Genomic DNA, 72,089 nt, shown 5'->3' on the forward strand with positions numbered 1-72,089 from the left:
ACTCATAGCCCACTGCATGTTCAGAAAACCTAGATCCTAGCCCTGCCTCTATCAGGAACCGGTTTGAGGAAAGCCATTTGTTCGTATAGCATGAAAGGGCACAAGAATTATTCTGAGGACAAAATTCCATTAGGTCTTCAAGTGCTTTGAAGCAGAAGGACTCAAACAGCACAGGCGCTATGTCGAAACGGTGACATAAAGGCAGACAAGCCTGGGGCAGTATTAGCAACTGCACCCACAGATAAATGTAGGCCAGTGGGGGAAGTGCTGCCATAGCCTCTTCTCTAACCTCATACAACGAGTGTGTTTACTGAGCATTTATTGTATGGGAGACACCATGGGGCATATAAAGAAGCATAGCGCATAACTCCTGTTCTCAATGAGAGGGCAGCTCGGTCACAAAATGACGTCAAGTATAAAGTCCATGGTCTTCTTATTTCCCAGTAGTTTATCTGAAGCTTTACCTTAGTTGATTTGTTCAGCTGAAGGACAAAACAGACCAGGTCAGGGATATTAAAGCAGTAATAGTTGCGTAGCACCCTCAGAGCCTGGGGGGACTCACTTCACTGCGCAATGTACAAGAGATACTCTTCTACGAATTTTCAAATGTGATGTGGGTCTTAAAAATAAAAGAGAGCCCAGGTCAAAGGAAGAAGTTGATCTGTTCATGAAAGAAGCAGCTTGCTAGTTCGATTTTACAAGTCTAGGTGAGGAGACAAGAGCTTGGATGGGGAAAGAATTACTATAGTCACCATTTCAAACAAGCTGAAAATGTGCATTATAATATCCATTGAATGAATTCATTCATTCAGCAAAGATCTTTTCCTGCACTCTGGTATACCAGACTTTGGGCCAAAAGCCAGATCTATGAGGCCTAACTCTTGAATTAGTCTTCTCTGGGAGGTGCAGGACTGCGGGCAAGAAGTGCCAGCTCTTACATACTGTGCTGAAAGACGTGTACTCACTTGACTTTAGGTACCATTTTGCTCAGTCATTCTGGGGAAACCAAGGGAGTAAAGTAGACTCAGTAAGTCTCAAACACCAGCATGACCCTTAAGTCTTGGATTCCTATAGTCCTGGCAGTCTCACTGGACTCACGGGATATTAAAGAATTTCTGATAAAGAGATTTTGAGCTTCAACCACACATAGATCTAATAGTGAAGATGGCACCCCCTTCTGCCTTCCATTAGATTAACAATATTAATGGAGGTTCTGTAGAACAGCCCTAGCAATAGGATCAGTATATTAAAGTAACCAGCCCTCCACTGGCACACACACAAAACCCCCATAGCAACAGAGATGACAGCTTGGTAACAGCAGCTGCTGCTTAATTGAAAACATTAGAAAAATATTACATGATATCTGTATTCCCTGTTTTTATGTTTATTTTCATCACAAGTGAGAAAATAACCCAGGAAAAATACAAAAGAAACATGAAACAAAGGTTCAAGACTAAAATGGTAATGGATGAACTGTTGCTTGAAATTTAATTTCAGGGGACTCGTCCTCCATTCACGTGAATGAGCAGTCTTTCTTGTGTTTCAAAGGCCAGACATTCCTCCCACGTTGAGTTTACTTCCTACTCAACCCTTTAAATTAGATTAACTTTGAGGAGAAACGGCATATGTGTGCATCTTTGTGTCTGTGTTTGTGTGTCAGGGAAGTGGTGTTCAGATTTTAAAATGTCTCTACATGTACAGAGATAGATTGGAGACCCATAATCACTATGTGAAGCTGGGAGCATGTGTGGGTTTTGAACAATGACCCAAGTCCAGCTCCAGTAGAGTGGCCCATTCACACCAAAGCCAGAATCAATGTATGGGGCATAATTAGAAGAGGGTTAGTTAGAAAAGAGAAACATACATGCAACCGCGGGAAAATACATTAAACAATTAACAGTGTGGAAGGGTTCGTATCTCAAAATATGAAGCAAGAAGGGACCCTAGAGTTCCTCTCATCTCTTCATTCACTCAGATTTAAAACTTTATGTTGGAGACTCAAAAAGCCAGATAAAGGCAAGAAATGAGTTTTATTTGGGGGCAAGGTTACTTTCTTTCTTTTATTTTTTTTTCCCTCAAATCACACCAGAGGTAATAGTACTAATGAATTCCATGGACCCTAAACACTACTTGGCACGTAGTCAGGATCCCTCTGGCCACTGGAAACTGGGCAGCAAAAGAGATTTCCAAATGCAGGCAATGCATTGAAGGCTCTCATTGCAAAATAAATATCAAATGTTCAATATCACATGTTCTACTTGATGGCAGTGAACTCACAAAATAAACATGCTGCAAACTCAAAGGTCCAGAAACTCCACCTTATAATTACAGTACTATTTTTTGCAGGAGAATTCATCTTTTCAAGATTGATTGTATCCTACAAAAGAAAAAAATGCTGTTCTGTAAGTTTCTTGAGGTCAAGAACTGTTGTGTTTATTCTTATGTCCACTCTGACACATAGTGTCAGCTATATGTAGAATACTAACTGTTCTACAAATAGTCTGCAATCATGAATCAGAAATGTAATTGACAGGGTCCTGAAAGATAAAATGAAATGGTAGGTAGGACATTTTCCAGTTAATCAGGAATTCCAATCCATTCTTCAATTGATTAATTTATTTCTTTAGTCAGTTGCTACGTAATGCGCACCTACTCTGGGTCAGCCAAAGTGCTAGGCCTTCATTGTAACTTTCTACCCATCTTACCTTGTTCTCTTAGGTAAAAGAGGTGGGAAAAATATTCTTCCTGTATCAGTGACTCCAATTACTCCACTTACTTTTAAATAAACAAGTCAGTCATTATGCCCAAGCTTTTAGGTAAGTTTGATTAATGGTAGCCAACAGCATTTGAAAGGAAAGATGCGTATGTAATATACTTGAGGTATTTTTTATTTCTCCCAAAGTAATACTGTGTTCATTCCTTGAGTCTGTGAAAAAATCAGAGACAAAAAGTCCTTTCTCAATATGTGCTAACCAGCAACCCAAGCAAAAAAGTCATAGCCGTCTCAACCTTTGAAATCATCTTAGAAGTGTAAGTTCAGTGATAGTGTCATATAGTTGATGTGCAATAACTTGCAAGAGATTGTAAACCTTCCTCTAATAATTAATGTCATCACAATATGCATTATTAATATTTTTATGAGGTACTTTCTGAGCAAGAAAATACCTTGTTTTAAATTGAAAGAGATATGTCCCTCATCTAAATTTTCAAATGGAAGCAAAGCGCCCAAGTTTTAAAAAGTGGCTTGAATAACTTCCAAGAAAACTGAGCAAGAGAATTACAAACTGACTAATTAAAACCGATTAATGAGGGCAGTTGACAAACATGTCTTATTAGGGTGACATTAACTCAAAGTTCTATTCAAGGAGTATTTAATTCTTGCCTGATTGTTAGTGGGAATTCATCCCTGAGTTGACATATGCCCTTTCTACCATACAAAGATAAACATTGAACAGCAAATCTCAGAATTAAATTGAAAGAAATAAAGACACACACACAAAAGACCTCTTCATTACTGATTTACTATATGACAAGTGTGTTCCACCTTCATTCCCTGTCTGTTAGTACTTCCAGGTTATGCAAATACACGTGTCCCCCACTTTTTGAAAGTTGCATTAGGCCACATCACTTTTACAAAAGACCTACATGCGAACCTATTTTTGCAAACCAAAGGAAATCCAAGCACCATTTTCATTTTTACAAAATAAAGAAGGGCAAAGGGCAAAAATAGCACCCATTGTTTGTTTTAAAGCAGAAACCCATTGTAGAGGCAGCACCCACTCCAAGCAGCAAGCGCCCCTCACCCAGGAGCCACACTCAGCATCTCAGCCTTAAGCCATCAGAGCTTTGAATTGTGTCTGTAAGTATCTGGGCTTTCTCTCAATTTATTTCATGCATCCATTAGCAAGCTGCGTCCTAAGGTATCAGAAAAGCTTAAAAGAAGTTACTTTTTGGGCTTGAGAACATTCAGAGAATTTTCCATATGAATTAATGCTAATTGCTTCTTCACCTTAACACCATTTTGGCTTTGCAAAGGTTTCATAAGAACGCTCTTCTTTTGGGCGGCCGAGAAACCTGCAAATGGAAACTAAATATTTTAAGTAACCAAACTTGTATTGGAAATACAAATCAGTAGCATAAAAAATGCAGCTGAATCCTTTGAATATACTTTAAGAAATAAATGAATACAAATTTTATTAAAGGATCAATGACAGAATATTGTATGTATGACTTCTGATAGATTCTTAGACATAGAAGGATCTCAGAAGCTATCTAAATCTACAATAGTCACCTCCTTCTCAGTGCAGGAATCTTTTCTCTGATATTCTCAATAGGTAGCCATTCGACTTTTGGTAATGTGTGTCCAAGAGTTAAGAATAAATATCAAGAGGCAAGCTGTAGCACTGTTAAAACACAATCTTCATATCTTGCATCAGGAAATCAGCAAGAAATTGTATTCTAGAGCCCTCAAATCCTCAAGAACAAATTCATGAAGAAACAAAAATTGCATAGGCTTAATCTGCAAAGGTTACCTACTATATGATTACCATTACACGACATTGTAGGAAAAGCAGAACTATGGAGACAGTAAAAAGATCAAGGGTTGCCAGGGGCTGGGGGGAAGGAGGGATGAATAGGTGGAGCACAGAAAGTTTCTGAAAATACTCTATATGATATTATAATGGCAGATCCATGTCATTATATTTTTTGTCCAAACCCATACAATGTACAACACCAAGAGTGAATTCTAATGCAAACTGGACTTTGGGTCATGAGGTGTCAAGAAGGTTCATCAGTTGTCACAAATGATAGTGGGGGTGGCTATGCAAGTGTCAAGGTAGGGATAGATAGGAAATCTCTGTACGTACGTTCTGCTCAATTTTGCTGTAAACCTAAAATTCCTTCTCAATTTTCTTAAAAATGTTATGCAGGCTTCAGAAAGTCTCAAGATTGATTAAAAGTCAAATGATACTTGTGTGTAAGGTTTAGAATTGCTGGAACTCTGGATTCCTGTTCTGTGTTGAGTTAGTAACGGTTAATTGGCCAAGTACCTGCAAGAAAATAAGAAATGAGCTAGGCTGGGAGCAATGAAAACATAGGTGTGGTGATCAGAGTGCCAGGTCAGCCATATGCATGCTTATCTGTGGGGTCAGGATTCTTAAACCCTCTGGAGCTGATTTCAAACATCTACAAAATGGGAATTGTAGCGCTTACTTTCCATGCAAAGTGATTGTGAAGAATTCTTGAGGTAAAATTCGTGGCAGTGCTTAGAATTGTTCAATGATATATGATTGCAACTCCATGTGCCAAATGAACGGAACTGAAGAGCTGGGCTTCTATTTTGTTATCTAGCATATATAGAATTAACAAAAAGGAAACTACCTTTAAACAAGGAAATTTTAATTGAACATGCTAAAATATCTCCATAAACAATGAAATACATGAAAACTAATTAATATTTATGAACTTTCTTTGCCAGTGATGTTCACAAATTTTATCTGTAGAATATAGTTAAATTGCATTTCTGAGATCAAATGAAAAGTTCCTTAAGTTTCTATCAATTGCTTGCTCTAAACCCATTATTGTCTAATATCTGTCAAAATATCATTAAAATACTGCCCATAAAATAAGTATATAATGACACAGAATAAAAATTATAAAACTTATAAAAAGAATAAATTTTAAAATGCATATTGCAAAACTTACCTAAGTTTAATTAATTACTTAGCACATTATATAAATACCAAAATTCTTATGTGTCACATGGAAAAAATATAATACAAATCAAACCAACACAGCATATAGTTCATAATATTGTGTCATATTATAATGTAGTATAGTTGGTCTAGTATATAGTAAATCATAATATTACAAACATTTTGTTATATGACATTGATCATTGTTTTTGGCACAACCTTGCTATCCAAATCAGAAATGGTAAGATATAACAGTTTAGTACACTGAGCAAACAATATTTTTGTTTTGAAAATACAATTTTGCTATTCTCATATCTCCTAGAGAGACCATTTACTCATTAAACACTAGATCTAAAGTAATTCTCAGTTGTTAATAAATTGAAACATTACTAAATTTTGCAGCAAAATAAGGTTGTTAAAGGTTTCATATGCTAAAGTATATTATTTATGGGTATTAAAAATCTACCTAGATTATACTGAAAATCAGACTTTCTTTTAATCCTACTGATTAAAATTTCTTCAATCCAAATATATAAAAAATAATCCTACATTAAGATATTAAACCTCTTTCAGCTAAATTATGCATGGGAAATATGATCAGATACATTAGGAACTGAGAATATTTGATTATTCTGTAATCTCTACATATTCATTTCTAATAAGGGGTAATTCCATTGAATGTAGTGATCCTTTTCCATTTGGAGATTTGTTTTTGATATCTCAGTGGTTATAGTAATCCCAACATTTACGTGCAAGCATATTGATTCCTTTGTGCACTGGCGATGTTGGCTGCTGCAGGGGGCTCTTGCATCAATCCTAAGAAAGCAGGCTATGAAAATGATAATAAATATTGTTACAGATTTTGTCATTAAAATATGCTGTTTCCATTTCTGTCAGAGGTGAGAGACAAAAGGGCATTTTAAAAGACAACATCCACTCCTGCAAGGATATTAACATTCTGAGGTCCCTCCTGGAGATTTGAGAGGACTGCATATTAAAAGGAGGTTAAATTAATTTGAGAAGTTTTGACAAACTTTTTATTGTAGTTCCCCATAGTTTGGGCAAGTTGAATCAAAGGATTTTTGCAGTTAGCATCATAACACCTCTGACAAAGCTGTTGTCTTTGGCTTTCTAGAACTATGACGCAGGCCCTTCCCAGAGGAGGTGGGAATGAAGGCAAGACAGGGGGAAGGTCAAGGAGGGGTAGGATGGGGGCCTGGAAGAGAAGGATTGGCACCAGGAGGAGGAAATATCCCTTTGCTAATCACATATCACAAGCAATGAAATTCCTCAGGCTAGGAGCCTGCCAGGTGCATTTCAAAGAGAAATGTTGGGGGGGAGTAAGTGTCACTCAAAGCAGATATTTATGAAAGATGACAGTTTGCAAATATCTCAATCTTGGACAAGCCTGTGCTAGTGACAAGGAGGAGTGCAGCAAAATTGGACGAGTCAGCAGCCAACATTTATTTCATCAGGACCTGTCCAATCTCCACTGATGGTTTGATAGTCTGGAGAGGGCAGGCAACACGGGGGCTGATTCTGCTGGTAACTCTCAGCCACTCTGCACGGAGCAGTCCAAAATGGCCCAATAAATATGTAAAGAAGGATAAAAGAAGAATTGAGAAAAGCTTTGATTGCAGAGTTAGCAGAAGACTGGATTTTAGCTATGCCAAAGACGAGGCATAGTAATTACAGAAATATTGATTGCTGCTCCTGCCGGGTGACGGGGAGGCAGCGGTGAGTCTTCCAGTGTGGCGTCCTTCATTCCGGTACAAACAACCTGTTGGGCCAGAGGACTGAAGATCCTGTTAGATGCCCTTCCCCACAACAGCTGCTCCACAATCCCTGATGTACTGAGCATGGTGAACTTTGTTAGAAATGGAAGTCTATACTTCCTCCCACGAGGGGGAACTACTAGATATTGGCCTGAACAAATGCTAAAACAAATACCAAGTGGAAATTTCCTATAGTATTTCTATCAAGCCGGCACAGCATGGATCTCAGAAACAGGCTATTGGGGCAAGCAGACTGGTGTTGACAATACAGTGCATCAGAGATTGCTACCTGGCCAGACCCAGCCAGCAGATGTATGTACTTGGTATTCAAAATGCTTCTAAAATACCTATTTTAAATGCCAACGTTAAAAATCAGTTTTTACATGAAATATTAATTTTAAACTTCCCTGGGGGTAAAAGGCAGATTGGACAGTAGGTGCATAGTACTTTTGACCACAACCCAGAAGATCTGAAAAGCAGCTGCAGCCTTCAGAGGATGCAACAATTTTCCCCAAAATTGGTGTTGAGAATTCTTTGCTTTCTCCATCAGATTGGTACTTTTGGTCATTTACAGTCTGTTTTCTTTCACTCATTTATATTACCTGCCTGACTCCTTTAAGCATTTGAGTTCTGATTTCAGAAAAGTGCTGGTTCTGTAATTTGGATAAGTCGAAATTGCTCAGGTTGCTGGTCTTTAAAATAGGATTAATGTTGATTGATCTATACGGTCGTTGGTGAGGAGCAGACATATTGAAGTGAAAAGCCTTAGGACATCTTTGGATAAATACTTCCCTACAGTTATCAAGCCTCTTTGGAGAAACTAAACAAAATGAAACAAAATAACGGCATCTCATTTTGAGGGGTAAGTGCAGTTAAGCAGATATTTTATTTACAGAAGTGTGATTATTTTGAAAGCTGCCATACACTTCAGTGAGTGTCAAGGATCGTGCTGCAGCGGCGGCTCTCAGACGTGGGCGTGCATCAGAATCCCCAGAGGCCTCACTGCAATGCAGAAATGGCCCCAGAATTTTTGAGCAAGTAGATCCAAGGTGGGGCCCCAGACGTGCATTTCTAATGGTTCCCCATGGATATCAGAAACAGGCTATTGGGGCACCTGATGCTTTGAGGAGCACCATGCTACCTTATTAGGGCTGAAATCACAGAAGCTGGGGAGAAGTTTTGTGTTATATCCCTCACCTCTGGCAAAAAGGAGTAGGGGACAATTCTTTTGTTGTTTGTTTAACATTTGTAGCCAAGTCAAATAACTGGATCCCCCCAATTCTTCTTTCTAGGCAAGAAAGTTCCTAAAATAAGGTCATTTGGATTAGGTAAATGTAAATCTAGGAAGCGCAACCAACACAAGCAGAGATATCAAACTGTGCTGACTTAATAACATGATTATCAACATCCGGTAGAAGCAGCATGATGGACCTGAACTCTTACATGTCAGGCAGTGGGTTCTTCTTCTTAGTATCAGTCTTTGTTGTTATTTTGATTGAGATGGCCCATTAGTTTCTCTCTGTAGGTAACTATTTCTCTTCGGCTGTTAGCATTAGCCATCTGAGCTGCCTTGCAGAGATTCCAGTGTTAGCCAGTGTCAAAGCAGCACATTGCTCACAGGGCAGGCTAGGGATGCTAGCTATCTCTGCATATCACTCACAGCCAAGCCAGTTGCAAATGGAAGTGGGTTTACCTTTGCAGAATATATAATGCCCTGCTGTGGCTTAGGCTCTCTGCAATGTTCTTGAAATAAATGTTGAATTCAATTAAATACCACGTTCTTCATTTGTACTTTGCATTTCTCAGAATCTTGAAAAATTAAAAATAAATGGGCTGCAATGTAGATCTTGTTTCAATTATGTAAAGTTAGGTTTCATTTTTCATCCCTTCTGAACAATTCATGGGCATCTCTGAATGCATGCAATTAAGCAAGTTCTCCCAGGGGCTCCCAGAGGGGAGCACAGACCCAGGCAGACATAAGAGCTCCCTGGCCTGCTTCTCCTCAGCAATCGTAGTGAGTTTGGGACTCTAACTTTTTTTAAAAATTTTGTCTTCCACCTGGTCACTCTCTGTCACAAAACTCTGCTCCCCTGTGAAATAAATGTGGCCCCTGGAGCTTCTGGACAACACTGTGCTAGAGACAGTAGTGACATATGCATAAGTCCTTGGATATTACCAAAGCAGAAATGTACTTATTTTGCATTAATTGTTTAATGAGGGGGAAGAAATCTGAAATGGTCAAAAGTCTGAAAGAGACCATCAGATGTTAACATTCTTTTGACTAACAGATTTGTAGAGTATTGCAGACTATGTATTCTTTTCTTTTCTCAAATTCAAGTTCAAATTTACCTCTTCCTGTTACCTTCTTCTCCTCCCCAGCCAAGTCCAAAGATTATATAAGACAGGAAGTTCTTTCTCCATTTATTTTTTGTCTTCAAACTCAATTAGTCTGTTCGACTTTTAGTATAAGTCCCCAAAACTCTGTTTCCTAGCATCAAAATGGGGTAATACTAGATACCTACATTATCAGAAAAAAATCCCTAAAATAATGCAGGTAAAGTGTAGTCCCTAATAACTCATCTTCACATATACTAATATCATTATAACAATGGTAATGATATGTATTATCATATCAATTGATCACAGTCTTTCCTGAACTCTTAGTTCCTCTTGCCTCCATTAAAGCAATTATCACATCATATAATAATCTGTCTTGTCCATCTGGAGTGTAAGCTTCTTGAATGTGGGGTCAGGTCTTGGTTAGCTCTCAGGTCCCATTTCCTAGCATACTTCCTGGAATATGCCAAATGCCTGCTACATATTTGTTGAATCCATTAATGAATTCCAATTAAGTCCATTCTTCCATATAAGCTTTCAGAAATAATATCCTTTGCTGTGTATCAGTTGTTATTCTCCTGCCCCAACTCTTTCCTACTCTGCTGAATTCTCATTTTTGTATTTCATACGGTGGCCATTGACTTCTGGGATTTGAAATTTTATTGGCTGCTGCTGAGAGTCCTTGAACTAATAGTATAATTCCATATTCAATGTAAGTGGTTATTTTCTTCTTTTATCACTGGATAAGATAGAATTTTGACTAAACTTTTCAAGTGGAATATGTCTTGGCTTTCTTTGTATATGGACATCATTATTACTACCAAAAACTATACTTTGCCCCTTTAGATGAAGTGAGTTTCTATCTAGAATTAACTAAGGCTACCCCCATTGAACCGAGTTCTCTGCCAAGGGAATAGGAGCAAGGAAAAAGAGAAAAAGAGACATCAGCTTAGATGGCAATTGCCTAGAGGTAAACTAGACCATATAATTTGTCATCCACACCTGAGCTCATTTTTAGAGTGAAAGGAGCATTATTAATAATTGCACAGGGAAAATAGGCTAAAAATGAGACTCTCGTGGGACAACAAGTATGTATGGTTCCCCTATTTATAGGAAGACAGAAGAAAGAAGAGAATTAATTAAGAAACTAACCTAAGTTACTAGTAGTTGAAAAACACTGCTTTTGAATATGGAATATCATTCTCTCAAGAAAGTCTGAGAGAAAAGAGAACTAGGTCCAAGGTGAACAAATGCGGGAAACAATCTTTATAATCTCTTTCTTAGGAATTCTCAGTGCGTGTTAGTAAAGACTCAGAATTCACAGAAAAGGGATCTGAGATTCTCAAAGATCACACACGACACACATTACACATCTCTTGGTGGATCTTGCTTACTTGGTTAAATGCTGCTAAGGCTGTTTTCATTTTCATTCTGATAAGAATATTTCTAATTTCTCTTTATTTCTTCTTTTGAAGTATATGATTCACTTCCAAAAAAAAACAGAGTTCTTAAATTTATCTATTATTCTGTTCTAATTTAATCCCTTTGTGTTCAAAAAACATATATGCCATGACATGAATTCTTTTAATTATGAGATACGTTTTATAGTCCAGAATATGATCTATCCTGAAAATTGTTCTATGTGTACTTCAAAACAAAAGTGCATCCTGGTGTTATTGGGTGGAGTACTCTATAAATATTAATTAGGTCTATTTTGATGATTTTGTTGTGTAAAATCTTCCATATCACTACTGATGCTTTATCTACTTGTGCAAATTATTGGAAGAAAGTACTGAAATCTCTAACAATAGTTGTAAATTTGTATATTTCTCTCCATTGTTGTCACAGATTTTCTTCACTTATTTTGAAGCTCTGTTTCTAGACCCATAATTGTTTAGGAATGTTATGTATTCTTGATGAACTGACAGCATTACTATGATGAAATCACCACTTTTATGCCTGGCAATGTTCTTTGCACTAAAAACCACTTTTTCCTGATGGAAATATAACCACTCCATCTTTATTTTTAATCACACAGCACACTTTTTTTTTAAATACAGCTTTATTGAGATTTAATTCACATACATAAAATTCATCATTGTAAAGTGCACAGTTCAGTGGTGTTAACTCATAAGTGTGCAGCCCTCATCTAACTTTAAAATATTTTTATTACTGAAAAAGAAACACCATTAGCAGTCCCTCCCTACACTGTCTACCTTCAGTCCCTCCCTGGCAACCAGTAATCTCCTTTGGGGAGTGGTGGTAATTTTTCACCCTAATCCTTTGCATTGTTCTTTCCTCAGCCCTGGGGGCATTCTCCACGTGCACGTGCTAATCAGTGCTGAATACCCAAAAGGGAGCTTCTGACGATGAGGGGAAAAACTCCCCTCTAACCATGGTGGGATTAGGTGTATCCCATTTGTAATCAACCACTAAGCAAGAAAAGGAGTTGACGTCCTGTCCCTGCTGCACAAATCCTGCCCTTTTCAACCACCCAGAGGTGACAAGTGTTCTTTAAAAATGTCATAATTTAAAAAGAAGCAAACAAAAAACAGCCCAAATCACATCAAAAAACAATTCATACAAAACAAGAGAAACAGGAAAAAAAGAACAATTGCTTCCAACACAAGTGATTTCAAGAACTTGTTAGAGTTCTTGATTCAAATAATCAGTACTTGCTCAAACACAGGGGGAGACCACTGGAACATCTAGGTTTTGCCCTTGTTGGCTACCACCACCTGACTCGGACTTATAAAAGTATAGCTCTGCTAAGGTATTTGTTGCCTGGCATATATGTGAACTTTGACCTCACTCTGACTTTGCCTCTCTTTTCTAACAATGATGAATCCATCTCTTCGAATGTTACAGAGGTAAAATCGGATTTACTGACAGTGATAACCCCACTTAACCTCATTTAGGCTTTCACTTCAACCATTTTTCTCACCTCCTTATTGAACTATCTTGGTCCATATAAATGCCCACAAGGCTTCATAAATTCCTTGTTACTGAATAACACCTGGGTGGTGTCCTCTTATTTCATCTTGTGCTCCCTTTGAAACATATATCCCTGGCCTCTAGATTGAAATGTACTAGTTGACATGCAATGATTGGCATCCTGTACCTACTTCCACTTAATAAATCCATAATCGATTTGCTGAGCTAATACACACATACATTGATAAAAATTCATCAAAATCCTAGGCTTTTGTAGCAAAAAACTCTTTCTCAACTTTCTGGCTCTGAAAGCTACTCTAGCTCATAATCAGAGACTACATGGTGTCATTGAAGTCTTAGTCTCTCTGTAAGTTATACCCATATATTAAGACTGGAGTATCTCACTATTGTACTTTCAATCCATGTTCATCTTTAGCTCTGAATTCCTTTCTAGAGGTTCTTTTTAGGATGGATGCATTACTTGCATGTGAGTTGAAGAAAGAGTTTGTCTTTATGTAGAAAATATAACAGACAATCATTCATATGGGTGTAATGCTATAGTATTCTTAAGCGATTCATTGTTCTACACTGTATAAACAATATAACCTGGCTGATATACGTAAGACAATTGAAATGCTTACAAAATGATTGATATCCAGGCAGTCACTTTAGACCCATGTTCTACTCTTGACTTTTTCATGTGTTAATGTAGTTTAAACTATCTTTTGTGTTTATCAGATAAAGCATCTGAGATGAATGCAAATATTGGTGTCTTTTTTTGTATTTATATCTCACAACACCTTCCCACTCCGCCACGTTTAAGCTGTGTTTTTGAGATTGAAGAGACGTTAGCTGTATTCCGTGATTTTACTTTCAAAAGCATAAAAGATATTAATAAAACAGGTCCAAAGATATTGAGTAACTTGCCCAAAGGCAGTACACACAAACCCAAAGGCAGTTAATTTAGGAGCTATGTATGTCTGATCTTATAACTCTGGGAGGAAAATATTGTCCCAGCCTGGGGCAAATTACTTTTGAAACTGAAATCAGTCCAAGGAGGAAATAAAGTGGGAGGCACCTGTTTATTACTTACAAGCAGTCGTCCACTTCTGCTCACCCATGCCTCTCTAGATCTGGCTGCAAAAAGGGACCCCACTCAACATCTCCAGTCCACATATGCCCTCACTCCCCATATAATCACCTACTGACATGGAGATGTACTAAGGCCAGGTGAGACATTCTGAAAATATTGCAATTTTACCCACAGAGCTCCAGGAACTACAATGCAAGAAGAATATACTTGTTAGGGTGTAATTTCAACCAGATATTTGTAAGCACTCATAAACGGGAGTACAGAGACTGAAACATATATTTCATATATTTTAAGTGTCCATTAATGCATCAAACTATTTAAAAGGAAAATAATTTCTGTAAATGATGATAAACTTCCCTCAAAATAATACACCATTTTAAAGCTGAAGCATTTAGTTGTCAGAAACATGAGTGAATCATTAGAAAGGAAGGGTCGTCCATCAAGGAAAATGCTGTCAACTATAATCTCTGACCACTCCTGAATTAATCCTTAAACTGTATAATCTCTCTAGAGCTAAAGAGAAAAAGGAAATACTCCCAAAGAAAATATGTGACAGAAGTGTTCTAATGATCAGAAAACTAATATAATAATGCAAAAGCAATGTCTGAGCCCATAATAAATGTAACATTTTGCATGCTGTTTCTTTTAGTTGGCATTTTTACCTGACTAACCACAGAAATGTTTGTTTTGCTGAGCGGGGTCAGGGAGCTTGAAAACTGAGCTGAGTTGCTTGGACAAGAGGGCAAGCCTACCATGGCCATCTACCAGAGTACTCGCCTATGGAAAAGAGGGCAGCCAGATTTACAAGCTTAATATGTACCTAGAAGCATTAATATTGAGAGGGTGATGGAAAGTTATTTTAGTTTTCAGTTACAGGCATACCTCTTTTTATTGCACCTCACTTTCTTGTGCTTCACAGATACTGTGTTTTTTACAAATTGCAGGTTCGTGATAGCCCTGTGTTGAGTGAGTCTCCTGGTGCCATTTCTTCAACAGCTTTTGTTCACTTTGTGTCTCTGAGTCACATTTTGGTAATTCTTGCAATATTTCAAACATTTTCATTATTACTATATTTGTTATGGTGATCAGTGAGCTTTGATATTACTATCAAAGACACCATGAAGCATGCCCAGATAAGAGAGCAAACTTGATCCATAATTGTGCAGGTTGTAACTGCTCTACCCTCCAACCATCCTCCCGTCCCTCTGCCTCTCAGCATGTCTCCCTACTCCCCAAGACACAACAATATTGAAATCAGGCCAATTAATGAGCCTATAATGGCCTCCAGCGTTCCAGGTAAAGGAAGAGTTACATGTCTTTCACTTTAAATCAAAAGCTAGAAATGATTAAGCCTAGTGAGGGAGGCATGTCAGAAGTTGAGACCAGCCAGGAGCTGGGCCTCTTAGACCAAACAGTTAATCAAGGTGTGAATGCAAAGGGAAAGTTCTTCAAAGAAATTAAAAGTTTGAACATGCAACTTATAAAAAAGGGAAACATCTTTATTGCCGATTTGGAGAGAATTTGAGTGGTCTGGATAGAAGATCATATCAGCCACAAATGAAATGGTAAAATGAATGACACAATATTATGCCGTAATGTCGGTCCCTCCCTGCTTCTGACCTGAAGATAAGGGAGGACACGTGATGAGTTATCGAAGACCTGAAAGGACCAACCAGGGAACTCAAGGCGTAACAATGCAAGAGTGGTGTTGAGAAGGCATCTCTCATATTTATTGATCAAATGGTTGTTAACAACAATAAAATTCTGTATAGGGGACTCAGTACACAATCATTAATCAACTCTAACTCTCAACAGTCTCCAATCTTCTGAAGCATAATGAACAAGTTCTTACATGGTGAGCAATACAAGGGCAGTCATATCACAGAACCTGTTTCTATTTTGATCACGAATCATGAATTATAAACAATCAAGTCAGATATGATTATTCATTTGATTTTTATACTTCCACACCATAATATGCAAACATTGTGAAAATAAAATGAGTTACAGTACAAACAATAGTGCCTAGTACTTAACTATCATTATTATTACAAGTTTCCACTCATAAAACATGCAATATACATCCATTTATTTAGCTATTTAGCACATTTTAACATTTTCTTTTCATATCTAGTCTTTGAATATTGTTGAACCAACAAAGGTTTTATTTATAGATACTTTATTGTTTTCATTATCACATGGATATAGTTGTTCTCTGCATTTCCTCACTGGGTATTGCTACAATATAGAGTAGTTATTGGAGTGTTTATTATGTACAGAGCTACCAAACTCTCTTCCTGGCTTTATTTTTATTTTTTTTTAAGACTGTTTTCTTAGAGTGGTTTTTGGTACCCAGGAAAATTGAGAGGAAGGTACAAAGATTTCTCATACACCCACTATCAATAGCCCCACCAGAGAGGTGAACTTATTACCAGTAACAAACAGCATTGACACAGTGTAATCACCCAAATCTGCAGTTCACATTAGTATTTCCCTTTCCCTTAGTGTTGCACGGTCTATGGTGGACTTAGACAAATGGATGACATATATGTTTTTTAAGTTTTTTTGTTTCTGTTATTGTTTTAAATTTGGTTCTATTTGCTAAGTAGACATCAAATGATCTACAAGGACTTTCTTCCTTTTCATTTCTAATATATAAACATCATCCATCTTTTCTTTTTATAGTTTTATTGTCTAAGATATCCAGCAGCAGTGTTGAGTAAGAATGGAAGCAAAAGACAGGTTTATATCATTCCTGATTCTAAAGCCTACGTTTCCTGTATATTTTCAGTCTTTTAAAAGTATACTGTCAAGTTAATGAAACAAAACATCACACAAAACTTAGTTTACTTTCAAATTACAAATCTAATAGATGCTTATTATAGAGAAAAAGATAACTATTTTTTAAAATTACTGTTAATACCACTGTCCGAGGATAGTTAGTTTTTGTGTATTTCTATCCATTCACTATCTATACATGTTGGATTTTTTTTAATGTTTCTTTCATAGTCTTTATATAGAATTTGTATTTTGTTTAATTGACTCTTTACTAAAATATAAGCACGTTCTAAAATATTATTAAAGATATTTTGTCAACACTTATTAATGGCTGCATTTTCTTTCAGTGTCAATAAAATCAACATCTCTGTAATATGATGTTGAGACTATTTCCATATTTAACATAAATAAGGAATTATAATTTTTCATAAAAGTTCTGTACTCATGATTATTGTCATAAGATTGATTCCAGGAAGTGCTACTAGAACAAAAGGAATAAGTATTATAAGACTTTAAATACATTTTTCCAAAGTGCTTTACAAAAAAGAATTTTGCATATCCATCAGTGATGCGTGAGTACTAGTCTCATTGTACTTGTGAGAAATAAGGATTTTTATTTTGTCAATTTAATAAGTGCATTAATTCTATTTTTATTCATATTTTTTTCTCTGAGATTAAATACTTAATTATTGTGTTTGTTACCAGTATGCATTTACTAATCTGTGTTCACATCCTTTGGTTAGTTACTAGGCTTTAAAGATGTTCATTCTGATTAAGTGATTTGAAGACCAAATACATTAACCTTTTATAAAATTGCAGCGGTTGATTTTTCCCACTTCATTTACTTACCTATTAAAACATGATCATACTGTGTATGTTAGGTAGAAAATGTCTCTTCAAGTGTTTTTAAACTTTGTTAGTTTGCTCACATAAAGATGTTTATTCCCACATAATTTACATTTCAGAAAAACTAAAAACAGTCTACAGGATCAATGATAAGTGAATTACCATGTATATTATAATAATATAACTATATTTATTGACCATGAAAAATGGCCAAGGTAGTTTTAGAAGGTTGATAAAATATATAGTAAAATCCCATATTTTTTTAAAAGTATGGTTTTTACATGTTATATGTATATACTTATATAGAGAGAGACAGAGACAGAAACAGAGAAAGAGGCAGAGAGAGAAATAGAGTTTTAAAATATAGTAAAATAGATGCAAAAATTTCATTGTTATTTTGAGAGACCGAAATCACAAATTATATTTTTTACTGTTTTATTTTTTCATGTATAATTGACATAAATCATTTTTATAAAATACAACAAAGTTTTAAAAAATCCTTTCAGAAGGTTCTGCTTTCATTATGTCAATGTAAGTCCTCAGCAGACCAACCCTCCCACAGATAAAATATAAACACTGGAGAAAACACAAAAAAGCAGCTATCAGATGATTCTGGAAAGTGAAAAAATCGCAGGTATATTTTGGAAGGAATTAAAAACTTAGAAGAAGGGACAGTACAGGGTGAGTGTTTCTTGTGTATGTCGTTTTGACCTAAAAGAAGACCACAGTCACATTGCTACCAAACTAGGGCAACTGAAACTGTGGAAAGAAACTGCCGTATCTCCGGTCTGTAAAAGGTATAAACCAGGCCAGCCACAGTTGCTATAAAGTAAGCAGGAAGCCCTGGAGAAAAGAAAGGGAAAGAAGGAGAACCCAGGTTTTAAAGGTATAAATTCTGTTCAATTCTCATGAGGACCAGTATATGTATAGGGTGACTCCAAACAGCATAGCCAAGGCTAAAATAACTAAACTGAGATGTGACCTGCTACCAATGACAGATGAAAAAAAATTAGCATTTTGTCTATAATCAAGGTAATTTCACATTAAAACAAAAGCAATGAAACATATATACATATATATGTGCATATATGCATGTGTTTGTGTGTATATATATATATATAACATACATACATATATATTTATAGAAAGGTTTTTTGCATATATAGAAGCTTTATTATTTATAAATATAAGTAAATATGTATACAAATCTCCACAACAGGCTTTTCACAATGTCCTGAAGATAATAAAAGTTTACTTGACAACTGAAGTGTCAGGAATATGCAACCAGTTCTCAACAAAAAAGACCAAAAAGTAAGGACTATCCTAAAATGGCACAAATTTTGATACTGAGAAAGAATTTAGAGTGATTCTTATTACTATGCTCACTGAGATAGAGGAAAATACACTCATAGCATGAAAAATTAGGAAATTCAGCTCTTAGAGAAACAGAAGATATAAAAAAGAACCACACTGATATTTGAGAACTGAAAGGTACAATATCTAAAACATTTTTTAAAAAATCATTGAATGGGCTTAGTAGCAGATTGGAGATAAGGGAAAAGAAAACCAATGACTTAGAGATAAATCTATAGAAATGATTCAGTCTGAAGAAAGAGAAAAAAGCTCCAAAGTAATAAACTGAGCCTCAGAAAGATATGGGTAAGATTAATTTATCTAAAATGCATTCAGCTACAGGTGAGAGTGGGAGGGGCCAGTAGTAGAATGATTTTTGAAGAAATAAGTGTTAAAGTTTCTTAACTTTGGTGAATGGAGTAAATTTACAGACTGAGGGATATCAGTAAACTCCAAAGATGGTGAATGTGGTAAAAAATATACCAAGGCACATCACTTTCAAACTGCTGAACACCAAAGACAAAGATGAAATTTTGAAGGAAGCCAAAGATAAAATGACATTTTGTGATCGCTGCACAACTATTTCAATGACATGGACTCTTCCTCAGAAATAATGAGTTTGAAAACAAAGGAACCATATTTTAAGATGTTAAAAGGAACAACAACAAAAAAACTAACCCAGCATTCTATATGTAATGAAAATGTCCTTCAAGAAACATTTTTTAATTTAAAAAAACCCTAAAAGCTTCAAAGCAACACACCTCTCTACAATAAATTGTGGATAGATTTCTTTAAGTTGAAGGGAAATAATACCAGAGTGAAAAAAAAAATCAGAAATAGTAGATTTCTGAATAAATATAAATGACTAATTTTTCCTATTAATTTCTTCAAAATATATGACTGTTTAATACAACATAGTGTTGAAATAGTATAATGATTAAGTATAATGTTTAAGATATATATATCTTTGAATATATATCAATGATATATAGATATGAATATATATAATATATCACTAGAATATATATATTCTATTGATGGACTTCACATGAAGTCTATAACATGTTGATCAATTAACAAAAGCAAAAACTGGGTCTTTGAAAGGTAAACAAACTGATAAACCCTTAACTAGACTGAACACGGAAAACAGAAAACAAATCAATACCAAGAATGAAGTTATTACAAAATCAGCAGACATTAGAAGTGTAATAAGGTAATATAATAACCACATTCTCCAAACAAACCTGACAACTTACATGAAATGAACAAATTTCTTGAAAAAATACAAGAAAACTGACATGAGATGAAACAAAAACTCTGAATAGCCCAATTCTCATTAAATGTAATATATTTGTTATCAAAACCTTCTCACCAAGAAACTCTGGCCCATATGTTTTTAGTGGTTAGTCCTATCAAACACTCAAAGTGGAAATAACCAATATTACACAAAACTTACGGAAAATAGAGGAAGAGGGAATACTTCCCAACTATTTTTATGAGGTCAACATAAGCAAAAATTTTGACAAGTACATTACTCAGATGAATAAAATAACCATGAACATAGATGCAAAAATTGAAACAAGCCATTATCAAATGGAATCCAAAATTGTATATAAAATAGATAATATGGTATGACTAATAGGGTTTATCCAGACATGGAAGATTATGTTAACACTCAAAAATTAATCAGTATAATAACACAGCATTGGGCAATTTCAGTTACTCTGAATTGACCACAGGTTTATAATTTCCAGAGATACTGATTCTTGTCCAGGGCTGTATAATCTATTAGTTAAAATCAATGATGTTCTGTAACCATCTGTGCATGAGGTGTTTTGGAGCAGATTTATCAGCTTGCCAACATTGTTTATAAATAATTAGATTCATAAATTGCAACAGGTTTCAGGGGAGCCTCGCTGAGGCTACATTCATTTCATGAATGTAGGAGCTCAGATATTGAATCTGGTCACAAAGCTAGAATGTATGGAAACAATGAGCAGACTTGGGGGCTTTCTGTTACTGATGTGCCTCACATGGATGCTAATAGTGATGCAAAACTTGGTTGAAAAGCACTCTGATGCAACACAGGCAGTATGAGGGCAAAGAGCTTGTGCATGCAATTCTTGGACCCCTATCAACATGTATCCTTTTTCTGCTGCTCTTCATCCTTTATCTATATAGTAAAGCTGGTCTATTAGTATAAAGTGTTTGAGTCTCCAATTAATGTCATAATTTACAATATTTATGGAATATAAAAGAAGAAACAAACATGATAATTTATATATATATATATATATATATATATATGTATATATATATATATACATACACCATTTGGGAAAACTCAGTACAAATTAATGATAAAACTTTCATAAATTCTGATTAGAAGGGATTTTCCTCAATATGATAAAGACCACCTACAAACAACTTACAGTAATATTTACAGGTAAAATACTTAATGCTTTAATGTAATAGAAATAATAAAATAAGCATTCCCACACTTACCATTTTTATTAAGCATTGTAATTGAGATACTAACTATTGTAATAAGGTAAAAGGAAAAAATATATAAAGCCTGAAAAGGAAGAAACAAACTTTATGTATTTAAAAATGACATGATTGTTACATAAAAAGAATCCTAAGAAATCTCAAAACAACTGCTAGAATTTAAAAAATCAACTTAGAAAGGTCTCAGATTCAAGATTAATATATAAAAGTCAAATGTATTTTTGTATACAATGAGAGACTGAAATAAAGTATTTATAATAACACCAAAAACATAAAATGAAAATTCAGACATGTGGAGATTAAACAACATGCTACTGAACAACCAATGTGTTGAAGAAGAAATCAAAAGAGATATCAGAAAATTTCTGGAGACAAATGCAAATGGAAATGTAACATACCAAAAGTTATGGGATGCAGCAAAAACAGTTTTAAGAGGGATAGTGATTAATATTTATTTCAAGAAATAAGAAAAGTCTCAAATAAACAATCTAACTTTACAACTCAAGGAAATAGAAAAGAACAAAAAAGCCCAAAGTTAGTAGAAGGAAGAAAATAACAAAGGTTAGAGTGGAAATAAGTGAAACAAAGATGAAAATGAAATAGAAAAGATTAATGAATCTAACAGTTACTTATTTGAAAAGATAAACAAAATTGATAAACATTTAACTAGGCTCATCAGGAAAGAAAGAAAGTGAATTCATATACATGAAAGCAGAAATGAAAAAGGAGATGTTACAACCATACCACAGAAATGCAAGGGATGATAAACTATTATGAACAATTGTACACTAACAAATTGGACAACCTAAAATAAATGAATAAATTCCTATAAACATACAACCTACCAAGACAATTATGAATAGACCAATTACTGATTGAATCAATAATCAAAAATTTACTAACAAAGGTCCAGGACTAGGCAGTAAATTCTACCGAATGTTCAAAGAAAAGTTAATACCAATCCTCAAACCCCTCCAAAAATTAAGAGAAGGGAATGGTTCCAAACTCACTTTGTGAGGCCAGCACTACCCTGATACCAAAACCAGATAAGGATGCCTTAAAAAAAGAAAGTGACAAAGCCAATATCACTCATGAACATAGTCGCAAAAATCCTCTAAAAAATATTAGCAAAACGGATCCAACACTACATTAAAAGGATCAAATGCTATACTATGATCAAATGGGATTCATTCCAGGGATGCATGGATAGTACGATATCCATGAATCAGTCAATGTGATACACCACATTAATAAAATGAAAAATAAAAATTGTATGATCATCTCAATAGATTCAGAAAAGGCATTTAACAAAATCCATCATCCATTTAGGATAAAACCTCTCAACAAAGCAAGTATAGAAGGAACATAGCTCAACATAGTAAAGGCCATATATGACAAACCCTCAGCTAGCAGCATACTCAATGTTGAAAAACTTTTCCTCTAAGATCAGGTACAGGAAGGACAAGGATTCCCACTCTCATCACTTTTATTCTACATACTACTGGGAGTCCTAGCCAAAGCAATTAGGCAAGATAAAGAAATAAAAGGAATCCAAATTAGAAAGAAAGAAGCTAAACTATCATTATCTGCAGATGACATGATATTTATAAAAAGCCCTAAAGATTCCATCTAAACACTGTTAGAACTAATAAACAAATTCAATGAAGTTACAGGATACAAAATCAATACACAAAAATCTGTTGTTTTTCTACATACTAAAAATGAATTATCAGAAAGCAAAATTAAGGAAACAATCCCATTTACAATTGCATCAAAAATAATAAAATATCCATAAATACATGTAACCAAGTTGTTGAAAGCCCTTTGTATTGAAAAATACAAACATTAATTAAAGAAACTGAAAAGGACACAAATGAAGAGCTACTTGGTATACTTGAATTGAAAGAATTAATTTATGGCCATACTACCCAAAGCAATATACAGATTCAATGAAATCCCTATTAAAATTCCAATGCTGTTTTTCACAGAAATAGAACAAAAAAGTCCTAAAATTTTTGTGAAACCATATCAGACCGTGAAAGCCAAAATAATCTTGAAAAAGAACATATCTAGAGGCATCATGATCCCTGATTTCAAACTCTATTGCAAACCTACAGTAATTAAAACAGTATGGTATTGGCATAAAAACAGACACATAGATAAATAGAACAGAATAGAGATGTCAAAAATAAACCCATGCACATATGGTCAATCGATTTATGGCAAAGGAGCCAAGATCATAAAATGGGGAAAGGACAGTTTCCTCAATAAATGATGTTGGAAATATTGGACAGCCATTTGCAAGAAAATGAAACTGGACCATGTTTTTATATCAAATACAAAAATTAACTCAAAATGAATTAGACCTGTTAGAATGGCTGTTAGCAAGAAGACTAGAAGTCACAAGTGTTAGCAATGATATGGACAAAAGAGAACCTTCATGTACTGTTGGTGGAAATAAAAATTCGTGTACCCAATACAGAAAACAGTATGGAGGTTCAAAAAACTAAAAACAGAACTACCATATGATCCAGAAAACTCATTCTAGGAATTTATACGAAAAAAATGGAAATACTAATTTGAAAGATGTAAGTATCCCTATGCTCATTACAGCATAATTCACAATAGCCAAGATAAGGAAACAACTTAAGTGTCCATCAATGGATGCATAGATTAAAAACAAATTGCAGTATATGTATAATCAAATATTGCTTAGCCATAAAAAAGAATGAAATCTTGCTACTTGCAGCAACATGAACGGACCTCAAGGGCATTATGCTAAGTAAAATAAGTCAAACAGAGAAAGACAAATATCTTATGATCTCTATTATATGTGGAATGTAAAACAAATGATATACATAACTAAGCTCTTAGATACAGAGAACAGACTGGTGGTTGTCAGAGGTAGGGGTTGGGGGTGGGTGAAATGGTTGAACTATTTTTGTTTTAGTTTAAATATATTAAATCAAAAAACAAAAAATGCTCAGAAAAACTGTAAAATATTTCTGAGGGATAATAAAGATGACCTAAATGAATGCAAAGATATATTATTTTCCTGAATTAAAAGAGCTCAATGTTTTTCTCAAAATTGGTCTAAATGTTCAATATAATCCCAATAAAACCTCTGCTAGATTTCCTTTTTTAAAAAAAAAAAGTTCAAACTTTGAGAAGCTGGTACTAAAATTTATACAGAACCTCAATCCTGTTAGAAGAGTTGTACTTCTAAAAGAAGAATCAAATGTAAAACTTAAAGTAGCTGGTTTCAACATTCTGTAATATTAGGTGAAAGAATAGACATTCAGATAAACAGAACAGAACAGAGAGTCTAGAAATAGACACACATGTATGGCTAATAGGTATTTGACAAAGGAAAATGAGAATTATTTACAACACATCACACTGAAACAACCAGACACATATATGAAAATAAAAATAACCTTATATCATACCATATACAGCATTTACTGGAAAGGGGCCATAGATAAAATGTCAAAGTTAAAATGTAAAAATAGGGAGGGGGGTACCTTTGCCACTTTGGACATCTTTACTTGGATGCGTAACAGGTAAACCATTAAATATGATAAATATGCCTAAATTGAAATAAAGAGTATTTTTATTTATGAAAATAAAAAGCAGGGCACAGAATAAAAACAAGGTGTTTATAGGACATATGGCTGATGAAGAACTTCTACCCCAAATATATAAAGAACTCGTATAATTCAATATTTGAAAAGAAACATTTTTAAGTGTTTTAAATGAAGCAGTGTTTAAAAAGGCAAAAATCTGAACACAACTTTTCATTAAAGTGTATACATCACCAGAAGATACCAGCGCATTTCCATTTTAATGGTCCAAATTAAAAAGACTGCCAACATCAAGTGTTGGTGAAGATACTACATATGGGAATATGGTAGAATGCAAGACGGCACAGTTCCTTTGGAAAATTATTTGCAGTCTCAAAAAAAATCAACATACACCTACCTCTAAGTATGTACCTAAGAAAAATGAAAGTGTATGTCTACACAAATACTTGTATAGGAATATCCATATCAGTTTTATTTTGAAGAGCCAAGACTGGAAGCCAACCAAATGTTCATCAACAAACAAATGAGTCAATGACATGTATTTACACATAACATGAAATTTTACTTAAAGTAAAAATGAACAAACCTCAGACACAATATGCCTCTAAAATAATTATGCTTATGCTGAGCAAAACAAGTGAAATATAAAGGAGTAAATACAGCGTGTTTCCATTTATATTAAAGTTTAAAAATTGCAAACTAATCTGTATTGACTAAAAGTCGACCATTGCTCTCCTAGGGATAGATGAAGCAATGGACTGCAAAGGGCAGCAGGAACCTTTGCTGGTGTTTGAAATTACTGACATCACAATAGTAGCAGTGGTTTCCACATTTGATATGTTTGTCAAAATGTATTGAGTTGTCAGTTTAAATGGATGAAGTTTATCACATATAAAATTTCTTCTGAAAAATTGATATTCTTTCACAGCCAAAAGGGGCAACAGTTCTTACCAGAAATTAAAATATGGTAAATTATTAGTAAAAAAATAAAACAATATTTTTGGCACATGCATAAATTAACAGATGAATAGAACAGAATATAAAATGCAGAAAGAGTCCAAAGGGAAAGCTGGCATATGTAAAAGTAACATCTCAAAAATCAGAGGAAAAAAGTAGACTTTTCAATAAGTGATGTTAGGATCATGGATAACCATATGGAGTATGATAAAATTTTATCTGTTTTCATACTTTATAGCATGATACATTCCAAATGGATCAGGGATTTTTAAAAAGAGTGGATAAATGTTTCTATAACTTCAGAAGAAAATTGCCTATCGATGACTCAAAATCAGTAAATAATAAGGGAAAGAGTTGTAAATTTGACTACAGTAAAGAAAACTCATAATAAAAGAAAAACACCAAAAGTACAGTATAAAACAATTGTCAAACTTAGGGAAATATTTGTAATTTATACCACTGATGAAAGATTTATACCCTTCCTATATATAAACCTGTTGAAATGGATAACAAAGGGGTCAGAACCTGATTTAAATATGGGCAAGAGATATGAACTGCCAGTTCATAGAAATAGAAAACTAAGTGACCCTTAAATGTATAAACATAAGAAACTCAACCTAAAAAGAAAAATTAACATAAAATTAAAACTACTTTGAAATACAGTTTCTCACCTATCAGACTGGCAAACATCCTAAAGTTTTGCAACTTGCTTTGTTGAGAAGGCTGCACAAGACAGGCACTTTCATAATTGCTAATAAGACATACAATTAAAATAAATAAAAAAGTAAATCAGTACAGCCATTCTGGAGACACTTCGACAGTTTCTTACAAAGCTAAACATAGACTTACTGTACAATCCTGCAAAACCATGTTCCTAGGTTTTTTTCTCCGGTGAGTTGAAAACTCATGTCCATTAGAAAAATCTGCCTATGAATGTTTATAGAGATTTATTCACAAATCCCAAAACTTAGAAATCAAAGCAACCAAGAAATCCTTCAGTAGATAAATGGATAAACAAACTGTGGTACATCCACACAAGGGGGTGTTATTCCATGATAAAAAGCAATGGCAAGTAGTGATTTTACAGCATCTTACTACGCTGATGGACCGTGACTGTGAAGGGGTATGTAGGGGGGAGCCTAGTAAACATAATGTTCTTCATGTAATTGTAGATTAATGATACAAAAAAAAAGCAATGAGCTATCAAGCCACAAAAAGACAGGGAGGTGTCTTAAATGAATATTGCTATGTGAAGAAGCCCATCTGGAAAGAATACATATTGTGTGAATTCCAGCTCTACGGCATTCTGGGAAAAGACAGAAACAACATTAGTGGTTGCCGGGAGTTTAACATAAAGGAGAGAGGGATGAACAAGTGGAGCACCAGGATTTTTAGGGCAGTGAGACTATTCCGTATGATACCACAATGGTTTACATATGACATCGTGCATTTGTCAGAGCTGATAGTGAGGAGGCCAGGGTCACCACAGCAGTTCGTAGCATGGATACCAGCCTGCAACCTGAAGAATGATGGGACTTGCCTGAGATCATTCACCTCACAACTTTCACGTTGGTCAGAGAGAAACACGGGAGCTATGTTGAGCAGCCCTGCACCCTGCAAGGGAAGCCCTCAAGGAACACAGTATAACGGGATAGCTGAGACACCATGCAGCAGGATGTGCTGTCCTGGGCAAGCCCTCCTCACACGCTAATGTGAGTATTTGGCCTGTTCCTCCAACGTGTAGACCACAAAGTTTCATTTTATTTCCTACCAAACTCAGGACTCCAACCCCAATGCCCTGTTAGCAAACAAAACTATTTTTAACCAGAAACCCCTTATTAAGAGAAAAGGGGTGGAAATTTTAGCTCTGCGCTGGAATGAATTGATTTCATTTACAGTGTGGCTAAAACAAGCAGGCAAAGGACAGAGAGGACAAATAATGGTCTTTTAAGTGCTTCACTTAAACTTCTCCTGTTTCGGATGGCGAGTATCAGAGGCCCTTCCCTAGTGACAGTGAGGCAGGTGTCCCTTAGAAGGCAGTTGGGCTGATGAATGCCTGTGCTGTGTACCTACCTTTTAAATAGGCCCTTGTAAGCAAAACACCAAAATAGGTCTGTCTGCTTAAAAATGGCCTCAACCCAATTTCTATTTATGTGCCACCTCCACTATTCCAGTAAATGACTCAGAAAAGTTATCTAAACTCTTTTCCACTCTGGAAAATCATCAGTTTCCTAGCAGGGCTTGGGATAAAATTAGGCAAGTTGGTGTGGTGCATGTAAAATGCTCACCATAGTGCCTGGCATGGAGTAAGTGCATGCTCATTAAAAGTTAGCCTAAAAATGAACCAATGGGCAATGATCTGGGCATATGCTTCTCTCATCATCACCAATGAAATAATTAATGAGGGAGGGAGAGATGCTTCCACAGAGCCAAGAGAAGTTGATAAAGAGTGAGGCCCACATTGTCATCCTTATAACTCATGTCCCAAGAATGTTAACAGTTGTCTCATGTTCAAATATATTGAGCAAAAATCAGTTTAAAATATAGGCTGCTTTACTTTTTGAAAATCTGAATACATTAGTATCGAAGATATAACACTGAGTGACAGGGCTTGGCCTAGTTTCAGCAGCATTAGCACAGATGGCTGGCAGGTCAGCAGACTGGACACAGGGGTGAGACATGATGGCAGCCATGGGAACAGGCCTGGTGGCATGGATGTGAACAACACTGGAGAGCAGGGTGGGCAGGGGTTGGTGCCAGGTGAAATGTCAGGGGTGCAAGGAAGACAGGAATCAAAAGGTTTCTATTTTCTCTGGAATGTGGTCCTCAAATCTTAGATAAAGACCAGGGGAGGGAGGAAGAAAATAAAAGAAAGAAGGAAGGGGAAGAAGACACAGAATCACTGTCTTGAATTCCTATTATATAACAGAGATAAGACCCCTGTTTTATTTTCTCCTCAGATTTCCAAAGGGTAGATATTTATCATTACCGCTTTCCAGAAGAGAAAATGGAAATGAATAACTTGTCAGTGTCCTTGGAGCGAGAAAAACAGAGCCAGTTCCCAAATCCATGCCCTTCCCTCTACTACAGAGGGCTGTTCATGCGTTTTCTCACCTGCTTCATCTCAGAACAACCCGAAAAACTACAAAAAAGGCTTATCTTTTTTACTGGACCACTTTAACCTCATGGAGGCAATCTGAAATCTTGCTTTGATTATTATCAAATGCTTTCTGAGTTTGTTCCCTGCTTGGGTCTCTGCTTTTGAGCAGATGTTGTCCCCTGAACTGCCTTGAGCCCAGGAAAGGCGCTATACCCGTGTCTGAATCTCTGGGAACGTCCCTCCCCGAGAATGTTTCATGTCGTTCTGCACAACTGAGGAGCAGCCAATGAAATGGCCAGTTCAGACGGCTGTTCTCCGATGATCGAGTTTGTAGAATAACACAGTTGAAGGGCGTTAGAGCTCCCACGTGCTTTGCTGGACAGAGGACGGAATGCAAGTCTCTGGTCCAGATGGCTGCTCTGCCAGAATCAACCAAATGACCCTTAAGGACTAACGAGGGACACTTCCTAACCCTGCGTGAGGCATTTGTGAGGATTAGTTCATTAAAATGATGCCTGTACGGCGCTTGTGAACACCCCCAAACAATTGTGCATGGGTACGATCCTTTGCTTTTCAGAAAAAAACCCGAATCCTATGGCATGGGGGTAAGTATAAGCGCGTCAGAGACTCACATTCAGGGCTCACACCCACTCTGAAGAGGTGGTCTAGAGTAGTTTTGTTTTGTAAAGCTGAGGACCGCTTTCCCTTTGGTGAAACGAGAATAATGATGGCCAGTTCACAGAGTTGCTGCAGATGAATGGAAATCACCTAGCTGGTATTTAACAAATATGAGTTTCCTCTCACCAGAACTGGAAGAATGCAAAAGTTTAAATTATGCTGGCGGACGGAACAAGGGCTGCTAATTACGCAGGAGGCCAAATAATCCTCATAAGTTCAGGAGTAAGACTGGTAGGACCTGAACCCACACCCATCACTCCTAGGGGCCTTCTCACTCCCGCTGCTCCCCTTCTTCCTGCAAGCACCATTCGGAGAAACAATTAAAACATAATGTCAAAATACGTTTGGCTGTGTCATAACCCTCATGTAATATAACACAATGTAAATTTAAATTACACAGTGTGCTTTAGTTGAGAAGACCAGAGGCACCAGGGGCACCCCTGAGTAATTAGCAGCTAATGCAATCCAGGTAGGCACACAGAAACTCTACAGTGGTCAGCATTTATGCCCACTTATGTAAACATAAAAGGATAATTACTACAGGAAATAAAAAATGGAGAAGGTATTGTTTATCACAGGGTTGAGAGGACCGGGGTTTTGAATGTGCAAAGAGGCCAGTTAGTAAGCAGCTACTTCAAAAGGGGGGCAGATAGAAACGGAGGCTCAGCCACCCCAGACCCCTTCCACGGCCAGGACGCATCAGTAGCAAATGGATACATGCAGCGACGAAGTTTCTGGAGCTGATTTAGAGAAGCTTTTCCTTTTCTTTAAACATAAACAAAAGAGAAGACACAGCACTGATTGGTTTCATCAACAGCATATGGAATAAATTATGCCTAATGACCGGCTTTCAGCCCCTTGGCCACCACTGGGCACGGACGCTGCACTCAGCAGCGTCACGTTTGCCAGCCCAGCCGCAGGCTCCCCGGGTCCCGGGTAACTGCACAGCTGAATGGGGGAGTGGCGGGAGCAAGCCTGGCTAATTGAAAAGGGGGAGCACTTTACAAACACCATTACACGAAATGTGAGAAGTGTAACGTGGCAGGGAGCAGGCAGCACCTGGTGTCAGCGGCTAATTGTGTTGTTCGATGGCATGTTAGACCAGCGCGCTGGTGCGAACCCAAGCCACGCACTTGCCTTGCAGGCGCCACGTCCTCTGACTCAGGGCTTGGATTACAGGATGGACCAGTTGGGTGGCAGCAGCCCCCAGGGCTCACGTGTCATTTAAATGAACGCGAGCACAGATGACATGCCTTTATCTCACCCTTGCAGAGCTGGGACATGAGTTATTTTTGCCACTTAACACAGAGATGTCTGGCTATCAGAGGAAAAGTGAATTCAAAGAGCATATGGGATTTTAGCTTGGGAAAATAGTTTTAAAAGAAAAAAGAAAGGAAGGAGAAGAGGAGAGAAAGGGAAATGGACAAAAAAATGAAGCAAGCAAAATCGAGCAAAAAAGAATAAGTTTTGTATATAGAAAGTTGTTGTTTTTGTTTTAATTAGAGCCAGTTTCCATAAGACATCATAATATCCATAAATGTCTCTCCTCTATTGTCATCATTTTTTACACACAGGCATTGCAATTAAGAAAACCTCTTTAGTAGAAATTAATCATATTTTCAAATAACATTGGCCCTTGAAAGACCGAAGATAGCATGTATTTCAAACCCTAATATAATATACATGTTCCCCTGTTTATTCAGAGTTCCTTACTGGAACATTAGCATGCAGTAAAAAAAATTTATGTTTACAGAGAAAATGATCAGATCTGGAAGGGAAAAGAAGTGAGATAGCTCGTGTAGTCTTAAATTAGTCACAGCTCATGTCTGTGACAGACATACGGTAATAAACTAACAAAAGTCAAAATAAGTTTTAGAAAGAGCAAGTTGTACATGAAGAATAACTTATGCGATGCATTTTCACTAGTCCTAATTTTCCAACAGCTAGTATCCTGGAAATGGTTTGGAAAGCCTACAAATTCTGGCAAGTTTACCTTCGACTTTAAGTCTAAGGGATATAGTTCTATCGAAAACACTTTCAATGGATGTGATAGACCATGTGGTTGAAAGGTGAGGGGCTTGGAAGTGAGAAAGTTTAAACCTGCAGTCATTTCCATTTGCAATAACGAATAAGCTGTGTGACTTTCAGCATGTAACCCAGTCTCTGAGATTCATTGTCTTCATCTGTAAATTATGAAAAAGTATCCAGTTTGTACAGTAGAATGAGGACCGGAGAAAAGATGGATAAAGAGCTGAGCATAGTGTCCTACATACAATCAACATTCAGTTGTTTGGTTTTTAAATTGTAGCATTAGTACTGAGGAGGAAACTTGTGGATACCTTCTGCTTTTTAATTAGACATATTCCAAAAATAACCTGCCCCAAAACACCAAATGCATCAATATATTCTAAGCTTTAAGCAGAAAATATAAATGACAGACAGTATCTCTCTCTTGCCTCAAGACAATGTAAATTCCATAAGCAGACCCGAGACTTACCCCAAAGTGGATCTATGCTGAGGGCTTATCCCCAGGGATATACCATACATGTAACTCGATCAGTCTGTACTGTTGTAATTGGGAACCAGAAAAACCATTGCTGTAAGAGAGCCAAGGATGTCTGCAATATCAATGAGGTAGGATCAGAATGACATTTCCAGCATAATGCTAGCCAATTAGATGTTGGAAATGCACACATACTGCTCCGAACCACCTGTCATGTGCCTGGGTTTCTAACGGGGAATGGGAGGAGGTCACCAAAAAGAAAAGCAAAAATCAGGAAAAATATGTGAGTGTAAAGGCAAGATTGGCTGAAACCAGCAGCACTCAGGAAGAAAGTTCCAAAGAAAGTGGCTGCTGAATAGCGTTTATGGAGGATCTCAAGAGTTACCCATCCTCTGCAACAGGGTCCCCAATTTTGGAGGAAATATTATGGATGCCCTACTGGGAGCTTAATGAAGGGGTACCATAAATCATCTCAGAGGCAACAAGAGATGCTAAAACTAGCCCCTTCCTAATGCTGCCACCAAAAAAAAAAAAAAAAAGAAAAGAAAAAACCTATGTTCTCCCAATGAGGTTTTTCAAAAATGAATTACACCATTAAGTGCCAAGAAGAAAATTAGCTATGAGCTTTTAAATTTAAAATGATCCCCTTTTTAATTGTAAAACAGTGGCACTTAACTGCTATTGATCCTGCTGAGACACATTAGGGAGCAGGGTCACCATAACTGTTAATATTCACTGCTTAGTGAAAGAGCATCAAAGGACATTTTAATGTCACAGACTTTCTCGGGGAGTTTTTAAAGAAGGGTTGAATCAGCCAGCCTATGAATGAAAAGGACATGAGGTAGACAAATGTAGAAACAAATGTGATAGCAATTTTCTGCTAATCAAATCATAACTCAAGATTGATTTTTTTGGCAAAAGTTTATGTCATATAGATTTCCAAGGCTGGTCGACATTTAAAAGTCAGAGTATATATTTTCTATAGACTGGGACTTTTTGATGATCGTCCAGTAGGGACTTTTTGTTTATTTTTGAGCCCATACGTGTGAGAAAGAGCTTCTCTTCTGGGGAAGACCATTTCACTTCTGCATGCTTCAAAAGGAAGGTGAAATGTCAGTGGCGTTTTATTCAAAACTCAGTCTGCCTTACTTTTTTGAAATGTTTCCTGAATGAGATATTAAGTCACAGGTGAGCATTCAGTTTTTCAAAGGTAGAAATTACGCTTTTAGAACACATTCAGAGGCAGTTTTCTGCTTTTGCCTGGACTCTTTGGTGAATTTGAAATGCTGAACTTCATCAGGATAGAGAGCTGGATGAAAGTGCTTGCTGTTAAAATTAAAACCTCTTATTCCAGCCTCTCTGTTATAGGAAGAGAATGTCTAAAAAGTAAAGTTGACATTGTATGAGACTTAAAAAAGAAAAACTATGTTAATCTTTCTTTCTAACCAAATTATGTCTTTACTTCTTTCCAATGTGCATTGCTCACTATGCCAATGGACTCTTGCCAAATAATGTTAACATTATTTTGATCCCTACCTCAAAAATATCTTAAATTGCCTATAAAAACTTTTTTAATTGAAATGTTGACATATAATACTAATTTCAGGTGGGAATGCATAAAATACTAATTTCAGGTGGGAAAATAGTATGGAGGTTCCTCAAAAACATATTTTAGGGTATAACATTCTGGCAAATAAAATATTACAGGTGTTGCTACATAGAAAGGAAATAAATGGTTTCTCTGGGCAGTTTAAGCTTTTATTGTTCAAAAGAAGGTATTTTATTCTTTATGCCATCACTGGGGTATTCTCAGCAGCATCTGGGAACAGGTAAAAACCCCTGGCCTACAGAATGTATTCATTCTTAGATTAATGTACCAAATATTTACCAAATGCATATTCACTAGGATATCATAATGGGACCTAAGGATACTTCTTTGGCATTAAAGCAGCCACAACCTTAGGAAGAGAGATAAGAAAACAGGAAGTTCTGATGTGAAAAATGCCCTAACATTTCAGATCCAGAACACTGGGAATGCAGAGAATGAGCATCTAGCTGGGATGAGAGGGTTGAGACAAGAGTTCCCAAAGGCACAATTCAGGGGCTGGAACTCTGAATATGAATTAATATTGGCCAGATGAAGACAATCTTAAGGCATTTCAGGAAGAAAAATAATAGCGAAAGTGAGCTAAGAGTGATCATGTGAATGAACCAAGAAAGCGAGGAAGACAGGATATGAAATTTACTCTCTCAAACAATGGAAAAACCACAGAAGAATTCTCAGCAGGTGAATGGTCGAGTTATCCTTAGCATTGTTAGTTTCTCTTCCAGCATCATGGAGAATGAACTGGAAGGGACAAGCAGTGGTGGAGGCAGAGAACACTGTTGGAAGGCTGCAGTAGTGATCCAGGTGAGACATGATAAGACACTGACTAAGGCAGGAACTCCTGGGGTGGAAAGAAGCAGGTCTGAGTGATTCACTGGAACTGGGAGGAAAGGAGGTGGTGGGTCCCAAGAGTGTCTCATGGATTTCTGGCTTAGATGATGATGTGGGAGATCCACCATTCTAGCATTTACTGTAGTTAGGTTTACTAAATGTTTTGCCATCTACTGTGACCTGAGATATCAGGGAAAGAGATTATTTAGGATGCACTATGATTCTCTTTGGGGGCACGCTGAAGTTATCATCAAAATGCAGGTGTCCTCCTGGCAATTGAATATGGAAGTCTGAAATTCAAGAGAGGTTGTCCAGGAAGAATCCCTAACTCTGCAGGTCCTCACGGTCATCTGAGCACTCTAAAATTCTTGTGAAATTATGCATTCTCATTGTACATTAGTAGGGAAAATTCATTATATAAAACAGAGTCTCAAAGATAATCAATAATCCTCAAGGAACTGCCTGTATAGAGAAGTAAGAGTCAATACTCTGGGTACTATTACTACTTAAGAAATTGGAGTTAGCCTAGAATTTGAGGTCCTCCATTTCTGTTTGGATCCATTTTTGTTTCCAAATCTGCATCGTTTAACCAAATCCCTCTTTTCTAGGCACCCATGTTCTTTCTTTTCTCCAAACTCCACCCTCTTGAGTAGCTGTCAGATTTCTCTGCCTCTGCTAATCTCAGTACAGGAAAACCCAATTCATAAAGTTTGTGCTTTTCTTTTTTTTCACCAACCCAAATGCCCTTCCCTCTAAATTTTAGCAAGAGCTCATATCAGTACAATTCAATTGGCCCTTACACAGTACCTAGCACTAAATAATTTTTAAAAATAAATATATAAATAATGTCTTGAGACATTTCTTGATATACCATTTTATGTGATTTTAATGATGTGTGTATATGTATGTATATATGTATGTTTGTCTATACATGGATAAATTTGAATATAGTCTGTGTACGCACAAGACTATAAACTCATTGAAGCCAATGTCTATATCATATTTCTAAATACAGTTTTTGAGCATGTAGTAAGTATTTACACACGAAGGCGTCAGGAGATCAAAGAGAAGGATGAAGGGAAAGAGGTGGCACAGCACATCCTATGGAAAGAGTTCCGAGATGGAATTTGGAAATCTAAGTACGAATTTGTCTTTTAAGGTATTTTAAGATACTTGACCTCTAAAATGAAGAATTTACCTGCCCTACTTATGAGATTGTTGTGAATATTAAATGATATAACATATATATCATTTATATTTAATGGATATAGACATATACAGTACTTACAATGTATAAATGTATAATCATAAAATTATAATAACAAATATTATATTTATATGACAAATAAGTAATATTATTTATATTCATAATTATAAATAACTTTTATATAATAAATACATATATTATAATAACTAACAAATATAATTATGTAGAATGTACATATATAAATGCCTTATATAAAAATATATATAATATATAATATATTTACATATAAATATGTTTTAGAAAATGCGCTTAAATAAATATATCTTGTAATGTGGATTTTAAAAGGATCCATGCTAACAAACAGATACAAATAAATTAATCTTATGCAGAAATTTTAATGATAGTTGATAATAATTTTTTCCTAAGTACTAAGGACAGTTTTATTAAAATTATTTTTAATAATAAGATTTGTTGAAGATTTTTTCAATTGCTCCCAATCGAAACAAATAGGATAACAGTAAAATGGTTACCAGAATTTAAAGAAGCAGCTAAATTTCTGTAACTGGCTAATAATTCTAACCAGAACAAGTCACACATTAAAATTTCCTAATGTCAGTGGAAATAAGCCAATCATTTTTAGAAGACATAGAATGTAAGTGAACCTAATTTATTTGGAAAGACTGTTTTTAGGCATTGATCAAAAATAGATTTATGGTAAATCAAAATAATTACTTAAAAAGCTAAGGGAACTCAATTTAAAGACTGATAAATATCCTTCTGGAATAAGAATAATTTACTTCTTCAAGACACACTTTCTGTTCAAATTTTACATAAGAGTTTATATAGAATATCTATTAAATATTCATAAAGTAGGGTGTAACTTTAGATTTTTTGTTTTTTTTTGCACATCAGTAATTGGTACTCTGTTCTCTGGTTAATAAACCCCCAGAATATACTAGCCTGTATAATAAATTCATTAAGGGAGCAAATAAAAATCTTTATTTTGTCTTTATTATACAAAATTCTAGTCCATACTTACTTACTTTTGGATACCTTTTATTGAAACAAAGTAGTTTTGGTTCAAACGTGAATTAGATCACTGTGATCAGGAGGGTTAAAAACGTGTTGGGGAGGGAAAAGGTTCTCACAGTGCAGAGTAAAGCAGGAAGTTATTTGGGGATGATTTCTTCAGAGAGATTACAGAAGTGATTCTAAATAAGCGCAGTCTTAGGGCTGTTGTCCTATGTGCCTTCCTAGAGAATGCTATGGTGGTTGCGAGACAGAAGACCCAGGTGAGATGTGTTTTCCATCACGTCCTGGAGGCATGAACCTGGGCGGACACCCATCTCCCATCTTTCCACTCACAGCCAGAAAAAGGTTCCGTTCAAACTTTGCGGAGTTAAAAATGTATGTGAAGCACATACATTTTGAGGGACCCTCTTCAAAAAAATAAAAAATGAATTTCAAATACAAAATTAGTCATGAATGGAAATATTTGGAATAAGGAAAGAAATCACAAGGTTTTGAGGCCTCACCTGAAGAAGCCTCCACTCCCAGCACCTGCCAGAACTCACAGGGACCCACTCACAGGGACCCGACAGTTTCAGCTCCATCGGCTTTGCAGGAAATCTCCCTCTGGTACTGAGAAGCCATAATGAGCATTCAGTTGATTACCTTTTATGGCTCCACATTTGGTTCATCCTGTGTTATACGCTCAGGCAATGTTCCAGGAAAAAGACAACATCGGTACCATTGAAATTCCAGTTTTCTAGTGAGGAAAAACATGTTTCTGTGGCAGGGTCTATGGGTTCTAATTCTTCCACCCGGTTTCCCATCTCACTTTGCATCTGTCACAGTCCTGTGGAGAGAAGTCTTCAGCCCTCCCATTCTGTGGCTGTGTGATTGTAGAATTTGCATGGATGGCAGGAAAGGTATGTTCCCATCGGCTCCTAGTTTGGTCCTCATGCTGCTAATATTACAGACAAATGTCCCCAAATCCCGCAGGTAGGAACTATGCAGTAGTCACAGGTGGCATCTTTAGGCTCAGTCATGGAGATTCAGGTGTGAGGATGAGTTGATGGGCCTAAACCCAGAACTGACAAGAGTGAGGAAGTCACAATACCTTTCTACCTGTTCTGACAGGTCAATTACATTCAATTTGTGCCTTTGATGTGAAACATAATTTAAAAACTAATCAAACTGCTTCAGGAGCTGATAGTCAAGAGAGTCAAAGAATGTGACATGGGTGTGAACTGTCCTTCCAGCCTCCCAGACAGGAAGAATAGAGCGCATCAGAGGGGAGAGGTTCAGAAAGCCTCACCTTGCAGGCAGGTGTGAGGGCAAGACACGAGAAGTTCAAACAGAAGGCAGTGATGGGGGTGCTGAGCATCAGAATCTAAGGAGTCAGGTGGAAATACCATTTTCAGATAAAATACAGGACACTCACTTAATTCCTAAACTCAGATACATATTAATAATTGTTTTAGTATGCATATGTCCCAAATACTGCATGGGATATATTTATAATAAAAAAATATTTCTTGTGCATATGAAATTTAATGTGGAGTCCTATATTTTTATGTGTTAAGTCTGACAGTACTAGATGGAAGCCAACTGAAAGGGACACCCTAAATTAGCTAGGACCATTCTTTTCTAAGAAGTAGAAAGCCATTCCAAACTTCTGAAAGCAAATAAAAGAAACAAATGTTATGCAAATAAATGGTCAATTAATTTTTTATAATGGTGCGCAGACAATGCTTTTGGACAAGGAAAAGGTGCTTGGAAATTTTTATGGAAAAGATAAAGCTTGAGCCCTATCTTCCATCATGCACAATAATTAATTTGAAATAGATCATATACCTAATGTAAATGCTAAAACAATAAAACCCCTAAAGGCAAACATATTTTTTATGAAAAATTAAGAAAAGTAGGCAAAGAGTTCTTAGGCTGCAAACAAGGAACTGAGCATAAAAGAAAAACTTATAAATTGGTGTCTGAGATTGAGTCCCTTAAAGGCAGAGACTGAGATGGGGACTCTTGTGTCAATCATTGATTGAGTAAATGCTTGCAAGAGACATTTCTAAGAAAACAAGGGAAGTAGAATAGGGCAGAGAAGGAAGGTCAGCAAAGAAGAGGGGTCAGTGCGAGTCCAGTCTCTGCCTCATCCCACAGGAAGCTCCAGGACACAATGGCACCTCAGTGCTGTCCCAGATGGAGGTCAAGACACAGGCCTTGTCTACGACCATAACAGCTAGTCATTTGTCTAAGCCACTTCAGAAAAGGGCATGGCATCCCAGTTCCTTCTAGATGAGATGGCTTCTGCTGGCTGGGAACAATTCTCCTGAGAAAGCTATCGCCATAAAACTTTAACAGCCAACGTTTAGATTCGCTGGAAATGGATCTGTTACCACTGGACACCATCAAAGTTAAAAACTTCAACCAATCAAGAGACATAATTAAAAAATGAATAATAAAGTCATATACTGGAAGAAAATATTTGTAACTCATGTGCCTGAAAAAGAACTCATATCCAGAATATATAAAAAATTTCTACAAATCCATACACCAAAAGCTGAGGCTTAAAAATGGGCAAAGATCCTGTATATGGAAAACCTTAAATATTTGATTTAAAAAACTGTTAGAATTAGTAAGTAGCTTCAGCAAAGTAGCAGGATACAAAGTTGACACACAAAAATCAGTTGTATTTCTGTACACTAACAATGACCAATTTGAAAAGGAAAATTATGCAAAACTCCATTTATAATAGCACAAAAATAATAAAATGAGAATTAACAAAACATAAAGAGGTAAAATACACAATGAAAACTACAAAATATTGCTGAAAGAAATGAAAGAAGAAATAAATAACTGGAAACACATTCTATGTTTATGGACAGCAAGATTTAATATTATTAAGATATCAGTACTACCCAAAGCAATCTACAGATTCATTGTAAGCCCTATCAGAATTCCAATGATATTTTTTAATATTAAAAAATCATCCTAAAATTCATATGGGATTTGAACGGGCCCCAGATAATCTTTAAAAAGAACAAAAAACAAGATTCATACTTCCTCATTTCAAAAATTACTTAAAGCAGTATAGTAGAGTATAAAAATTGTTTTTAAAACAGTATAGTACAGGCATAAAGACATATAGATCAATGAAACAGAATCAGAGACTCCAGAAATAAACTCTTGCAAATATTGTCCAGTGATTTTTAACAAGGGTGTTAAGACCATTCAGTCAGGGAAGGAGTCTTTTCAACAAATGGCGATGAGAAAACTGGGCATCCACCTGCCGAAGAATGAACTTGAACATGGACCCTTATGTAAAACTGTATATAAAAGTTAACTCAAAATGGACCAAAGACTTAAGTGTAAAACCTGAAATTATGAACTCTTAGAAGAAAACAGGGCAAAAGCTTCACAACATAGAATTTGATAATGATTTCTTGGGTTTGAGACCAAAGGCACAAGTAAGAAAAGAAAACAAAGATAAATTAGACTTTATAAAACTCTTTTTAAAATTATGCATCAAATGACAGTATCAACAGAGTAAAAAGGCAGTGCACAAAATGGGAGAAAAATTTGCAAATCATGTACCTGATAAGCAATTAATGCCCAGAATATAAAGAAAATTCATACAACTCAGCAACAAAAAGCACACAAACCAATTCAAAAATGGGCAGAGAACTTTAATAGATATTTCTCCAAAGAACATATGTATAAATGACCAATAAGCGCATGAAAAGATGCTCAAAATCACTAACCTTTAGGGAAATGCAAAACAAATCAAAGACAAACGAGATATCACCTCATACCCATTAGGGTGGCTACTATCAAAACAAACAAACAAAGTAATAAGTGTTGCAAGAACATGGAGAAATTGGAACCCATTTCTAATAGTGCAGCCACTGTGAAAAACACTATGCTGGCTCCTCCAAAAATTTAAAATAGAATTACCAGATGATCCAGCAATTTCACCTCTGGGTATATACCTAAAACAATTGAAAGCAGAGCAATTCAAAGAGATATTTGCATACTCATAGCAGCAATATTCATAGTAGCTAAAATGTGGAAGCAACCAAAATGTCCACTCTTCAGATGAATGGATAAGCAAAATGTACATATACTACAAAACATTATTCAGTTTTAAAAAGGAAGGAAATTCTGCAGTATGCTACAATATGAAATTTGAGGACATTATGCTAAGTGAAATTCCAGTCACAAAAAGACAAATACTATATGATTCCACTTATATGTGGTACTTAGAGTGGTCAAAACCATAGAAAGTAGAATGGTAGAAATTAATATGGTAAACTTTGTTATGTGTATTTTACCACAATGAAAAAAATAGGGAGAGAAAATATAGACAGAATGGCCAAAATTCAAGTGCCTGAGATTACCAAGTGTTAGCAAGCATGTAGCCCAAGCAGACCCTAATACGTTGCTGGTCGGGTTGTAAAATGGTACAACCCCTTTAGAAACTGGCAGTTTCTAATAAATCTAACAATATACCTACCCCAGGAAATAAGCTACTGTACTTCCACCCCAAGTAAAGTTATATGTCCATGGAAAACAAAAGGAAACTTACAGGAATATTAGAATAGGTGAAACAGTGAAGAGAAAAATCAGAATACTTGATATCTTGATCTGGGTGACAGTTACATGAGTGTATCCATAGGTCCAAATTCACCAAGGTGTACACTAAGATTTGTTCATTTTATTGTACATACCTCAGTATAATTTAAAAACAGAAAAACAAAAAAAGAACGTGAATGTTCATATCAGCTTTGCTCACAACAGCCAAAATCCAGATATAATCCAATGTCAACAGGTGAATGAATAAACACTTGTAGCGTATTCATATTGTAAGTTAAAATTCAGCACTAAAAAGAACTACTGTTACATGCAGCAACATAGATGTGCCTCAAAACCATGCTGAATGAAAGAAGAGAACACAAGAGAGTAATCAGTGATTCTCTTACACAAACTTCAAGAACAGTCAACACTAATCTATAGAGACAGAAATCAGAACAATAGCTCCTCCTTGGAGTACAGGAACTGACATGAAGGGCCAGGGAGGAATTTTATAGGGTGATAGAAATATTTTCTGTCATGAAAGGGGTGGTAGATTATAAGAGTTTATACATTGCTAAAATGTATCAAAGCATACACTTAATACCTGTGTTTTATATTATAATGTAAATTTTACCAAAATAATTTGTGTTATTTTAGACAACTAGACTTCTAAGGGCTAATTTGGTTTCAGTGTTATCTGAATAGTGGAGGTCAAAGTCATCAGCTTGCTTTCTGTCACTGTCACTGACTCTCTGTCTCTGTCTCTCTCCCCTGTCCCCTGTCCCCTCACCTCTTTTCCTTTGCTTGCATCATCTTGCCTCTGTTTGTCCTTATTTTGGATCACATTGCTCCACATAGCCATAAGAAACTTCCCGCAGTGCCCTTAGGGACCATTACATAGTCCAAAAGGCTAAAATCACCAGGACTAAAAATGCTCTAGTGACCAAACTTATTCACATAAGAAAAGAAACTCAGCACCTTGTAATTCTTTCTTTAATTGTGCTTTGTAGTTAATTGGCTGGTTTGTTGAAGTTGTTTATAGCAAAGCAAATCTTAGAGGGTATGCTATTCATGGCTTCTCTAATGCACAAAGGTAAATTGCCAAATTGGAGATTGCCCTCAGCTAGTTTGAGAGAATACTCACATTTTATTTAGAACTGCTTATTTATCTGGACATTTATTGCTGTTTTTATAAAAGTCAGGATAGGCCTTAAACATATCACAGCCAGGGATCTGGAGACAGACACATTATTGATTTTGCTCTCTGAAGAGGTCACATTGAGAAAATGGAATCAAGTCTGAGCAGGAAAGGGGCTGACTAGGGGCTTCATTTCAGATGGAATTGTGCTGCATAACCAAAAAGTGACACTGTCTTTCACGCCACTCCACTTACAGATTTGGTTTGACTTCTACATGCTTCTCCTCCTGCAGAAGTTCAGCAAGACTGTCTAGAAAGCATTTGCCCTAGAGTCCCCCAGATTTGTCAGAGAATTTTCTTCCGGTGCCTTCAGCCAGCTGGGGAGAGGCTCTTTTTTTTTCTACATTCTGTTTTGCTAAATGAAAAGTTAATTTCCTACATTTGCCCTTGACATTCCCTCAGTCAGAAAAATTTGCCCTCCTTAAGTTCTTTGCTTGACTTATTTCTCCCCACATCTTTATTTCTCTCAGGAGGCCCAAGCATGGGACTCAAGAGAGTAAGATTTTGGATGCGTCTTCCTACTACACGCTGCCTAAGTACAGCCCAGAGACCAAATTTCTTTTTGTAAATAAAGTTTTATTGGAGTGCACTTTCCCCCATTTCTTTTGTTCCCCATGGCTTCTTTCCTGCAACAGGGGCAGAAATGAGTGGTAGTTAGTGGAACAATACAACCCATGTATCTAAAATATTTACTCTCTGCTCCTGAACAGAAAGATTTTGCTCATGCCCGACCTATACTATTACCTTCTTATGCTTTCCCTCCCTCCATATTGCTAAATCTTAAACCTTCTCCTTGAAGTCGAAGTAGCATATCAGGAGCTTAAAAAAAAAAAAAAAACACAAGTCATATGCAGTTGGCCCTACCTCAGTTAACTCTTTGTGTCCCATTTAATGGGTTTCACTGGTTTTATTCTCCTTCCACCCCTCTCATGTCTGTCTTTCTGCCTAACACCTCTATCATGTACACTATTGATACAGAAAACTGTGTTACGGGGAAGCAAACCCACTATCAGCTAACTTTGGGATTCTGTTCTTCACCAACACCTTAATGACCCTCAAGGATGGGACATGCCTGCAGTTCTCCTGAACGTGCTTACCCATCCGTTCAACCTTCCCCTTACCATCAGACTCAATAGAAGTTAAATTTTCATCTTGATATAAATATGCTCTACTATGTACTTGATCTCCCAAGAGAGGTTTTCTGGAATCTCCCATTAAATCTAAAGACAGGAACTGTAGAGATAAATCTTCCTCTCCCCAAAAAGTTTAAAATATAGTTTTGATGATGGAAACAACCTTGAGAAGTCAACAAACAGCTTGGCAATGGAAGCCTGGTGTGGGAAGAAGTTTGGTCCCAAAGGATCCAGAAGAGACAAGGAACTCACAATGGAGGCTCAGAGAATTCAGGAGTTGTTTCAGCCTAGATTCATGACGTGCGCAGGAGTAGAAAGAGCTGTTTTGAGGTCAATTCCTGGGCAGCCATGTAGAATGAAGGTCCCAGAGAAGAGGTAGTGAGCAAGCAAATGCCCCACCCCCTCCACCCCCATATGGGCGATCCCATCAGCTCAGGCTCCCATACCAACAACCTGCGACCTCCTTACCACCACCACCCTCCTCAAAGTCAGACCACAGCAGAGGCCCCTGCCCTGTTCCCGGTGCTCCTTTTCTGCCCCCAAATAGCGTGGTGCTCATTTTGCTCATGAGTGTTTTCATACTGTATCTGGGTCCACAAACAATACTAGTTTTATATTTTAATTTCAACGAATTTGCTGCATTGTATGTTTCATTTTACACTTTGGCATTTCCACACTGTCTTGTTTAAGAGATTAATATATCCTTCTGTTTTTAAGACACTAATGTTTATACCTAAATATGTGGTCTATTTGTTTTGGTTTCTGTGTATTATTCTACCTATTATGAGAGATATTCAGGTTACTTGCAATTTTTCACAATTACAAATGGTGTGCAGTGGACATCTTTCTCATCCTTTATGTGGGCTGTAGCAGAAGTTTCCCTGAAGTTTTTTACCTTTCAGTTCCCTGTTTGCTATTCAGGCTGAGCATTTTATCATATCATCACTGACCACTCAGATTTTTTTATCAGTGGACAATCTGTTCATATTCTTTGCTTATTTCCTATTATTATTATTTTTTACTTTGGTATCATTAATATACAATCACATGACCAACACTGTGGTCACTAGATTCCCCCATTATCAAGTCCCCACCACATAACCCATTACACTCACTGTCCATCAGCGTAGTAAGATGCTATAGAGTCAATACTTGTCTTCTCTGTACTATACTGCCCCCCTACATTATGTATGCTAATCGTAATACCCCTTATTACTCTTCTCCCTCCCTTCCCACCTACCCTCCCCAGTTCCTTTCCCTTTGGTAACTGTTAGTCCATTCTTAGGTTATGTGAGTCTGCTGCTGTTTTGTTCCTTCAGTTTTTGCTTTGTTCTTATATTCCACGGATGAGTGAAATCATCTCGTACTTGTCTTTCTCCACCTGGCTTATTTCACTGAGCATAATACCCTCTAACTCCATCCATGTTGTTGCAAATGGTAGGATTTGTTTTCTTCTTATGGCTGAATAATATTCCATTGTGTATATGTACCACGTCTTCCCCATCCATTCATCTACTGATGGACACTTAGGTTGCTTCCATTTCTTGGCTATTGTAAATAGTGCTGCAATAAACCTAGGGGTGCATATGTCTTTTTGAAACTGGGATCCTGCATTCTTAGGGTAAATTCCTAGGAGTGGAATTCCTGGGTCAAATGGTATTTCTATTTTGAGTTTTTTGAGGAACCTCCATACTGCTTTCCACCATGGTTGAACTAGTTTACATTCCCACCAGCAGTGTAGGAGGGTTCCCCTTTCTCCACATCCTCACCAGCATTTGTTGTTCCTAGTCTTTTCTATGTTGGCCAACCTAACTGGTGTGAGGTGATATCTCATTGTGGTTTTAATTTGCATTTCCTTGATAATTAGCGATGTGGAGCATCTTTTCATATGCCTGGTGGCCATCTGAATTTCTTCTTTGGAGAAGTGTCTGTTCATATCCTCTGCCCATTTTTTAATAGGGTTATTTGCTTTTTGGGTGTTGAAGTGGGTGAGTTCTTTATATATTTTGTATGTTAACCCCTTGTCGGATATGTCTTTTACAAATATATTCTCCCATACTGTAGGATGCCTTTTTGTTCTGCTGATGGTGTCTATTTCCTATTATTTTAATTTTTGCTTAATGTTAGGCATTTTATGTACAAAATCATTGATTAGTGTTTAATGTTGCAAATGTTTTTTTGCTAACTGAGGCTTGTTTTTCAACTTTTATTAGTGGTTTTTTTATACTGCAGTTTTTATAACATAAGTGAGTCAGATTTTTCCTAATTTTTATTTATATTTGTAAGTTTTACATCTTATGAGAGAAAATGTGATCTGTACAAAGATTATGAACAAATTATTATCTATTTTCTGAAGGGTTAGAAGTTTTATTTTTCAAAGTTCTATCTTTAACCCATTTGAAAAATATCATTGTATCTAGTTACTGTTTCCATGTGGATATCCAGTGGTTCCAGTGCTACATATGATATAGTTCATCATTTCTGCACTAATTTACAAGGATACCTCTACCATATATCAAGTTCACATATATCCTTATGGGTCTTCACATATATTGGGTCTTCTCCTGAGATCTCTAATATTGGTAGTATTTATTTCAATATTTTAGAATCATCTTGTCCAATCTAATTTAAAAACTCCTTTGAAAATTTTGGCTGACATCTATTTTACTTTATAACCTTAATAGGATTCAAATATTTATGCTGATAAAACCATTCCAACAAAGAACATAATAATTTCTCTTAATTTAGAATAATAATTTAGTACTAAGTGACTCACTGTTTTTTCTGGGTATATAACACCCTTTTTGGTTTTTATATTATTAAGTTTATGATATCTACAGATAGCAAACTTGTTGAATTTCTTTATTAATCCTAAAAGTTTAACAAGATTTATATTTTTATATGTAGAAAAATCATATTGTCTATGAAAAATGTCAGTTCTTCCTTTCTAATATTAGTACGTATTTCCTCTACTAGTATTGTTGTATATGAACCTCTAACACAATGTTGAATAGTATTATTAATAGCAGAAATCCTTGTCTTATTCCTGATCTTAAATAGAGAAATCATAAGTATTTTACTTATTTTGTGTTATAAATAAAAAACATTTTTAATTGGTATTCTTTTTTATAATTGACATACAATATTATCTTAGCTTCAGATATACAACACAGTGATTTGACATTTGTACACATCATGAAATGTTCACCACACATCTAGTTACTATCAAAGTTAGTATAACTTATATTACCAAAATTACCTGACAAAGTTAATATAATATTCTTACTCTATTCCCCATGCTATACATTACATTCCCATGACTTAATTTATTTTGTACCTAGAAATCTGTACTTCTCAATTCCCTTCACCAATTCTCGCCTTTCCCTAAACCTCCTCCCCTCTGGCAACCTTCAATCTGTTCTCTGCATCTGGGAGTTTGGGTTTTGTTTGTTAGTTTGCTTTATTTTTCAGATTCTACATGGAAGTGAATTCATGTGGTATTTGAGAGTTCTGCATTGAAAATAGGTTTGTATATATCTTTTCAAATTAGTGTTTCTATTTGCTTTACAGAGATCCAGTAGAAGAATTACTGGATCATACGGTAGCTCTATTTTTTATTTTTTGAGGAACCTCCACACTGTTTTCCACAGTGGCTGCACCAATTTATATTCCCACCAACAGTACACAAGGGTTCCCTTTTCTCCACATGCTCACCAACACTTGTTATTTCTTGTGTTTTTGATAATCTTTCTCACTGTGGTTTTGATTTGCATTTCTCAGATGATTAGTAATGTTGAACACCTTTCCATATGCATGTTGTTCATCTATCTGTATGTCTTCTTTGGAAAAATGTTCAGATCCTCTGCCCATTTTTTAATGATTGCTCATTTTTTTGTTACTGAATTGTATGAGTTCTTTACGTGTTTTGGATATTGATATCTATTAGATATATGATATGCTAATACATATTCTCACGTTCAGTAGTTTGCTTTTCATTTTGTTGATGGTTTCTTTTGCTGTGCAAAAGCTTTTGAATTTGAATTAGTCCTACTTGTGTATTTTTGTTTTTGTTGCCATTTTTTCTGGATCAGATCCAAAGAAACAACACTAAGACCTATGTCAAGACTTAATCTTGTGTTCTCTTCCAGGAGCTTTATGTATCCATTCTTATATTCAAGTCTTCATTCCATTTTGAATTAATTTTTATGTTTGTGTATGGTGTTTTTACTTAATCTGACAATTTAATGGTCACATTAATAGGCCTTCTAATATTGCATCATTCTTTCAACCCTGGGTTAAACTCTGCTGATTTGTGATATATTATTTTTAACACATTGCTATATTTGATTTGCTAATATTTTATCTAGGACTTTTATCTTATACATTTAATGCAATTATGCTACCTCTGCCTATATTTAATAGCAAGATTATATTTTTCTTAAGATGAGTAAAATTGGAGCAACTTTCCTTCTTTTTAATTTCTGAAATACTGCAAGTATAAAGATTAAATTTTTCCTTGAAACTTTGGTTACCTTACCTGTAAAACCACCTGAGCCTGATGCCTTTTGGGATTCTGCTGTTCTTTTTTTACCATTCATTTTTTCTTTCAGTTTGCTTTCATTTGTTCCTTTTATTTTTTTTAAATTTATTTTTGATGTAAGAAATTCTTGACTTCTGCTGGCTCAGTCATTTTTAGCCTTTTCTGTTTCCTAAAATAAGTATTCAACACTCAAATTCCACTCTAAAGTACTCAAAGGTACATTTACAAGTTTCATTATATAAAACTGTTGTTTCTTAGCTTGTTTTTTATTTCTAAATATCTCAGTAATTTCCATTATGATTTATCCTGCCACCTACGAGTTACCAAGAAGTGTGTTTTATATTTTACGTTAGTATTTATGGTGGGCAGTCTTAAATTTGGCCTCCAAGGACTCCATCTCCAGGTATTCATGCCTTTCTGTGGTCACCTCTTTGTAAGCATGACTACAAGTAATAACTCTCTTCTAGAACTCTCTTCTAATGAATGCATTATGTAAAACATGATAGACTACCTCTTCCAAGTTCACCTTACCAAAGGTCTGTCTTCCATCTTGGGCGCTCAATCTCTCATGCTCTCTGGCCCACTCTCTCTGAAGGAAGTGAGATGCCATGCTGGGCATTACCTTCTGTGACACCTCCACATGGTAAGGAACTGAGAGAGGCTCCTAGGCAACAACTTGGAAGCAACTGAATCCTTCCAGTAACATGAATGAGTTCAGAAGTGAATCCTCTCCCATCCCCAGACCTTGAGATTACTGCTATCCCTATAGTTCGACCACAACTTCATGAAAGAACTTGAGTCATAGGACCTCACAAAACTGTGCCTGGATTTCTGACCTACAGAAACTGAGATAAGAAGCGTTTGTTTGTTTAAACACTTAATTTTAGTGCAATTTGTTTCGCAGCAATAGATAAATAATGCTGTGGATTATAAAAAAAAGATAAATGGGAAAGTAGAGGGCTACTATATATATAATGAAAAACTTAAACTGTAAGACAGATCTTGGAGCCATGCAGTGAACTTGGAAGAGTGTTCATGAAAGATTAAAGAGCCTTGGACACTCTCCCTAGAATTGTGGACTTTGAAAACACTGCAGGTAGGAAACCCAAAAGGCATAAAGAGGTTAAACTAAATAATTTCTTTTATTCCGATTTATAAAAAAGAACTAATTATACTTAGCTAACACAAATACTATTGATCTGCCATAATGATAATCTCTATCATTAGCATATATATGTAATCGATTGCATACTACAAATGTGCTCTTTTTGGTCCCAAAGAATGGTTGTATTGGGGGCTAATCATTGTATTCATTATCAAAACAACTGAATGTTACATTTTTTAAGGGAACTAGTATGATGATCAAATTTTCCAATAGCAGATAGTATGATACTATAGACAGCAAGTTTGAATCTTCTTGATACCAAGTAGTTCCCTAATCAGCCTAACTTTGGTTTTTCCCTTCAAATTTAGGTTTCAACAAAATTTTCCTGTTTGACATAGAATAGTGATCTTCAATCCAATATAAACTGTTCAAATAAATTTGGAAGGTAATACACAGCCTTTCATCGTTGTAGATGTGCATAATGGAAATTATGTGGTTATGTTGGCACCTTAGCACAGGTAAAGTCATATACTGAAATGCTAGTTTCACTTGATAATTCATTTAAAAAGCAAAAAAATTCTTAATTTTATTAAATTTAATCATTGAATATATGGTTTTCTTATATTTAATACTTAAAAATCACAAAATGGAGCGTACATTAAAGCACTTCTATCTACAGAGATACAATGATTTTCCATGAAAAAGTACACGTGTGACTGAGTTTTAAGCTGAACTCACCATGTTTTTCATGGAACAACAAATTATCATGAACCCAACATGGATATTTCACAGATATTTTCTTGAAAATGAGCTAAGTGAGCCTATCATTTTCAGACAACTAACGGTGTAGTATTATGCCACTGACAAAATATAGGTTTTCTAGAGAAACAGAAGTTTGAAAACCTTGTACCTTGACCTTGACAGCTTCCAAATATTTAAAGACTTTTCTGATGAGATTGGTGTTGATGCTAGGAAATATAAATTTTTGATATTGTATGCTGAGATGTATTAACATTGGGATGATCTGCATAACTTAGCAATCCATTCTTTTCCAAATAACCAATGCATGCTGTTACAAAACCATGCATGAGTGGAAGAACCAGTTAAAGTACAAGGTATAAGAGTGGATTTTAATAAAGAAGACTTTGAAAATTTCACTGATATTATTTTTAAATTCCACATTGCAACTAATTTTTAAGAAATTTTGACTGCTAATGTGTTGGTATATTATCAACCACCACAATAAAGATTGTCTGTAAAGTCTACCAAAATAGTCCATCTTTTCCAACTACATATAGGCATAAGGCTATATTTTCCCTTTGTATTTCAACTAAAACAGTATATAATAACTGATTAAATGTAGATGTGTAATTGAGAGTTTAAGGCCAAACACTAAATTTTTATTTGTAGAGGAATGTAAACGTCCTTGCTAATTTTTTTAACTTTGGAAAACATAGCTATTTAATGTATTTATATAATATATAAATAACATATTTAATAAATTATGTTAGCATTAATGATTTAATTATTGTTGCTTTTGAATTAATAATTAAGTAAGTATGAAAATTTTCAGTTTAATTTCTAGTTTAGTAAATATAAACAGATAAAATCCACCTAAAGGAAAGCCCTTTGGAATTGTCAAAATTTTGAAGAATGTAGGGTGTCCTAAGAGCAAAAATGTTAGAACTATTATATTAGTATATTAAAGACCATGAAGAGTTTAACATTATGGAAACTTGCTTAATTTTGTTAAGGCCCAGTGTTTTCCAAATATGTCTGACCATCATTTTTTTTTTTCAAATAGCACCTTTTTACCTCTAGAAATGTGTATTCTATAAGAAAGAGTTTTAAATATTTTTGCAGAATAGATTTATCTGTTGTGATTGTTAATACCCTAAGTCTTCAAAACCCCAGACGTCTTAACAATTTTTTTCCTCATTTAGTTTCATAATTTCTAGGAGAGTTCCTGCATGTTTTAGCCAAACTAAGCTTGGTGGAGAATACTTTTGTCTACCTAGCTTTGGCTTCTGAGAACTAATCTCTAAGTATCTTGGAATGTCATGCCTCTTTGGGTGTCTTTGTTTTCTTAGGGGCCTTGCTTCATGCTGGATAGTCTGACAATGTAATTGAGGGTAGGACAGGCCAAACCAGAAAGATTTAAAAATGTGACTTAGAGTGGGGCCTCTGAGTCATCCCCAAAGGGGCTGGAGACTGGAAAGTGAGATTAGCTACATGGGCAATCGTTCATCCCTACATTAGGAAGTCCCCGTAAAAGTCCTGACTCTGGGTCTCAGGTGAGCTCCCCAGGTTGACAGCACACTGTGTGTATTAGCACACATCAGTGCCAGGAGAGAAATGCTGTCCTGCCTCCGCACTGAGGGGACAGTGGAAGCTGCACATCCTGTACCTCCTTGGAGTCTGCCCTGTATGCTTCTTTCCTTGGCAAATTTCAATCTGTATTTTTTTTCTTTGTAATTAATCTTAACCATGAACTTAACAGTTCTCAGTAAGTTCTGTGACTTTAATGAACTATTGAATCTGAGAGTGGTTTGGGGAGCCCCTAAATTTACAATTGGTGTCAGCAGTAGGGTGAGGTTGTGCGGCTTGATCTCTGTAACTTTGCAGTTGGCTAAACTTTATGTCACCCATACTTATCCCTCCACTTTTTGCAAAAACAAAAAGAAAATATTTTTGTTCAAGCCCTTGAAATCTCTTGATCTCAGAGGCTGTAGGTCTTCACTTCAATGCCTACCCTGCTTATCTAGAGTAGACAGTGCTAACCTCTTTCCCCTTGGGCAGTGATGAGTCTAGTGGCAGCCATGGGGTCTATATCTGGTCAATGAGATGTAAGTGAAGTCTCCTAAGGGAAACTTGTAGAAAAGTCTCTATTCTATTCTGTCTGGAATGCAGACATAATACCTGGAGTTATAGCAGCCTTCCTGCAACCACTGGACCACAATCACAGAAATAAAAGATAACACGATAAAAATAGCAGAGCAGAAGACAGAAAGAGGCTTATAAAAAGTTGGGTAAGATGGATGAATGGCTAAAAAACAAACAAAACCAGAATTTGTTTGAATTGGATGCTAGGATGTATATTAAAAATGTTTACAACCTACTTCAAAAGGCAAGCCCCTCTCTTTTGTTATGGAATGCTATTTATTGAACTTTTTTTTTAAATAAAACACTAGCTTAGGAAAAAAAGATGTTAAAATACTATTTACATCAGTATTTAGTTAATCAAAATGTAATTGCCTATCTACTATCATATCCAAAATATAGAGCCAGCAAAGCAAAGCAGAATCAATAAGTGAAAGGGAAATGGAGGTCTTAGCAAACAAGTTATAAGGGACCAGAAAAGGGAAAACATGTTATTAGTATCAAAGAATAATTTGTGTTAATTTTTTAAAAATTGGTCAACTGCAAAATGGACCTGCAAATGAAAATTTACTTAAGAGACTACTCAAGTGCATTAAGATTCACTTGAGTATCTCTTAAAGCTAAGCATAGTTTCTTTAAGTTTGAATTGTTCTCTTTCTCCCAATTTATATCTCATATCCTCCAACCTAGAAAGGTTGTGCCCAAAATAACTATAAGTGAACTAGATTTGGAAACATAAGATCCGTCTGGCCTAATTATCCCCAGATTGTCTCAGCACCACATGAGCGGTCTAGTGGAGCCTCATTATGGCCTCCTAGGTGTTGGCAATCCCAAGAGGTGAGCTGAAAACAGGAGGAACTGAAGGTTCCAGAATACTCGGGCTCTAAATACTCACTCTGCCCTCATCAATATGTGTGAACTTGGGTGACTCTCAAACTATTTCCAAAACTACTTATTCTCTGATAAGTGGAGAAAAGACTACTACTGGCTGTTGGTGATCTCCCACCTACCTGCAAAAGTTAAATTCTCAAAAACCCTGTAAATAAAACAAATATTTTTATTAGTTGTCTTGGATGTATAAACAGTTATCTAAGAATATGGGGGCTCTTAAAAAATTCTAAAAGCAATATATATTTGGGATTGTCCTAAACTCTAGGAATTGCCTGTGTCTCAACTCTTGCAATTTGTCCTCCATCAAATACAACCTTTAAGAAAAATAAATACATCACCTAACTTCAGAATGGTAATAATAAGAGAAGAATATGCTCCTGAAGCCAATTGCTGAATATCAGAATTAAGTCCAAGGGGTCTGCCAGGTTGGCTGGACTAAGATTACCAAAACCGGAAGTGGTTGTTAAGATAATTACAACAAAGAAACAAAGTTAAACAGAGGTTAGAGAATCAGGGAACTAACAGGCAGAGAAGCAGATTATAGAGGAGAAATGGGAAAGGGCTTAGTTAAAGACTGCCTGAGCTTTTACATAATTCTCATAGGGCAGCTATATGGGCCGCTGAGGACCATTTACAAATTCTGGCCCAGCTGAATATCAGGCCATTGGACTTGTATTACAATTAATCATTCTATTAGGATTTTATAATCTGTGCTTAAATTCTCAAGAGCACCATTTATTTAAGAGTATATCTGTATCTGTGTAAGAAGTTGTGTTGTTAGGAAGATGTATGAATTAAAGACATACATTTCAAAGAGGAGATAATGCAGTTTCTGAGTAAGAGGCATGGTAAACTGGGAACCCAACCCTCAAAATGCCAGAGCAGAAACCTGGTAAGAGGCACAGGAGAAGCAGGGTGAGTTGAGGAAGCCAAGCAAAGAACACCCTCTGTGTGCTTTTATGTTGGATTAAGGTCATTGGATTTGGAGCCCCTTATAGACTGTCCATACCTGACAACTTCCTGCCAAGGATCTGATTATAATGCCAGGGATAGATTAAAGAAAAGAAAGGAACCATGCCAATCTATGATCCACGTGTGTGATTCCTCAACCCTGGGGTACAAAGTCACTCTTTCTTGATAGGATCCATGTTAACAGAACTTATCATGGGGACTGGTCCCAGGCTGCCCCAGAAACCCCAGAGAAGCTTTTCAAAGTCACAAGTTCCTGAGACAACAGTACCCCACACTTAATGAATCTGGATCTCCACATATTTATCTGTGAACCAGTTAGGGGGTCCTACTGAATGAAAGTAAAAGAAGACCCATCTCAAAATGGTTTAAATAGATGATTTATTATTTCATGCAAGTAATTCACAAGGAGATCAGTTTAGCATGGAGTAATAGAGCAGCTAAGGATCATGGTCAAAAACTCAGGTACTTCCCTCATTGGCATCTTCAGTGTGTTGGCTCTGTCTTCGGTGTGATGACCTTAGGCTGTCCGCTCATGGATGTGAGATAGTTGCAGCAGCTCGTATCTTTATATGACATGACCACAACCAGAAGAGAGAGTCCCTTCCCCAGTCCTTAGCCTCCCATTTGACTTACCCTCACTCCTTGCTCACAATTACTTGGCAGGCCCATTCCTAAATAGCCCCTAGTTAGGGAAGTGACATTAACATGATTTTCACCAGTTAAAATTTTCCACCCTGGATTTGTGGAGGGTCCAGTCTCACCTGACGACATGGCTGCCTTGGTACCAAAAGGTGTTTTACAGGAAAACTATATCCTGAGTTGTTCAATTCCATTAGGTTGTATTTTGCCATGTGATTAATACCACAGAGTTATAGCGTAGTCCTTTTTCCTCCATTTGCATGTTAACTCCACATCAATCCAGAATACAGGTGGCTTAGGAGGATCTGGAAAAATTATTATTTTTCTGCTCAAGGTGACTACTGCCATCAGTGAAATTGGCATGGTCCCCTCAAACGATACTGCAAGAAAAGAATACAAAATACAGGTTATAGGTAGTTATTTCATTAGTACTTTATAAGACCACTTGGTCCCTCCCACAAATATTGGGATTGGGGGTTGGTGATATTGCAGAACAATTAGGAATCCTCAGTGACAGACAAGGGCAAGAACAGAAAATATAAACGTGTTAGCATGTATCTGCTTCAAAAGCAGGAGCTCATTTGGGGGATATTAGATACATAGATGGATAGATAGTAAACCATTATTCATAGATTCTGTATTTGCCAATTTGCCTACTCACTAAAATTTATTTGGAACCCCAAAATCAATACTACCAGCACTTTTGCAGTGATGAGCTGTTTTACTTAGAGTGGCAAAGAATTGCAGTCGCCTGACATTTGACCTCTGCTGAGGTTAACCAAGGGGACACCATCTTTTTCCTTGAGCTCTCATAGTATAAACAAATGTCCTTTTCATCCTGTATCTCACTAGTTTTCACATTTTTGTGGCTTTGGGTAATTTCGTTGTTTGAAGTGTCCCCCCACCCCCATCCCAAGCATAGTGCTAATGTTCTGTCTAGTGTGCCTGAATGCAAGGAGGCTGTGCTGGCCCTTCTGGGGAAAATGAGTGTGCTGGGTAAGCTTCATTTAGGGGTGAGCGCTGATGGTCATGAGTGGTCAAGACCATTGGTGGTCAAGATGTTTTTAGACAGAAAAGCATATAAAAGAAGGTTACGTATTGATACATAGATGAAAATTTCTGACCAGAAGCTTGCAGAAACCTAACCCTAAATTTCTCCTAGAAGCAATGGATCAGCATTCACCAGGTGTTCAGTGACTTTATAGAATACAACCACCACAATGATCAGAATTGACTGTATATGAATGTTTTATATATGTAGATATGTATACACATTCTTATAAACACTTGTTATATAATAAATTAATGTATAGTTAAAATATATTTATAAAAAAATTATAGTCATATTATTATAATTATATATAATATGTATTATAATATATAATTTTTATATATTATATATCATATTATGACATACATATAAAAATAAATTTATATAAAAAAATATATAGTTATATTAAAATTATAATAATCTGTATATTAATTAATGATAATAATATATGATATACATTATCTGTGGTGATACATATTTATATGTAATTTATATACATATATATATTATATACATATATATAAAATCTCTCTAGAATTTTTTTCAGTGTCATTTTGCTGTAGTACTTCATCTTTACTGTCAGAAATATATACCTTGCGGTATGCCAGGGTCTAGAATTTAATATAAGGGATTGGCTATATGGGTGCTGGGTGCTGGTTGCTCAAAGAGAAAAACAGAACACTGAGTTAAATAATCCAAAGGTAACAAAGGAAAAGGAAAGTGATTGTGGCTATCAGAAGCTGGGCGCTCCAAGGAGGAGCCCCACGGGGCTCAGGCTCAGGCCTCCAATGAGAACCCCCAGAGGGGCTCAGACCTCAGAAAAAAAGCATAATGAGGCTGATTTTGTAAGAAGCAGATGAAGCTAGACTCGCCTGGTCTCTCTGTCGCTCCCTGTCGGCCGAGTCGACAACAGGGGCTAACATGGGCAGCTGGGAGAGCGCAAGTGCGGTTTCGGTTTCGGTGTCTCCCTCTCTGTACCCCGGAAGGCAGGGTTGAAGCGGGAGACAACGTGTAAGTGACTGGCCTTGCATTTCTCTCTTTTCCCTCAGCATCCAATAATATATACCCAGAGAAATAATGATTGTACTTAGAATTCACTCCACAAACAAAGTTTCATTGTATACTATCTGCTCTGGGGATATTTAACCCTGATCCTTTCAAAAAAAGAAAAGTTAATCAGATCACGTTTTAAGAAACAAAAAAAGTATTGGTCTAATGATCACTTTTATACATTCAATCTAAATTTGTATCCTTTTATTCACTCAGAAATATAGTTTATTCATTTCTGTTATTAGTTTATAAATAACTAAAAAATAAAACAAACAGAAGCGGATCATGGTATAATCTACCTTTTTCTCTGTATGTCTAATAGCAGCCTATAGACAGACACAATAGTTCTGACCTGAAACATGAGAACACTGAATAAAACACACATCATACTTTAGAGAATTCTAGTCATGGGTATACTCACTGAATTTTTTTAACAGTGTTTTCTACACATGAGCTTAAAATCCCTTTGTCAATGAAAATGTATTTTCCATTCAGCAAAAATGTCTGCAAGATATCTAGTTCTGTTAGGCTCTAAAAATACACTAGAAAAGAAGTGAAGAAATCTTTGACCAAAGCATCTGATCTTTATTAGTATTTCATCTCTGAGTCATTAAAAGACGGACTGTGTTTTGTCAGCTATTGAGACAAAGCCTGAATCTGAAGTCAATAGAGGATTTCATTTTCCAACTCTACCGCTTCCTTATCAGCTTTCATAGAGGAAATTTGCAAAACTGAGTGCATCACTGTACATCAGTTTCTTTGTGATTGGGGTGCTGACTCTCCTCTTTTAAGTGTCCATAAAGATCACCTTTCACCAGGACCACAATAGAAGGGAGATGCATATAACTAAAAGAGGAAATAACTAGACTGTGGCTTTTTACCCTTTGAATTGATTCCCTACTCTTACTTATCACAATGCTATGAAAGAATGGGAACCAGAGATAGAAGTAGAAAAACAGAGAAAAAAAATAATTTTTCAGTGATGTTGAGGTGCTTATTCATTTTTCTCAAGTACTAAACTAAAAAGGAGAAAAATCATTACTCATAACCTGCCCCCACAACCATACTCTACCCACCATAAAATTTATTTTAGCCAGGATTGTGTTATATAATGATTTTGGTGATGAGGATGATGGTGATAGTTGTTATAGTTATTACAGAATTATAAAATGCTTATTATTTTAAAGCAGCTAACATTCACTAAGCACCTGTTAGTTTCTCATTCTAAGAACTTTACACATGGTAATTCATTTAATCTTCACAACTACATCCTTCTATCCATGTCATTTGTCACATTTTATAGAAGAGGAAACACAAGCACAGAGAGGTTAAGTAACTCACCCAAAAGCACACAGCTAAGAATTGCAAAGAAGGATTCAACTGCCAGCAATTTACCTCCAGAACATGGACTCTGATCTCATGTGCTGTCAACTCCCTAAGGAGTTAAATCCTCCCTTTAAAAGCATCTGAGGAATTTTGAAATGTAGCTGTAGTGTGACATACTGTCACACTAGAAAATGAATCTCAGAGAGTTGAGTCCTAGCATGCCTACCTAGATAATGTTTGGAAACATTTATCTCATGATGAAGTCATTCTATCATGGTGAGGTCAACATTTATCCCATGACAAAGAAAATTTAAAGAAATGGGAGAGAATGGTATACTCAATGGGGAAAATAAAGAAAAGTCAAGAACTCACAGGGGGTTTGGGATTCCACTTTTATGAAGGAATAGAGAACCACTGAGGCAAGTTCTGCTCTGTTTTTCTTAACTACAGGAACCATTGGAATAAGAAGTGTGCAGGTTCCATCAGAACAGTTGCATCCCTGTTCTCACCAATCAGGAAGCTGGCGCTCAAACAAGGACACGGCTGAAGGCAAGTGATGATGGAAAAAGTCAAGCCACACTGAGAATTAGCTCTCAGTTGTATACACTCTCCTTGGACCTTCAAAGGGAAACAGTGATGAAGTTCTAGGGCACCAAAGTCACACAGCCCCAATTCCTACCCTGTATCTGACCACTGGCAGGTCGCTTCACCTCTGTAGAATGGTGACGATCTTTATACCTAACTCATACCGCTGTTCGATGCTTCAGTGAGTGAGACAATGCATGCAAAGTGCTTAATGTAGAGTGTGGTATAGAGCAAGGATTTTGCAGACTTGGCCAAAAAAATCTTGAAATGACTCTTGATTCAGATTCCTCAGCCAGTCTTTTGCCTCTACCCTCAAAGTGCACAGATTCAACTCTCCCTCATCCCCTGCACTGTGACCACTTGCCCAAGCCACATGTCCCCACTTGGATTATCACAATGACCTCCAAACTGGTCTCCCGCTTCTTTCCTTCTCCCTTTGGACAATAATCAGAGTAGCCACACATTCCTTTAAAATATTAGAATACATCACCCCGCTGCTCAAAACTCTCTAGTGGTTTCCATCTCTACAAAGTCTCAGATCATGCCCTCTTCATCACCACCCCGTTCCTGCTGGTTTCAGATCCTACAGCTCTCGCCCAGACAAAGATTCTCTCCTTGACCAAACTCTAGCCAAGCTCCCCAGTGTCCTTTCTCCATAAGTCCTCAACTTGGGCCTGTGAAGATTTGAATATATGAACACAGAGTCTAACAGCTCAAGGCCCCATCTCCAGGATGACGCAGGCGCCCTTAAACTGCCTCCCTGAGAAACTTCAAGGCTGCCAGAAGAATTTACCATTTGCTCCAGCCAGCACCTAAGGGTCAGGGCCTTTATCACAGCCTGTGCCGGCGTAGGAACCTAACTCTGAAAAGCTCCAGTTGACAGAGCCCAGTGGGTTTCATATGGACCAACTCACCCTTCCCTCTTTGTGTAGCTTTTCACTCCCCTGACTCTACTGAGCTCCTACTCACCCTCTTCCCTGCTCCCTCTTTCTCTCTTTCAAATGCCCAGGGTACCTCTGTACAAATCAGAATTGAATTTGGTTGCCGCTGGACCCTGTTCCCTATTGCAATGGTGCATTACTGATTACTAAACAAGAACTACCTTTCCTGTTCCTTGCTGACACTCACCATCACTGGGCACACCATGTAGAGTTTACTTAATTCATTTCTTGTTCATCTCTCTCGCCAGATTGCAGGCTCCATGAGGACAAGTCTTTGTTCACAATGACAAGCCCACAGCTGCACAACAGTGCCTGGAACACAGTGGGTGCTTAATAAAGGTTTGTCAGCTGAATACGTTAATAAGCATTAGCAATGGTTATTTTTCAATAGGCATTATTTTTAAATGGCACAAGTCACTAACCATCCAATAAGGTAATTCAGCCCAAATGGAATCGATTTGAAGGGAGCACAAGAACACAGAAAATGCACTGCTGGGGAAACCACACCCACTGTGCTCATGAATCCACTTAAAGCAATATCCGAGGAGGAAAAGCTAAGAAAGAGGACGTCTATTGTTTGCAACATTGACCTCTGCATTAAGAGAAAAATTAACCTCACACAGCAAGAGAAACTGCAATGGGAAAGTTTCAAGATACATTTGAAAATATTTTTCTGTTGTTATGTTCACTTCAGGTGTCACTTGTTTTTTGAAGTAGCTATTCTGACAAATTGCTCTTTTGCTATATTTACAAAGGGTAATTTTACTGTGCCCTTCAATCTCTAAACAAGAGGTCCAAAGAAAACAGTGGTCATCGCAATGACCGCAGGATGGGTGAAAAAGAAAGAATTCTGTCAACTTGTTTAGGTCATTTCAGCAATGAACTATATAACTGTCTCACACTGCAGGGGTCACTTATGACCTATTTTATGCTAGTTATCACATAGGACAGTTTAGCATAGGTGAGTAACCATGGGGAGAAAAATATAACATTCTGCACTGAAGCGAGTTAACATCAATTCATACTGACGCCAGAAAGGCGAATAGGCAATCTGTACAGACTTCCTGTAAGAGAGAAGGTGTTTCCCCGGGGGAATGAAGATGAAATCAAAAGCCAGACAAGCGAGCATGAATCTACCAGCAGCTCTATTTTCTTATTTAAATATAATTCATTATACAAATTTCCATTTCTCAAAGAATTGAAATCCCCGCATCTGAACTCTCTCTGGCCTCAGAGCTTAGTGACACACCCTGAATATACACCCGTATTGCTCTCACACCTCTGGAATTACACATCTGCTTACCACCTTCAGCCCCAGATTCCCTTCGCACCACCTATTTTAATGCACGGGGTGTTGTCAGGCATGACGACAAGTCACCTGAATAATTACATCAGTTGTAGAGTGTGCATGAGACAGCCGCCTGCCCCCTCCCACAACATGGAAGTTGAGTCAACATAGTTGTGGGTAAAATTGTAGTATTTCCAGAATCTCTTGCCTGGTTTAGTGCATCTCTATATCAACAGGCGTTTCCAAGGGGTGGAGAGAGGTAGTTCATCTCCATATCAATGGGTAATTCCTGGGCTACAGAGGGCTTATCTGGACCTGAGAGGTCGTGGGGGGTGGGGGGAGTATTCTCTAGCTTCTTCCTCAGCAAGAGAGAAAGATAGACATGGGACGACTCCTAGTAAGCAATAAACACGTTTTAAATTTTATTTCTCCCTTCATCTGATTTCGGTTTCAAAGGCATTTTGCCCCTGGATTTTCCCCTTCCCCGCATTTACAATAAATAGTCCTTTGAAGCTGCAGTCTCTGTCATGTCATCAACCTCTGCTGCAAGGATAAGAGTGCTCCCTGTACCTGCCAGGTGGCACGTGACCTCTCACCTGTCACCAAGGCCCATTTGCAACAACTAATTCCTCATCCAAACAGTCTGCATCAAGGAAGACCCATCCCTTTGAGGTCCAGATAGGGAAAACTGCTCCTTCCAAAGCCAGCGCAGCAGCTTCCAGAGGGGAGGAGAAGTTGCCAGTGCCCTCCCCACTGAGTCAGGGAGGCGCACCTCCTCGGATCAGGACCTGGACTACTGTGGCTCTCTCGGCTTCAGAGCCGCAGCGCCAGGCCTGCACACCAGCCCCGTTTCTGCTCTCTGCGCATCAAGCTATTTATAACTGCAGGACGCTAGGCTTGCATGGAGCAGTGTGATACTTCCAGAAAGTCGCACTGCTATTTTAGCAACCTCCTAACAAAGAGCACCAACAGACAGCCCATCCTTGTGGGTGGGAGAGTGAAAGAGCTCAGAACGAGGAAGGCTGTAATTTGGGTTTGTGTGTTTCTTTTTTTTTTAATACCTGGAATCCCATTTAGAGATCTTAAAGGGAATCTCCTCCTCAGCACCCCCCACCCAGCTGTCTTGATTAGTGGCTCTGCGTATGCTGGTCAGATCTGGGCATTAATGACGGCTAATTTGCCCGAGGTTGTGCAGCCCAGGCAGCAGAGCCGGCAGGACCAGCTTTTGCTGCCATATGGGCGGAAACAGCTGTTTCAATTACTTTCAGGGCCCAGATGTGTCAGACAAGCCACCAGTCCTCTGCGGGGTACGTCAGCCACACGGCAGCTAATTGCTTCAATCGCGGTGGAAGCATGGTGCTGGGTACTGCGAAAGGGGAGTTTTGGGGACAGCCTCGTGTGAGCTGTCCTCGCGGCTCACAAGGCCTGCAAGCAGACACGCTGTGCCTAGGTTTCAGCTTCCACTGGGCTGTGTGTCGGGCACACACCCCACCAGGACAGCCAGAAGCAAGAACCGCCCCCCCCCCCCCACCCGGCTTTGCTGCGTCTCTCTCCGCATTGACTAGATATGCCAGGAGCAAACAGCATGTGGGGCTGTGCCCTGCGGGTACCAAAGAAATCAACATTACGTGATTTCAGTTAACATGCAATTCTGGTTGGTCATTTAAAACCGAAGCTTCAAGGCACATTTTTAAAGGTTAGCATCCCCCTCCCGGTGCCCAGACAGTGATCAATGAATCGATGTGTGGGCTGTTTTCTGATGTGTCAGACTGAGGCGGGAGGGGGAGAGAAATCCAAGTTCCGCTACCACCCAATCCCCCTGCTCCCTCCGGGGTTCTTGTGAAAAGAAATCAGAAGCAAGTGTCAGGCAGGGATGTGTCTTCCCATTGTTTGGGGCCGGAGTGATGGAGAGAAAACCTGGTATAAGTAGGAAGCTGTTATCATCATAATAATACATCTATTTAGGAAAAGAATAAACATTTGTTTTGTGCTAATTCTATGGTAATCAGGGTGATTGTACTGTACTTAGCTACTGGTGGTTGCCATGGTTATTCCAAGCAGTTTGTGGTTATTAATGGCCTAGAATAATCCACAGTGTTCAGTTTGAGGTCCTTCAACAGAAGCATGAGTATTAACTTCACTGTTCCATCCCAACCATTTCGGAGCCCAAAATAACTTTGCTTTCTCTCCCGCTTTGTGTTCTGTGACATCCAATCTGTATCATGAAATCATTTCCTCTCTCCCTTCTTTGCTTCTCTTTAAAAGCACCTTTTTTTGTTATAGTTCTTGAGTGTCATTAATGGAGCTCAGCATTTTTCAAACTGATCTGTTGATGAATATATATATCAATGTAACTTAGAAAAGAATGTACCGAAGGAATAGATGTGCAATCTGTATTCAGGAGACGGTCCTTGAGTAGCCAGGCCATGGAGCCTGTGATAGTAAAACAGAGTTTGAACCAACATTTAAATACTGGGTTCCGTGCCTTAAATTACATCTCTGAGTTCAATCTTCTTGGATTCAATAGTACATTTACTCGTTCCCCTTCTCAACCTTGCTATAACCCTCCAAGCAAGTCACCATATACTACTTTTGTTATTATTGTTGGTGGTAGTGGTGGTGGCAGTGTGTGTTTCTGTGTGTTTAAGTTGATAATCATCATGAACTATGTTTCTTAAGAAAACGATCCACAGAACTGTTGGTACCCATGAGCACTGACTCGAATATTTATCATCACGAGGCCCAGCCCATTAGCATCAGCTCTTCCTAAAATTGGGAAGGCGGCATTGTATTTCAACTGTCTGTTGTTGCAGAACAAATGACCTCAAAACGTAGTGGCCCAGCCCAGCATGACTTCCTATTTCTCATACTTCTGTGGTTGGCTTGTTTCTGCCCCCCATGCCATTCACAGGGACCCCTCAGAAGGCACTGGGCTGGGCTGTAAGGCCTCCAGATGGGCCTCCTGTGCCTACCTGTGCCTTGATACTCACTGCTGACAGGACCTGGGCCCTTCCCACAGGTGGTACCTTATCTCTAGGTCCTCTATATATTACCTCTTTCTAGAAGGAAAGCCCAGTATGCTCGTTCACACTAAATTCCAATAGATCCAAGCCAGAGTCTTTGAAACTTCTTAAGGGCTAGGCCAGCAGCTGGTTACAGCAAGTCTGAGGGCCAAGTTCAGGTTCACTCTAGCTGTAGTGTAGATGGCCTGCATGTACAATGAAACGGCTCTGGAACGGGAACTGTGGAGGTTGCTGTGAAGCCCCACAGTGTGTGTTTTCCGATGAGTGTGTGCACGTGGGGAGCAGAGATTCTATTTGAAATAAGTAAACAAGTTGTATTATCCTTATATTAATTTCATGCAATTTTTTAAAAAAAAGAAAGCAAAACAACTCCCCCCCTCCAAAGTCTTTAATTCACAGTATTATATTCTCTGCTTTGTTGAAACACACAGAATATTGAAAAACTGGAAAGCAGAGGTTTTCTTCTTTTTCAATCTCTCTTCTGGAAACTGCCAAGCAGTATTGATTAGAATAGTTCCCTTGTCTTTTGTCTGCCTTTGAATGGTATGGATTGAAAAGCATAATTTGCTCCATAAAAAAGGCCCCAAATTGTCTTTCATAGGTGAGGTGACTAGAGGAAGAAATTTTCTTCTCAATGTTTTCATTCATGTCTGTTCAGTATGAGCAGAACTGAGCATATTTATCGATGCTCTGGTGGCTTCTTCTTCCTTGAGGCATGCAGACATTCTCCTGGGAAAATGCTACCTCCATCTGAGTGTGGAATAAGCTATGGATTAGGAATGACCCCATTGTCAAAGCCATATGCATCCTGGGAGGGCTGCAATCATTTAGGTGAGATTTCTTCCAAGAAATGACATCCTTAGCCACAGCAAGGAAAACAAAACCGGAGATGTCACCAAGCTTTGGAATAATTCAACTTGAAACTTTCAAAAAGACAATATCAAAAAGTAACCACTGTGCACAGCAGAGATGCTCACCCAGGTGGGAAAGCTAGAAATGCTAGGAAGCATTAAAACACAAACAAAAAGCCAGTTGCTGAGATCCCATCTCAGACCACTTGAAGTAGAATCTTTTCAGGTTGAGCATGCAATGGATGATGTTTAAAGGCCCTTTAGGAGAAATTAGAGAAGAGAATAATCAGCTTGTACATCATTTTAACTTTCAATAAAATTAGAAAACTTTGTTTTAGATAAATCAGTGCTCAAATCTCACCACTCTCTTTTATTATTAATAATAATAGATAACATTTATTGACTGATGACTCTGCTAGGCACTATACACAGTTCTTTACATATACTGCCACTACTTAATCAACACCTCTCTGAGTTAAATAGTAAGACTATTCCTATTTTCCAGGTGGGGAAATCAGAACCATGAAAGGTTAGATGAAATGCCCATTGTCACTCACCAAATAAGCAGGGGTCCCAGCCTGTGTACTCCACAGTGTACACTTATCTTTAAACTTTCATTTTAGTAAAAGTGAATATGAGGATGCAGTTACACAGAAATAATGAAGACAGATCCCATATACCCTCCACCCATTTTTCCTCACTGGTAAGATCTTGCATGTTAGAGGGAAATATCATAAGCAAGAACTTGATACAAACTGACATCAATAAAATCAGCTGAGCATATTCAGATCTCACCAGTTTTACATACACTCATTTGTGTGTGTGTGTGTGTGTGTTAGTTTCATGCAATATTATCTCACATGTAGATACGGGAGACCACAATCAAGATACAGAATGACTCTACCACAAGGATCTCTTCTGCTGCCTTTTAGAGCAAGTCACCTCCCTCTCTCTCCCTGCTCCCTAGACCTTCACAACCACAAGTATTCATGCCTTCTCCATCTCTCTCTTTTTTTCATTTCATAATGATGTAAAAAGAGAATTATGCAGTACACAACCTTTTGGGATTGGCTGTTTTCACTCAGTGTAATTTCCTCGTGATTCATGCAAGTTGCTGCAGGTGTCAATGGTTTATTCAACTTTAACACTCAATACTATTCCATGGCTGGGATGTGCTAGTTTTGTTTAACTGTTCACTGTTGGAGAACATTTGAGCTGTTTCCAGGTTTTGGCTGTTATGAATCTATAAACTCTAACACACAGGTTTTGTGTGACATAAGCTTTCACTTCTCTGGGGTAAATGTCCAAAGAGGTCACATGTTTACTTTTTTAAGAAACTGACAAACCTTTTTTCCCAAAGACTGTTACTATTTCACATTCCCACCAGCAATGTATAAGGGATGCAGTTTCTCTACATTTTCACTGGCATTTGGTGTGTTTTTTTTTCATTTTACTCTTTCTGATAAGCATATAGTATCGTTTCACTGTGGTTTGAATTTGCATTTCCCTAATGGCGAACGATGTTCACCATCTTTTGCTTGTCATTTTTGCCATCTGCATAATCCTTTTCAATGAATCATCTGTTCATGTCTTTTGTGCATTTTCTAACTGGATTGTTTGAGTTTTTTATAGTTGAGTTTTGAGAGTTCTTTATGTATCTGAATATAAGTCCTTTGTTGGATATGTGATTAGAAAATATTATTTTTTCAGTCTATAGCTTGTCGTTTCACAGGGTCTTTCACAGAGACTTTGACAGTTAATGGGCATTAGTTCCTATGTTATATCCCTTCTGTATCATAATTTTTAATTTTGCTGAGTCCAATTCATCAGGATCTTTTATGGATCATGCTTTTGGTATCAATGCTAGGCAAAAAGTTGAAGGTGTGACTTTGCTCAGACTATTCAAATTCTCTAAGTCTCAGGTTGTTTTATTTTATTTTATTTTTAATTGTCTATGTTCCCTAACTACAATACAAACACTTTGACAGAGGGACTTAGATCTTTTGTTTGCTGTTAAGTCCCCCACACCTAGAATAGTGTATAAGCTCAATGCTCAATAGTATAGATCAGGTGAATAAATAAATGTACACTGTATCTTGCTTCTTAGAGATTCACAATGGCCAGCCTACCAAAGGCTCTGAGAAGTCCTGCTTTAGTTGTTTAAAATCAGTGTTGCCCAAAACCTAATAACTTAACACTTTGGGTGGAAAAAAAAACACTAGCATTCTAAAGAATGAAAGTATTCTGGAGATCACTTTGGGAAACATTGATCTGTTATCTCCCCACTTTATAGATGAGGACACTGAGGAGTCCTAGGGTGCATCCAGACCACACAATGAGCCAGTAGCCTCCAGTCCCTGCTCAGGATACAGTGGCTCCACCACCTTCCCTTGATGCATTGACTGAAGATCTTTGGGACTAATTATACCAACACACCAATCTTTACATTTGGGGTAACAAGATCTAAGTTCAAGAGTGAGAATGAGATTAAATGAAATAAATAATCACTCACAAAATGCACAGTATGGTACTTGTCAAATACATGTTGCAAGTAAATGGTAACTGTTGTTACGAAGAATTATTCTGGGACAGAACATGCCAAAAAATATCTTCCTTCTATTTACTTCTTATTTTCATTCATCATATTTATAGGATGTTTTCCAATTCATGAAGCTCTTTCATTATTTGAGCACCAAAACAAACTTTAAGTGATTTTTCTTATTATATACATGAGGACACTGAGACACAGAACTCCAAAGGGATTTGTCCATGTTTTCACTTAAATCGTAGGTCATGATGCATGGCACATACGTCATTCCTTGGACCCAACCCCGACATTGTTATCATTGAACTTCCTTTACAATTAAATCATTAATTGCATTTTTAATGGAGTCATTTTTTTCAATAATGAGTAATTTCAATTGCAAAGAGTAATGGGAAGTAATCTTTCTCTCTAACAATATTTTTCTGTCACAGACAAATACCAATAAACTAACAGATCCTGGGTTTAACATCTGATGACTTCCAACCCTAGGGTAGATTGTTGGATTCCTTGTAAACTGTGTTTTTAAAAATTTCTAGGGAAAGATTGTTTTTTGGACTTATTTGTGCAGCATTAATTGAGTGCCTTCCCCTGATCAACTTACAATAGCCGAAAGATCACTGTCCCGTGTATCTACAATGAGGACCACATCTTTAGAACTAGGGGACATGGTGCCCCCAGAAGGAAAAAGATAATGTACCTGAAGAAGATAAGAACATAAATTAACTAATTAATCAGTTAATTAGATTAAGTTAAACATTCTCTGCTGCAGTTCAATCATTGGATTCCCAATAGACATGTATCCCTCTTTTCATATATATATACTTTTATAAGGTCTAGGACTGCTCTAGTATGACTTCAACATGATAGGCAAGAGTATTTCCCCTTCTTTAGAAGTGTTGGATAATTTTGATTAATCTCATGTACTAACACAAATGCGTATATCTCTAGCCATTCCAAACAGGAATGATCTAAATCCAAAATAGCTAATTCATCCAGAGGCTATTTCACAGACCCACTCTTTCCTCTCAAGGTATTTCTATCCCTTGTACAATTTAATCTGAGTCAATCTACACAAAGCCCCATATGCATCTGAAATATATAATCTAAATTTTAAATGCACTAAACCCGGAACATCTCATACACACTGGTGAAGGAAAAATAGAAACAATTTCAGTGAAACTCATTTAGCAAAAGAGAAAAGCAGTAACATCAAATTGTGTTCTTTGTTATATTATATATCATTTCCTTCTAATCAGGAATGTAAGTAGAAAATGTTCAAAAAAGCCTTTGGGAATCTGTTAGTTGATTCACTTTCCCTATGGTGAAATGAATTCTCTCCTCAGCCACCCTGGCTTCCCCATGCTTTGGCCCGTGTGATACTTTCCTCATCCAATACCTTTCATAGGCAGACACCAAGAAGAGGATTGTTCTCCAGAAGTGTGTTGTCTCATAGCACTGTATTTACAACTGGTATAAGTACATGTAATTATAGAACAGACTTAAGGAATGGTTTTAAGGGGTATCCCCAGCCCACCAGCATCTAAATACATGCAAGTTAAAAATTAAAGATATGTCTATTACTGAGCCTTAACTCACACCTACTAAATTTCTAGGTGTGGGGCTTAGCCACTGACCTTTTAACATGATCCCTGATTAATTCTGATACGTGGTAAATCTGAGTGCTGCCACTACCAAGATGAATCAAGCAAAGTCCTCCTAAGGAAACTTTTGTCATCTGTGTATGGATTTAAAATGATGATCTTTCTAAGCTTGCCCATAATCAACAGCATATGTATAGCCTAGCCACTCCCTTTGAATCTGGATTTTGCACTTTAGTTTCAGTTTCTTAGACTCAGACTTGGAGACTCTGCTTTGGGGTACAATTGAGCAAAAACACTCCAGGCTACCCAAAGGAGACCTGATTCAGACTGATGAGAGTCCTCAGGAGCCTCCTTAAGGAACAGGGTTAATGTGACTAGGCACTTACTTGTATGAGTCATAGTAAATCTTATTTTCTGTGATTCTGCTGGTTCTTCTGGAATTTCCCCATCCCAAGGCAGTGTTTAGCATAAGCGTAAGGCAAAAATTTGCTGATCTTCTACAAAGACCACAAACACTGCACAGATAGTGCTTCACTCCACACATATATTATGCTTTGATAATAAAAAAAGAAGTCTGTTACTTGCACATAGAGGAAACATATGCAAGGGATAGAATGGTCTTCATTATCAAGTTAGAATATTGTCTAACAAGTGTCCCTGAGGATCGTCTGACCACCTGTTTTTGCTTAGAGGTCAGATATTTTGTGACCTCTTGAAGATTGACATTTATTTGGAGAGAACTGATGAACTATAAATGATTTTTTGTCAAGTCTCAGTGGCAGTGATTACTCGATGGTATTGCAAATGGTTTCTACCTTTTCTACCTTGTAAGGATGAAAATGCTTTCTGTTCAGTAAAAATAAAACCCTAAAGGTTATAGCTTAATTCCTCTGTAGGACATCAGCATTCTTTACTTGTTTTCCTTTCACTGACTATATGTGTATTATGTTCTCATGCCTTTCTTTGAAAGCAAAAACTTTGAAACAAGATCATATTGTATTTGAATGAAAATAATGTGTTTCAAATCTTGAAAATTAGACTTTTTGATTTACGCTGATCTTGTTTTTGCCCTATAGCTTTCAAATAAGCCATTCGCCCAAACTATCTTGCAGCACCTTACTAAAAGCCAGGAGTAGCTGGCACACTCAATATCTCCACATTTTTACACCAAGTTGCCAAAGGCCACAGACTTTGTGGGCGTATGGTCTGAGTCCCAAGGCACTACAGGCAATAGTTGAATGAGCCGCTTACTGTGGCATAATAAAGACAAAGCTAACTTCTCAGTATGAAACAAGATTCTTACTGTGTCCCATCCCCCTGAACTTAGCTAATTCCACATGTTAGGGTCTGCCACATAAAATATCCCACTTTGGTCTCAGACAGGTGATGTGTGTCAGTGAGAAAGGCCCACCTATAGCCACATTAAGGAGATTGCCCCACGCTAATTATGCCAACAGTGAGACACAGCTTTGTTTTAGGAACATCTAGGAAAAGACACAGGTAATACCACTGCTTTGCTTTCGCCTTCTCTGTCTCTCTGTCTCTCACCTCTCTCACTGTCTCTCTTACACCTCTGCTCTTTAACACAGACAATGTTGGCATCTCACCATTCTTCCCACTCTCTATAAATAAGATTTCTCCACAAGTTGGCTGACAACAATTCCCACTTTTTATGTGTTACAGTTGCTCCCATCAGAGAAGGATGACCACTCCCTCATAGTTCTACTTAAAAAATACATCCTGGGGAGGACTATTTCTGGCTGGGAAGGCTTCTACCCCTGTCTAAATCTAATGTGGCGAAGGCCGTGGAGTCACACAAGCAAATGCCAGTTCCCAAGTCACCCTCTGGATGGAACTTGCGGACCCGTGGAAGCTGGAACAGGGCAGAGTGAACAAAAGGTGTCCACTGCAGATGTCAGTGAGAACGAAGATGATATATGTATAAGGGGAAGGTAAAAGGAACTGAGGGACCTTAGCCACGGGAGTCAGACTGTGTGAAGGGAACGTCAACTCCACAGTGAGGAATCTGGGCTTCCAGTCTCAGCTTTAACACAGCTAGGGGACCTGCAACCATTGCCTCACCAAACCCCCATTTCTTCATCTGAAAGTGTCAACAATATTTCCCAGGCTGTGCTCTTTTATAGGATTCAGGAAACAATTCCAGTAACACATCAAGCATATACCTTGGACAGCTCACATTCACTAAACAGAAGCAGTTATTTCATCTCAAAAAGAGAAAGCTTAGGGAGGGAAACAGGAGAATTGCCTTCACATTTTTAAAAGCCTGTCATATGCACACGGTTTTCAACTTTGTCTGTGTACTCTGGAGCATAGAGATTCTGTCAAGAAGTTACTAGGCAGTGAGTTTTACTTCAGTAAAAAGAGAGAAAAAAAAAAACAGATGGAAAGCATAAATGGACTGGAGAGAACAGAGGAAATTTCTCCAAAGATTTTTTTCAAGCAAATCTTGGCTTTCTCTTTCCCAGGGACAATGCAATGAATTCGTGAGTCACTTGGAGATTAGCTTAGAGGGCACCGTCAGTGCCTGCCACCTCCGAATGCCTGTGCTTCTGTCACCAGCGAGTGAAGGGCATTCCAGCCCCAAAGCCAGAGGTGACCTTCCAAATCCAGGTGACACTGCACAACCACACGTGTCCTTATCCACATGCAGCCATCTAACGGAGGTTGGCAACTCCATTCAACAGTGCTGTTTTTAAGGATCAAAAATCCTGAGTTAGAATTTATATCTCTGTGGTGCCCCAGAGAGGTATAGTCTCCCTCAAGAATCTGGAAAAGAACAAAGGTGCATTGTTTAAAAACAAATCTGCCCCATTCTCCCTTATTCAGGATCATTCTTCATGCCAAGGTATTCTATTTTTCATGTAAATTTCCATTTGCCAGGTTACTAATAAGATTAAGCATCTTTAGTAGCGTGCATTCATGGAAAGCATTTTGCAGAGGACTAGTTAGGTCTCTGTCTACTCCAGAGGTCTGGGGAGTGAGGAGGAAAAGGAGTGTTAGGGAAACTAGGAGAGTGTGGTGGAGAGGTCAGGGTCAGAGGCCGAGCAAGTGGGAAGAGAGGGACCCTAGGTAGGTCTTAA

The 72,089-nt window shown here is 37.1% G+C and overlaps 1 long non-coding RNA gene across 2 annotated transcripts; it reads left to right on the top strand.

Annotated features, from left to right (window-relative positions):
- The first annotated feature begins 27,340 nt into the window (after window positions 1-27,340).
- Window positions 27,341-60,034, top strand: LOC140847301 (uncharacterized). 2 transcript variants are annotated; one of them, XR_012127215.1, is made up of 5 exons: window positions 27,341-27,573; window positions 34,462-34,552; window positions 35,595-35,718; window positions 58,605-58,703; window positions 59,929-60,034. It is a non-coding gene; the product is annotated as an uncharacterized lncRNA (long non-coding RNA). The 2 variants fall into 2 exon arrangements; XR_012127214.1 differs by having other exon boundaries at window positions 34,474-34,552.
- Window positions 60,035-72,089: the final 12,055 nt, after the last annotated feature.

The sequence above is a fragment of the Manis javanica genome, chromosome 18 (assembly GCF_040802235.1).
Source record: "Manis javanica isolate MJ-LG chromosome 18, MJ_LKY, whole genome shotgun sequence".
Lineage (NCBI taxonomy): Eukaryota > Metazoa > Chordata > Mammalia > Pholidota > Manidae > Manis > Manis javanica.